A 72089-nucleotide genomic window follows, 5' to 3' on the forward strand; every position below is an offset into this window, starting at 1 on the left:
CCATTCTCGGCTTTCACATAAAATTGACAAATGTCACCACAGAATAGGGTTGCTTGTAATGTATCTAGCAACCCTATCACAGAAGAAAATGTCCAGTAACAGATTGCTCTCTCAGAGAGGCTCTTCCCTTTATGACCTGATATTTTAATCCATTGTTCATCTTTTCTTCCATAAATCTATAATGATTTAGCATATATGTATATGTGTGTGCATATATATGTGTGTGTGTGTGTATATATATATATATAGAGAGAGAGAGAGAGATCATATACATATGATATGGTTTGGCTCTGTGTCCCCACCTAAGTCTCACATTGAATTATAATCCCTAGTTTTGGGGGAATGGCCTGGTGGGAGGTGATTGAATCATGAGGGTGGTTTGTAATGATTTAGCACCATCCACCTAGTCCTGCCTCATGATAGAGTTATTTGATCTGGTTGTTTGAAACTGTGTAGCACTTCCTCCTTCACTGTCTCTCTTCTGCCAGCCAGGTGAAGATTTTCCTGCTTCCCCATTGCCTTCTGCCATGATTGTAAGTTCCCCGAGGCCTCCTCAGCCATGCTTCCCAAACAGCCTGTGGAACGGTGAGTCAATTAAACCTTTTTTCTTCATCAATTACCCAGTCTCGGGTAGTTCCTTACAGCAATGTGAGAACGGAGTAATACTGTGTATATATAATATATTTAGTAGTTGCAGTGGGAGCATTGTCTGGCATGAAACCTACTGTTAATATTATGTTACTACTATATTATTTCACAGTTGGAACTAGAAGTCTCTACAGTTCACCATTTGAGAAAAGAAAGGGGCTATGCTTCTTATAATTCTATAAAAGGTTTTCTTGGTTTTCCCATATGTATAATGTAATGGGTAGGGTTACTGTGCATGTGTGCTTGTGCTAGTATTGTACATGTATGTGCAGTTTTTTCCCCACTCTTTCTTACTTTGGAGAACAAAATCTTAAATTTCTTTGCTGATTTTTTTTAGTTCTTATCAATAATTATAAAGCCTGGCACTCTGTAAAGCTCTTCTTTAGCCCTGTAGAAGTTCCCTTTGTAAGTCTTGTACATCATAAGCAGCATATGGCTGTGTCACATGAGATTGATGTGCTCTGCTCCTTATTACAGTACAAATGACAGTAAGTGTAAAATTATGGTGCTTGGTTTTAATGAGAACAACCTGCCTGGATATATGGCAAATACTGAACAGCTTTTCCAGTGTGAGGATCCTGTAAACTATGCAGCATCAATATCACAAAACACATACTTTATTACTATTATCTCTGCATATGCTTTTAGGACACACTTTATTCAGTGGTCTTCTTACTAGATATATTCTTGGAAACTAAATTTGCTTGCTAAAGGTCAATTAATGAACCAGGCCTTGGAAATCAGTGGCATAACTTTCAACAATTTCCAGCAGTTATGCTAATTGAAATCTCTCGAGGCTTTTGGTTTGACAATGGAGGTTAAGCAGCTCTGTTTAATTACAGAAGCCAGACGCACATAAATTCAAATGAACCACTAAGGCCACACCTTAAGAACAGAGTATTGCTCATTAATTACACACAATGAAACACATGTTGTTTCAATTTTTAAGATGTTCAATTGCATTTCTTTTTTTGAGAGAATCACAGAATCAAAGAACAGGAACAAATATCAGGGATTCCCCAAGTAGAATTCTGTTTACTAGCAGCAACCTACTTGTTCTGCCACTGCAAGCCCAGTGAGATCTTTACTGGTTGTGTCCCCTTTTTTCATTCCTTCCTTCACACCTTCCTCTACCAACATTTATCACCTTCTACTGTACCCCATATCAATAAATCCTGGCCTCTCCCCTTTTGTTTCCTTCCACCATGTTCTGTGGGAACTCATATTTAACATTAGCACACTTCTCCTTTTTCCTGGGATACTTCCTCTACCTCTTGATGTTCACTGAACATCAAGCATGCTATGCTTTAGAATGCTTTAGAACTTGGTCTTTTCTTTTTATTTACATTAATACTAGACTTCTCAAGGCCTTGACATTTGGTATTCCCTCTACTGAGGACTCCTTTCTATATGCTAAGATCCAGGAAGACAGGGATCATCTACCTTTGAGGGGCGGACACCTCAGATAGATATTTGCCACAGTGCTGAGGATATTGTGCACAGTAGGCTCACTTATTTGTTGAATTAACTAGTGAGTGAGTGGGTGAATGAATACATTAATTAAAAGTGTATTCTATATTTACTGTTCATATTTTCTCCCCTTCTTTCAATATGCAAACATTACATAGTTTGCCTTTCTTTTCCATAGGAATGGATTTTTCAAAAACTTGAAAATGACTTTGAGACCATCACATTTCTAAATACAGGAGTCATTTTTCATAACTCATCCTGATAATTTTTCAGCCTTTTTTGTCACCTTCTTCTTTTCTAATCATTATATTCTTCAAAGGAAAAAAAAATGCTTCCATTAATTCCTGTCTTTTATTTTGTTGGAATAAAGTGATTCCTAAAATTCTTATGACCACATTTTATGCTTTGCTTTGGTGACTTAGCATTATGTTAGCTTGTGTTAATTATAGTTACATATATATTCTTATTTCCCATGTTATATTATAGATTCCATGTGGTTAAAAACTGCTACTATTTATGGAACAGTAACAGGCATTATTCTGAGTACTATATACATAATAACATAGTCCTTATACCTCTATAAATTAGGTATATTATCATCATTGTTTCCATTTTACAAAGGAGGAAACTGAGACCAAGAAAAATAAGTGCCTAAGGTCATTCGGTTAGTAAATGGCAGAGCCAGGAGTCCAGCACAAAGTCTGAATTAAAGCTTTATGTGCTATCCTCTACCAGATGTTAGCCTTTCACAGCATGACCTGCACTTTATGTCTCTTTGTATCCTCAGTATCTGGCTTGGCACATGAGATATAATGGGTACTTAATAAAATTTTGGAGGGGAATTAGACTGTATTATTTATATAGATCCCTTATTTTACCTCTTTGGAAACTGAGGATCACTTAGGCATACTCAGGCAGAATCAGGACTAAAACCAAATCGCTATACTTCTTCGAAGTTCTTTTCACTGCCTTTAGAGCATTGTAGAAACACAGGATATTAATTTCATAATCAATAACCTTCACTTGATGTGAACCTACTAACAAATCCTTAATATGTTATAATTCAACCAGGATTTTTTTACAATTTTAATTCTGCTTACATGTGTCTCTGGTTAAATTGGGAGTTGAGGTTTGATTTCTGGTGGAAGTGCCTGGTCACAAATTAGCTGAATGACCTGGAACAAGTCTCCTTACCTTTCTGAGTCTAATATGTTATGTGTGTGAATTGGCTTAAAATCTCTAAATTTCTTCCAACTGAAACCCTTGTGTTTTTTTTCAATTTTGTATTTTTAGTAAGCTAATATGGATTTCTTAATTGAATTATTCATTTAACAAACATTTATTGAATGCCTACTGTGTGCAGGAGATTTTAGACCACTTCCAAAGTTAGGAAGGCAGAGAGGAAAATGAACATATTTATTTCATTAGCAGGCTGCATGCATTTCTCAGAATATCTCCTGATATTCATTTGAAGAAAATAGAGCCCAATTTGTTGCACCCCTCTGAGACATCTGTGATTCCAGATTCTCCCGGGACTTTAGATATTTATTATATCTAATATATCCCTGGACTTTACTTATTTTTCCAAATAGATTCATCCCTTTGTATAATGCAACTCATTTTCTATGATAAGAATTATTTTGTTAAATGTTATGCATACAATTGTCTTAATAGTTTATTTATCCCGTGGTGTCATGTAGCTGTGTACTTAAAAATAAGCTGTAGGTGTTGCAGGAAGAAGCCCAGTTGTAAGGAATGGGTTTGAAGTGTGTTTCTGCAGAGTTCCAGGTTCCAGACTGCATCTGCAATGTAAGGCTTCTTTAGTAATTTCCATTAGAGAGATGGCTCTTTTATCTGCCCAGTTTTTGTAGATGTGGGTAATATTGGTTGACTCGTGTCATGTTTCAGAGCAACAACTTTGCCTGCTCTTTAAATTCTCTGACCTCAGTTACGCATGTATCCTTCTTAATTTAGGCATTAATATTGTTCTTAGAAATAGAGCAGGAATTTATATCCCAGCCTGACCAACTTCAATCCATTAAGCCTTTATTCTAAATGTCCATATTCCATTTTAACCCTTAATTCTTCCAATATAAATCTTGTTTTCAATCATTAGCTAAAGTCTCTATTGAAGTCAGCTTTATGAACCTACACTCCACTTATTAAGATATAATTTTATATATGAAATATAAACTTTTAAAAAATATTAAAGTATTTATAATAAAATCAATGTTATTTTATTCCAAGTTTTAGCTTGAATGTTTAAGTACTTGTATATAGAAAATGGTTCAATTTCTCAAAATGGTTTTGGAAGTAATTTTCCCACAGGCATACTTTTTTTGGTATTCATTTTCTGTTTCGGCATAGAAAGATAAAATGTTCTCATTTATGCACAGATAATTACAATATTCATATAACCTTTTAGAAGTCTTTATTATTATTTTCTTGTCCTTCAAAGTTTCTGTATTTACTGAATTTTATATCAGCCTAAGCATAGGGAATTCTTCCAGCTTGCACTTAAACTAATTTTTGAAAGAAAGCCGCATAATTTATACCTTATATTGCATAGTATTTATAAAACTACATTTATTAAAGCTTTGCAGACAAATGTGTTTAGTGCTTGCTGGCATTTTTTTCATGGTTTGGATCGATTATTCAGCTCTGATTTATGGTAGCTTTTCCTCTTCACATTCTGTGGATGCTTCTCTACCAGTAACAAGGAAAATTGTGCAACTACAATATTTACTGTGAAAATATGATTTCTCAGCCTTTCTTTTATATAACAAATTTAAGGGTCTCTTATTTTCTTTTAAATATTATCTGTTATAATAATTTGTAGCTTCTTATGTATGTACTCTCTGTGTTCTATCAATAAATATGTAAACAGAACATTTTTTTCTCATTACCTAATTCAGGATGTTCAAAGGAAAACAGTACAGGACAGTGCTTGGATTTGGGCTATGGAGACAAAATACCTGGGTTCAAATCCTACTTCTACGATTTCCAAACTCTGGTCTTGGGACATGTTAATTAACATCTCTAAGCCTCAGTTTTATCATTTGTAAAATGGTATTAATACGCCTAAGAGTTAACTTCGATTGATCACTTAGCATATGTGCAGAGTTGTTTTAAAAGTTTTTTATTAATTAACACATTGACTCCTCACAACAACCTTATGAGGATGTTCAATTATTACATCTATTTTTCAGAAGCAAATTAAAGCACAGAGAGGTTAAGTAGCTTGCTCAAGGTCTCATAAGGCAGTTGAGAGGATTAAAACCTTATAGAGTAACTCACAGTGATCACCAAACCGAAAACACTGAAGAAAAGCATTTTCTCAAAAAGTCAAGAAGATCCCTTGACCACATTTTCTTGTATTTTCAATAATAGATGAAAGGAGTACAGGTTGTTCTCTTCTCTCGAGATAATTACTTCATTGTTTGGGTTAAAAGTTCTGGAAATTTGACAGGGACTAGTTGGGCTCATTTTATATAGAGATCTTGCCAGGTTAAATGACTTGGCAAAGCCTTCAGAGAAAAAAAGTGTCAGTTCAAAGACTTACATCCACATTTTCTATCTTAACTATGGGCCTATTTTCTGTATTGCTCCTCACATGGCTATCAGCTTGTTGTTGGCAATTTATTTTTTAGTTGGAAAGCTCAAAGGTCAAGGAGGTGTGGCTTGTTTTGTCTATTTGCCACGAAATAGTGAAGACAAACTTCCCTCATGTCAAAGTTACAACTTTTGGCAAGACAAAAAAAAGTGATTTATGTTTTTATATTGTCCCCTGTAACCACATTTTATATTTGGTTAAAATAATGCAAAATAGTTTCTTTAGTTGCCTTTCTCTATTAGGAGGTATGAAAGGTCTATTTTATTAATTTTTCAAATTGTCTAATCAAATTATACAAATTAACCTTTTTATTGTGTAACTGCTGCAGGAAATTTAACTACTAGATAATAACTCTCAAACAAAATGTTAGACAAATTAGCTAACAATGATCACATCCAGGATAGGCAAATTTTTCCAAGGGTAAGAAAAAATTCAAGGATCCGTTTTTTTATTTGTTGTCATTTGCTTTATGGTTGAAGTGAAGACAGCAGTTGTACTTTAAAACTCAAAACAAAACATAACCCAGAAATGTAGATGTCCTAGGAGTATTCCTATTTACCCAAGTCCAAAGTTGTTACTCAAACTTTAAATATTACAAAGTATCCCCGGAATGTTGAATGTCATGATTAACAGGACAACTGATAATTATGTGTAGCATGTATACCCAAGAGTTACCTGAATCTCCAAACAAGCCACACCTTTACCCATTGAGTTGGTGAATTTATTTTAACCTTTCACATAAAACCACATTTACATTGAATTGGAAATTTTTCTTTTGTGTTCATTTCTATTCTCTGCTTGAGAGTAATCTTCCCCTTTTCTGCTACTTTCTCAGTGTGCCAAGATGTAGATACTTATAGTCTCAATGAGATTGTCATGGATACTATAAGGGATGGAGATACTAGGTGAGATTAAAGTAATTCAACCAAAATGGATCCTTTTCTATTCTACGACAAAATATCAAACTAAATTGCTTGGACTTTGAGGATTTTTATAATGTTTTTCTTTAACTCTTTTGCTTGACATTTAGCATTTTTATCCAATATGAAAATATTCGTTTATATTTTTCTGAATATTATAATTGAACATATATTTATCAAACATGTGGGCAAAATGACATACTCTTAGGTGAACTATTCGGGCTCTGAAGCCAAACTATCTGTGTTTGCATGTCAGCTTTGTGACTTACTGTTACCGGCGCAAGAGATCAGAGTTACCCTCAGTTACTGGCAGCATATGTATGCTGGTCTGTAGCAACTTCAGCCCTTGCCTCCTCGGAAGAAAGAATTCTACTGAGGGGCATAAAGCAGAAAAAGAGACCAAGGCAAGTTTCAGAGCGGGAGTGGAAGTTTATTTAATAAGACTTTAGAACAAGAAAGAAAGGAAAGTTTACTTGAAAAAAGATCCAAGAGGGCGCCTGAAGGTCAAAGAGAGCATTTAACCTTGATCCTAAGGCTTTACAGGCTCACTGCTTTTCCACGGTTCTTCCCTTAGGGTGGGCTTCCCACATGTGCAGTGCCCTCCTTATCCTTGGGAACTGAGCATGTGTAGTGTGTTTAGGAAGTTGTATGCGTGCCCATCTGAAGCTTTCTTCCTTCTTTCAGTGGAGTACACCCAGAAGGTCATACTTTGCCATTTAGTCTCTTAGTGCACATGCCCAGGAAGTTTTTTTCTCCCTGGCATCTGCATTCAATTAACATTTTAATGTTAATAGCTGTGAATTATCAGGAAATGGCCTCTCCTGGTGCCCTGGGTGGGTTGCCAAATATCATTTTAGAGAGGCAGTGTGATAATTGTCAAAGCATCACCTGATATTCCTAGTGGGTGAGGGGAGAGCCCTTTCCTGCCCCACTCATGCTGGCCTAACTACTGTAACATTACCACATCGCACTGGACAAATTACTTGCCTTTTCTGTGCCACAGGTCCTTCCTCTGCAAAAGAGCTTGAGAGGATGGATACCCCATTTTCCATTATGTAATTATTATGCATTGCATGCCTATATCAACACATCTCATGTATTCCATAAATATATACACCTAATATGTACCCACAAAAATTAAACAGTAAAAAAATTGTAAAAAACAAAACAAAAAAGGAGAGTGGATTATATCATATGCTGCAAAAAGTCATGAAGATTAGATGAGTCAATATGTGTAAAGTGCTTAGTGTAGTACCTGGCATAAAACAAAGGAAGGTTTTTTTTTTATTAGTATTGCTTTCATTGGCATAAATGACCACTGAGGTTGAAATATTTTTTCCTAACCATTTCTATTTCTTATATGAATTTTGCTTATATACTATTTTTATTGGCGTGTTTATCTTTTTCTCATTGATTCTTCAAAGCTATGTATATATGTGTGTGATTTATTGAATGCCATAAATGTGACAAGTGTTCAAAAGAACTACAGTCAGGGAGGAGCCAAGATGGCCGAATAGAAACAGCTCCAGTCTACAGCTCCCAGCGTGAGCGGTGCAGAAGATGGGTGATTTCTGCATTTCCATCTGAGGTACCGGGTTCATCTCACTGGGGAGTGCCAGACAGTGGGCGCAGGACAGTGGGTGCAGTGCACCATGTGTGAGCTGAAGCAGGGCAAGGTATTGCCTCACTTGGGAAGCACAAGGGGTCAGGGAGTTCCCTTTCCTAGTCAAAGAAAGGGGTGACAGATGGCACCTGGAAAATCGGGTCACTCCCACCCTAATACTGCGCTTTTCTAACTGGCTTAAAAAATGGCACACCAGGAGATTATATCCCGCCCCTGACTCAGAGGGTCCTACGCCCACCGAGTCTCACTCATTGCTAACACAGCAGTCCATGATCAAACTGCAAGGTGGCAGCGAGGCTGGGGGAGGGGCGCCCGCCATTGCCCAGGCTTGCTTAGGTAAACAAAGCAGCCGGGAAGCTTGAACCGGGTGGAGCCCACCACAGCTCAAGGAGGCCTGCCTGCCTCTGTAGGCTCCACCTCTGCGGGCAGGGCACAGAAAACAAAAAGACAGCAGTAACCTCTGCAGACTTAAATGTCCCTCTCTGACAGCTTTGAAGAGAGTAGTGGTTCTCCCAGCATGTGGCTTGAGATCTGAGAATGGGCAGACTGCCTCCTCAAGTGGGTCGCTGACCCCAAGTAGCCTAACTGGGAGGCACCCCCCAGTAGGGGGCAGACTGACACCTCACATGGCCAGGTACTCCTCTGAGACAAAACTTCCAGAGGAACAATCAGGCAGCAGCATCTGTGGTTCATCAATATCCACTATTCTGCAGCCACTGCTGCTGATACCCAGGAAAACAGGGTGTGGAGTGGACCTCTAGCAAACTCCAACAGACCTGCAGCTGAGGGTCCTGTCTGTTAGAAGGAAAACTAACAAACAGAAAGGACATCCACACCAAAAACCCATCTGTACATCACCATCATCAAAGATCAAAGGTATATAAAACCACATAGATGGGAAAAAAACAGCAGAAAAACTGGAAACTCTAAAAATCAGAGTGCCTCTCCTCCTCCAAAGGAACTCAGCTCCTCACCAGCAATGGAACAAAGCTGCATGGAGAATGACTTTGACGAGTTGAGAGAAGGCTTCAGACAATCAAACTACTCCAAGCTACAGGAGGAAATTCGAACCAATGGCAAAGAAGTTAAAAGCTTTGAAAAAAATTAGAAGAATGGATAACTAGAATAACTAATGCAGAGAAGTCCTTAGAGGGCATGATGGAGCTGAAAACCAACGTGTGAGAGCTACGTGATGAATGCAGAAGCCTCAGTAGCTGATGCGATCAACTGGAAGAAAGGGTATCAGTGATGGAAGATGAAATGATGAAATGAAATGAGAAGAGAAGTGTAGAGAAAAAAGAATAAAAAGAAACGAACAAAGCCTCCAAGAAATATGGGACTATGTGAAAAGACCAAATCTACATCTGATTGGTGTACCTGAAAGTGACGGGGAGAATGGAACCAAGTTGGAAAACACTCTGCAGGATATTATCCAGGAGAACTTCCCCAATCTAGCAAGGCAGGCCAACATTCACATTCAGGAAATACAGAGAACGCCACAAAGATACTTCTCGAGAAGAGCAACTCCAAGACACATAATTGTCAGATTCACCAAAGTTGAAATGAAGGAAAAAATGTTAAGGGCAGCCAGAGAGAAAGGTCGGGTTACCCACAAAGGCAAGCCCATCAGACTAACAGCTGATCTCTCTGCAGAAACTCTACAAGCCAGAAGAGAGTGGGGACCAATATTCAACATTCTTAAAGAAAAGAATTTTCAACCCAGAATCTCATTTCCAGCCAAACTAAGCTTCATAAGTGAAGGAGAAATAAAATACTTTACAGATAAGCAAATGCTGAGAGATTTTGTCACCACCAGGCCTGCCCTAAAAGAGCTCCTGAAGGAAGCACTAAACATGGAAAGGAACAACCAGTACCAGCCACTGCAAAAACATGCCAAATTGTAAAGACCATCAAGGCTAGGAAGAAACTGCATCAACTATGGAGCAAAATAACCAGCTAACATCATAATGACAGGATCAAATTCACACGTAACAATATTAACTTTAAATGTAAATGGGCTAAATGCTCCAATTAAAAGACACAGACTGGCAAATTGGATAAAGAGTCAAGACCCATCAGTCTGCTGTATTCAGGAAACCCATCTCATGGGCAGAGACACACATAGGCTCAAAATAAAGGGATGGAGGAAGATCTACCAAGCAAATGGAAAACAAAAAAAAGCAGGGGTTTCAATCCTAGTCTCTGATAAAACAGACTTTAAACCAACAAAGATCAAAAGAGACAAAGAAGGCCATTACATAATGGTAAAGGGATCAATTCAACAAGAAGAGCTAACTATCCTAAATATATATGCTCCCAATACAGGAGCACCCAGATTCATAAAGCAAGTCCTTAGTTACCTACAAAGAGACTTAGATTCCCACACAAAAATAATAGGAGACTTTAACACCCCACTGTCAATATTAGACAGATCAACAAGAGAGAAAGTTAACAAGGATACCCAGGAATTGAACTCAGCCCTGCACCAAGCGGACCTAATAGACATCTACAGAACTCTCCAACCCAAATCAACAGAATATACATTCTTTTCAGCACCACACCATACCTACTCCAAAACTGACCACATAGTTGGAAGTAAAGCACTCCTCAGCAAATGTAAAAGAACAGAAATTATAACAAACTGTCTCTCAGACCACAGTGCAATCAAACTAGAACTCAGGATTAAGAAACTCACTCAAAACCACTCAACTACATGGAAACTGAACAACCTGATCCTGAATGACTACTGGGTAAATAATGAAATGAAAGCAAAAATAAAGATGTTCTTTGAAACCAACGAGAACAAAGACACAACATACCGGAATCTCTGGGACACTTTCAAAGCAGTGTGTAGAGGGAAATTTATAGCACTAAATGCCCACAAGAGAAAGCAGGAAAGATCTAAAATTGACACCCTAACATCACAATTAAAAGAGCTAGAAAAGCAAGAGCAAACACATTCAAAAGCTGGCAGAAGGCAAGAAATAATTAAGATCAGAGCAGAACTGAAGGAGATAGAAACACAAAAAACCCTTCAAAAGATTAATGAATCCAGGAGCTTGTTTTTTGAAAGGATCAACAAAATTGATAGACCGCTAGCAAGAGTAATAAAGAATAAAAGAGAGAAGAATCAAATAGATGCAATAAAAAATGATAAAGGGGATATCACCACTGATCCCACAGAAATACAAACTACTATCAGAGAATCCTATAAACACCTCTATGCAAATAAACTAGAAAATCTAGAAGAAATGGATGAATTCCTCAACATATACATCCTCCCAAGACTAAACCAGGAAGAAGTTGAATCTCTCAATAGACCAATAACAGGCTCTGAAATTGAGGCAATAATCAGTAGCTTACCAACCAAAAAAAGTCCAGGACCAGATAGATTCACAGCCAAATTCTACCAGAGGTACAAAGAGGAGCTGGTACCATTCCTTCTGAAACTATTCCAATCAATAGAAAAAGAAGGAATCCTCCCTAACTCATTTTATGAGGCCAGCATCATCCTGATACCAAAGGCTGGCAGAGACACAACCAAAAAAGAGAATTTTAGACCAATATCCTTGATGAACATCGATGCAAAAATCCTCAGTAAAATACTGGCAAACTGAATCCAGCAGCACATCAAAAAGCTTATCCAACATGATCAAGTGGGCTTCATCCCTGGGATGCAAGGCTGGTTCAACATACGCAAATCAATAAACATAATCCAGCATATAAACAGAACCAAAGACAAAAACCACATGATTATCTCAATAGATGCAGAAAAGGCCTTTGACAAAATTCAACGCTTCCTGCTAAAAACTCTCAATAAATTAGGTATTGATGGGACGTATCTCAAAATAATAAGAGCTATCTATGACAAACCCACAGCCAATATCATACTGAATGGGCAAAAACTGGAAGCATTCCCTTTGAAAACTGGCACAAGAGAGGGATGCCCTCTCTCACCACTCCTATTCAACATAGTGTTGGAAGTTCTGGCCAGGGCAATCAGGCAAGAGAAGGAAATAAAGGGCATTCAATTAGGAAAAGAGGAAGTCAAATTGTCCCTGTTTGCAGACGACATGATTGTATATCTAGAAAACCCCATTTTCTCAGCTCAAAATCTCCTCAAGCTGATAAGCAACTTCAGTAAAGTCTCAGGTTACAAAATCAATGTACAAAAATCACAAGCATTCTTGCACACCAATAACAGACAAACAGAGAGCCAAATCATCAGTGAACTCCCATTCACAATTGCTTCAAAGAGAATAAAATACCTAGGAATCCAACTTAAAAGGGATGTGAAGGACCTCTTCAAGAGAACTACAAACCACCGCTCAATGAAATAAAAGAGGATACAAACAAATGGAAGAACATTCCATGTTCATGGGTAGGAAAATCAATATCATGAAAATGGCCATACTGCCCAAGGTAATTTATAGATTCAATGCCATCCCCATCAAGCTACCAATGACTTTCTTCACAGAATTGGAAAAAACTAATTTAAAGTCCATATGGAAACAAAAAAGAGCTCGCATCTCCAAGTCAATCATAAACCAAAAGAACAAAGCTGGAGGCATCACGCTACCTGACTTCAAAGTATACTACGAGGCTACAGTAACCAAAACAGCATGGTACTGGTACCAAAACAGAGATATAGACCAATGGAACAGAACAGAGCTCTCAGAAATAATGCCGCATATCTACAACTATCTGATCTTTGACAAACCTGACAAAAACAAGCAATGGGGAAAAGATTCCCTATTTAATAAATGGTGCTGGGAAAACTGGCTAGCCATATGTAGAAAGCGGAAACTGGATCCTTTCCTTACACCTTATACAAAAATTAATTCAAGATGGATTTAAGACTTAAATGTTAGACCTAAAACAATAAAAACCCTAGAAGAAAACCTAGGCAATACCATTCAGGACATAGGCATGGGCAAGGACTTCATGTCTAAAACACCAAAAGCAATGGCAACAAAAGCCAAAATAGACAAATGGGATCTAATTAAACTAAAGAGCTTCTGCACAGCAAAAGAAACTACCATCAGAGTGAACAGGCAACCTACAGAATGGGAGAAAATTTTTGCAACCTACTCATCTGAAAAAGGGCTAATATCCAGAATCTACAATGAACTCAAACAAATTTACAAGAAACAAACAAACAACCCCATCAAAAAGTGGGCAAAGGATATGAACAGACATTTCTTAAAAGAAGACATTTATGCAGCCAAAGAACACATGAAAAAATGCTCATCATCACTGGCCATCAGAGAAATGCAAATCAAAACCACAGTGAGATACCATCTCACACCAGTTAGAATGGCGATCATTAAAAAGTCAGGAAACAACAGGTGCTGGAGAGGATGTGGAGAAATAGGAACACTTTTACATTGTTGGTGGGACTGTAAACTAGTTCAACCACTGTGGAAGTCAGTGTGGCGATTCCTCGGGGATCTAGAACTAGAAATACCATTTGACCCAGCCATCCCATTACTGGGTATATACCCAAAAGATTGTAAATCATGCTGCTATAAAGACACATGCACACGTATGTTTATTGCCGCACTATTCACAATAGCAAAGACTTGGAACCAACCTAAATGTCCAACAGCGATAGACTGGGTTAAGAAAATGTGGCACATATACACCATGGAATACTATGTAGCCATAAAAAATGATGAGTTCATGTCCTTTGTAGGGACATGGATGAAACTGGAAACCATCATTCTCAGCAAACTATCGCAAGGACAAAAAACCAAACACCGAATGTTCTCACTCATAGGTGGGAATTGAACAATGAGAACACATGGACACAGGAAGGGGAACATCACACACCAGGGACTGTTGTGGGGTGGGGGGAGGAGGGAGGGATAGCATTAGGAGATATACCTAATTCTAAATGACGAGTTAATGGGTGCAGTATACCAGCATGGCACATGTATACATATGTAACAAACATGCATGTCATGCACATGTACCCTAAAACTTAAAGTATAATAATAATAAAATTAAAAAAAAAGAACTACAGTCAAGAAGTATTGACCAAGCATGTGCAATGTCTGAGACACCGTGCAAGGTGCTGTGTAGAATAGAAAAATGAATGAATGAATGGATGGAATGCTCCCTTTCCTTTGAGGCTTTTAACATAGTAGAAGAAAAAGGATATATAATTACTCTGTTCAACATGCTGTAATAGAGTTTTTTCTATTTATGCTTTTGGTATATTGATAAGGGAGAGACTGATTCAGATTGGAAGCATCCCAAAGGCTTTTTTGGAAGAGTGTCACTTAAGATTGGATTGAATAATGGGCACAGTTTTGAGAACAGAGATGGGGTAGACCCAGGCATTCTAGTGGGATAGAATAACAGGAGGAAACACAGAAAGGAAATACAATACTCATTTAAAGATTTATTTTTTGAGTCTTTTATCTGTTTGTGACACTGCTTTTCTACAAGGCAAAGTAAAAACATCACACTCACTGCCCTTTTAGAGCTTTGAATTATGAGAAAAAAACATGAATTGTATGTGACATAAGACTAATTTAGGAATTTAAGGTAGTGGTGTAAATGATCCATTGAATGCTGTAATTTATATATAAAGGCTAAACTAATTATACAGGATTGTCAAAAAAATACAGTAATGACAACTTCTGTCAGTATTGAATGGAAAATGTAGATTGTGGCAATTCCAAGACATTAAAATTCTTGAGGTGTCACAAATGATATTGTGCTGCAAATTAACAAGGGCAGATTTGGAAGAAACCAATCTGTGATCCTTGATACATTTGAATAAACAGTTTTTTAGCCTGTGCACTACTGACATTTTGGATCAGATAAATCTTTGTGTTGAGGCCTGCCTTGTGCATTCCAGGAAGTTTTGCAGTATCCCTGACCTCCACATTCATTAGATGCTAGTAGCACCCCCATCCCCTAGGGATGAATACAAATATCTTTAGACATTGTGAAATGTCCCTTGGGGGACAAAATTGCCCCAGGTTGAGAAACACTGGAACAAACTATATAACTATTTCTTTATATATGTTTTTACTGTTTAATCATATTTTGGGGAAATATGTTATGTTTTTTAAAAAATTATAACATCAATGCCTAACATTTATTGAACATTAACATTTTTATGTTAAATAAAATATAAAATAAAAATAAAAAATTAAATAAAATTAAAATTAAAAATAAAAATTTTTTATAAAAAATATTTTTTTTTATGAAACATGTTGCATATGAAGTATGTTCCAAATGGGAAAACTCACCAAGCAGAACTCATTTTCTGAATTCACCAACATGGCTAGCAGATCCCTTGTTTATCTGTAGCAACTTCATACTTCTGCTGTGAAATCATCAAGTAGGTTACTTTAACTTGTGACACAGAATTATCTTAATACAGACCTTATATTTTGAAATAATTTATACATTTTATAAAAGTTGTGAAAATTGTATAAAGTATTTGGTATGCATTCACACAAACTTTCCAAATGCTAACATTTTACTGTTTTTTTCTAAACATTTAAAAATTTATTTTTAATTTTTGTGCGTTCATAGTAGGTATATATATTTATGGGATGCATGAGATATTTTGATACAGGCATGCAATGTGTAATAAAAACATCAGGGTAAATGAGGTGTCCATCCCCTCAAGTGTCTATCCTTTGTGTTGCAAACAATCCAATTATAATCTTTTAGTTGTTTAAAAATGTACCATTGAATTATTATTGACTATAGTCACTCTGTTGTGCTATCAAATACTAGTTCTTACTCATTCTTTCTAACTATTTTTTGTACCCATTAACTATCTCTACTTTCCCCCTACTACCCTGCAACTCTTCCCAGCCTCTGGTAACCATTACTCTCTATGTCCATGAGTTCAAATGTTTTTATTTTTAGTTTCCACAAATAAGTGCGAACATGCGAAGTTCATCTTTCTGTGCCTGGCTTATTAAACTTAACATATGATCTCCAGTTTCATCCATGTTCTTGCAAATGACTTGCTGTCATTCTTTTTTATGGCTGAATAGTACTCCATTGTGTCTAAATACCACATTTTTTCTGTCCATTCATCTGTTTTTGAGCTCTTAGGTTGCTTACAAATCTTAGCTATTGTGAATAGTGCTGCAATAAGCACAAGAGTGCAGATATCTCTTTGATACACAGATTTTCTTTGTTTTGGGTATATACCTAGCAGCAAGATGGCTGGATCATATGGAAGCTCTATTTTTTGTTTCTTGAATAGCCTCTAAACTGTTTTCCACAATGGTTGGTACTAATTTATGTTCCCACCAACAGTGTACAAGGGTTTCATTTTCTCCATATCCTTGCCAGCATTAGTTATTTGCCTGTCTTTTGAATAAAAACCATTTTAACTAGAATGAGATACATCTCATTGTAGTTTTGGTTTACATTTCTCTGATGATCAGTGATGTTGAGCACCTCTTCATAAATTTGTTTACCATTGGTATGTCATCTTTTGAGAAAGGTCTATTCAAATATTTTACCCATTTTATAATGGAATGATTGGCTTTTTTCCTACAGAGTTGTTTGAGCTCCTTATATATTCTGGTTTTAATCTTTTGTCAGAAGGATAGTTTGCAAATATTTTCTCCCATAAATTGCTTCACTTTGTTGATTGTTTCCTTTGCTGTTCAGAATCTATTTGGCTTGATGTGACTTTATTTGCCTATTTTTTGCTTTAATTGCCTGTGCTTGTAGGGTATTAATAAATCTTTGCCCAGCCCAATAACCTGTAGAGTTTCCCCAATGTTTTCTTTTATTAGTTTCATAGTTTGTTGTCTTAGGTTTAAGTCTTTAATTCATTTTATTTATGTATATGGCAAGAGATAGGGTCTAGTTTCATTCTTCTGCCTATGGATATCCAATTTTCCCAGCACCATTTATTGAAGAGACTGTCTTTTCCCTTGTATCTTCTTCGCACCTTTGCAGAAAATGAGTTCACTGTACATGTGTGGGTTTGTTTTTGGGATCTCTATTCGGTTCGATTGATCTATGTTTCTGTTTTTAGGCCAGAACCATGCTGTTTTGGTTACTATATCTTTGCAGTGTAATTTGAAGTCAGGCAATGTAATTTCTCCAGTTTTGTTCTTTTTGCTCAGGATAGCTGTGGCTATTCTGGGTCTTTTGTGGTTCTGTATGAATTTTAAAATTGTTTTTTATTTCTGTCAAGCATATCATTGGTATTTTGACAGGGATTGCACTAAATCTGCAGATGACTTTGAGGAGCATGGACATTTTAATAGTATTTATTTTTCCATTCCAATCCATAAACATGAAATGTCTTTTCATTTTTTGTGTCATCTTAATTTCTTTCATCAGTGTTTTATAGTTTTCATTGTAGAGATGTTTCATTTCTTTGGTTGATTCCTAGGTATTTATTTTTATTCATAGCTATCACAAATGGAATTACTTTCTTGATTTCTTTTTTTTTCAGGTTTTTTGCTGTTGGCGTTTAGAAATGTTACTTAGTTTTAAATGTTGAGTTAGTATCCTGCAACTTTACTGAATTTGCAGAGTTTTTCTGTGAAGTCTCTAGTTTTTCCAAATACAAGATTATATTATCTGAAAACACAGATAATTTGACTTCTTCCTTTCCAATCTGGATGCCTTTTATTTCTTTCTATTGACTGATTGCTCTAGCTAGGACTTCTAGTACCATGTTGAATAACAGTGGTGAAAATGAGCATCTTTGTCTTGTTCCAGATCTTAGAAGAAAGACTCTCAGTATTTCCCCATTTATGAAACCAGCTGTGAGTTTCTTGCATATGGCTTTTATTATGTTGAGATACGTTCCTTCTATATCCAGTTTTTTGAGGGTGATTGTCATGAGGAATGTTGAATTTTAAATGCCTTTTCAGCATCAGTTGAATGATCATATGGTTTTGTCCTTCATTCTGTAGACATGATGTTTCACATTCATTTGTTTGTGTAGGTTGAACTATCATTGCATCCCTGAAATAAATCCTACTTGGTCGTGATGAATAATCTTTTCAACATGCTGTCAAATTTGGCTTGCTAGTATTTTGTTGAATATTTTTGTATCAATGTTCATCAGGGACATTTGTCTGTAGCTTTCTTTTCTCTTCGATGTGTTTTTGTCTGGCTTTGCTATAAGGGTAATACTGGCCTTGTAGAAGGAGTTTGGAAGTCATCACTTCTCCTCTATTTTTTGGAATAGTTTGAGTAGGATTGGTATTAGTTCTTCTTTAAATGTTCGGTAAAATTTAACAGTGAAGCCAGCATGTCCCAGGATTTTCATTGCTGGGAGACTGTTTATTACAGATTTAATCTTTGTTACTTGTTACTGTTCTTTTCAGTTTTTGAATTTCTTTGTGTTTCAATATGTATAGGTTGTATGTGTCTAGGAATTTATCAGTTTCTTTTATATTTTCCACTTTAAGGCAAATAGTTGCTCAGAGTAGCCACTAATGATCCTTTGAATTACTACTGTATTTTTATTATTTTGGTCTCTGATTTTATTTGTACCTTTTTTCTTTTTTTCTTAATTAGTCTGAATAACAGTTTGTTGATTTTATCTTTCCAAAAAATTGACTTTTTCATGCCATTGATTTTTTACTTCAATTTTATTTATTTCTGCTCTGAGTTTTATTACTTTTCTTCTACTTATTTTGAGTTTGATTGGCTCTTTTGTTTCTAGTTCTTTAAGATGTATCAGTAAGTCAATTATTTGAAGTTTTTCTTCTTTTTTGATGTAGGCATTTATACCTATAAACTTCCCTCTTAATATTGCTTTCACAGTATCCCATAGGTTTTGGTGTGTTGTCTTTCCATTATTTGTTTCAAGAAATTTTTCAATTTAAAAAAAAATTTCTTCATTGACTCACTGGTCATTCAGGAGCATACTGTTTAATTTCCAAGTGTTTATATAGTTTCCAAAATTCCTCTTGTTATTGATTTCTTGTTTTATTTCACTGTGGTCACAGAAGGTGCTTGATATTCTTTCTTCTTCCTTTTTTTTTTTTTTTTAATTTCTAAGACTTGTTTTGTGTGCTAACATATGGTCTGTCCTTGAGAATGATCCATGTGCTGGGAAGAATGTGCATTTTGTGGCCATTGGATGAAATATTCTTTACATATCTATCAGGATCATTTCATCTACAGTGCAGATTAAGTCCAATTTTTTTTGTTGTTGTTGTTAATTTTCTGTCTGGAAGGTCTGTCCAATGCTGAAAGGAGGCACGAAAGTTTCCAGCTATTATTATTGTATTGTCTATCTCTCTTTTTAGCTCTAATAATTTTTGCTTTTTATATCTGGGTGCTCCAGTACTGTGTGTATATATATATATATATATATACACACACATATATACACACATATATATATTTACAATTATTGTATTATCTTGCTGACTTAATCCCTTTATGATTATAAAATGAACTTCTTTGTGTCTCCTTATAGTTTTTGTCTTAAAATCTACTTTGATATAAGTATGACTATTCTTGCTCTTTTTTGGTTTCCATTGGCATGGAATATATTTTTTCTCATCTCTTTGTTTTGGTTTATGTGAAGTGTTTTGTAGGCAACAAATCAATGGGTTTTTTTTTTTTTTACCCAATCAGCCACTCTATTTCTTTTGATTAGACAGTTTAGTACATTTACATTTAATGTTATTATTGATGAGTAAGAACTTACTGCTGCTATTTTGCTATTTTTTTTTGTAATTTTCTCTTCCTTCTTTCCTTCCTCCCTGTCTTCCTTTAGTGAAGGTGATTTTCTCTTGTGGCATATTTTAATTTTTTTATTTTTTTTGGTATCTGTTGTGTGTTTTTTATTTGAGATTACCATGAGGCTTACAAATGCCATCTTATAACTCATTATTTTAAACTGATAACTTAGCACTGATTGCATAAACATAGAAAAAGAAAAAAAAGAAAACTAAGGCCGGGTGCGGTGGCTCACGCCTGTAATCCTAGCACTTTGGGAGGCCGAGGCGGGTGGATCACAAGGTCAGGAGATCGAGACCATCCTGGCTAACATGGTGAAACGCCGTCTCTACTAAAAACACAAAAAATTAGCCGGGCATGGTGGCGGGCGCCTGTAGTCCCAGCTTCTCGGGAGGCGGAGGCAGGAGAATGGCGTGAACCCGGGAGGCGGAGCTTGCAGTGAGCCGAGATTGCACCACTGCACTCCAGCCTGGGCGACAGAGCAAGACTCCATCTCAAAAAAAAAAAAAAAAAACTAATAAAAATTATACACGTTAACTTTGTCCACTCCACACACATTTTAACTTCTTGTTATTTCTATTAATATCTTACTGTAATGTTTATGTCTTGAAAAGTTTTTGCAGTTATTATTTTTGATTGGTGCATCTTTTAGTCTTTTTATTTAAGATAAGAGTAGTTTATATACTACAATTACAGTATTATAATATTCTTTGTTTTTCGGTGTGCTTACTATTCCCAGTGAGTTTTGTACCATCAGATGATTTCTTCTCACTCATTAACATCTTTTCTTTCATAATGAAGAACTCCCATTACCATTTCTTGTAGGACAGGTCTGATGTTGATGAAATCTCTCAGCTTTTGTTTCTCTGGGAAACTCTTTATTTATCCTTCATGTTTGATGGCTATTTTTGCCAAATATACTATGCTAGGCCAAAGGATTTTTTTTCTCCCCTTCAAAACTTTTTAAATATATCATGCCACTCTATTCTGGTCTATAAAGTTGCCACTGAAAAGTCTACTGCGTGACGTATTGGAGCACCATTGTATGTTATTGGTTTCTTTTACTGCTCTTAGGATTCTTTCTTTATCCTTGACCTTTGGGAGTTTGATTATTAAATGCCTTGAGGTAGTCTTCTTTTGGTTAAATTTGCTTGGTGTTCTAAGGAATTCAACACCAAACCAATGTACAACTACATTTGTACAACTAAATTAGTTACAACAGTTACATCTAAATTCTTCAGTGTTTATTTCCTACAATATAGGGCATTCTCTTTCATAACTACAGTGCACTTATCAAACCAGGAAATTAACATTGATTCAGCACTAATATTTAATTTTTTGCCAGTTATGACAATAATATCCCATGTAGTATCATATGCTGAATTTCTTTATTATGTTTCTTTAGTATGTTTTAATATGAAACAGTTCTTTAGTTTTTTTTTTTTTTGTCTTTCATAACTGCTATTACATGAATGTGTCTCCCCAAATTCACCTAACTCCTAGTGTGGCTATATTTGGGGATGGAGCCCCTATGGAAGTGACTAAGTTTAAATGGGGTCATAAGAGCAGTGTCTTGGTCTAATAGGATTAAGTCCTTATAAGAAGAGACACCAGAATGCCTGCACACTCACTCTCTCTTGTTTTCATTCTCACTCTGAGTGCACACAGAGAAAAGGCCATGTGATGACCTGGTGAGAAGGTGGCAATCTGCAAGCCAAGAAGAGGGCTTTCACCGGAAACAAACTCTTCCAGATCTTAATTGTGGATTTCTAGCCTCCAGAATGGTGAGAAAATAGATTTCCATTGTTTAAGCCACCCAGTCTATGATATTTTGTTATGGCTGCCCAACCAGGCTGACTTATATAATTACCTTGACATTTTAGAAGAATACAGACCAGTTACAGTGCTTACCCCTCATATTTAACACCCATCAAATCTATGTTCAGCCAAGAGGCTACTGCAATTGTACAGGCAATTTGTGCTGGTGAATTGGTCTAAGATTCTGACAATGGCATGGTGAGATGGTTTGTATTCAGGATGTATTTGATATCAAAGCCAACAGTTTTCCTAGTTCATCGGGTATGAGGCTTGAGGGAAAGAGAGGAAACCCAGTTTCAGCAAATATAACAGAGATGATACCTCAAAATGGGTGAAAAATCTATGATAGTTTATACACTTTACCACCAGGAAATTTCTATTTTGAAATAATTTTCAGTCCTTGGGGTATAATATTAATATTTTTTCAGAGATTTTTCTGTACAAGTTTATTGAATAAAAATGGTTGCTTGAGCAAATAGTTTCTTTCATAGCAAATCTTCATTTTAGGATAAATGTCAGAAATAATAAAATAAAACCATAGTGTAAATAAGTTAGATGGCCACTTTAAGCAATAACATTTGCAGTCAAAATGTCTGGTTTCTTTGCATTGTTATTAACCTGATTCTGGAAGCACTTCCAAAGGAGAATTTTCAAAAAAGCTTTTTAGCATCATTGGCAAAAATGTGTATATACTAAATATTATTTTTCTTTGAAGGAAACAAAGAAAATAATATCTATATTTGTAGATATAAACATCTATATCAATACAAATATCTAAGTTATGTTATTTTTCACTATGTTATTTTTATGTATTCTCTCTCCCTTCTTTAGCAGAGAAGATAAAACTCTACTCCTTCAGTTTTTCTGCTTTCTGGCTCTGACTATCTATAGGGTACTATGGCATGGTAATCAGATAAATATCAATGCCTATATTTATATTTATCTATTATCTCACTATATATTTATATTTATCTATATCGTCTATATCTACATGCATGTACCTAGATAAATAGGACTATTATGAGGGAACCTTCCTTTTTCATCTAATAATTGCTCTTGTGTTTTCAAATAGTTTCTTTTAGATTCACTAATGTGTAAAAAACTTAGACGTAATGTGCTCAAACCCTCTAATCTTATACCTGAGAAAGGTGTATGTGATTTTTTTCCCCCCCAAATAGACCTTAAGTCAGCACTACATTTAGAATAAGAACTCAGGTTCCCTGTCTCTTAGCAAAGCGCTCTTTCTAATCTATTGAAATAAAGGTTAGAACGCTATTCAGAGGGAACAAGTTATTACCAGTGTTGTATTTAATTTGGGAGTTTAAGGCACATTAATACTAATAGGCCAGTGTCATAGCTAGCATGAAATAATAGGCTGGCATCATAGCTTCATAGATCAACATAACAGTCAAAGTTATAAGCCAGTCAATTCCTCTAAACCCAGCAAACTCAGAATCAACAAGTAACAATAGATAGGGTGAAGACAGTTATGTGAATTACAATAAATTGTGAGCTAACAACAGGGCATTTGTCACCCAAAATAATTACCATTGTATTTAGGGGATATTAGGGCTCTGAAAAAGACCCATGGAAATTCCCAGTCTGCAGATGGGCAGAGAGAATATGGAAGAAAAATCATTGCTTAGTCACCCATTTTGGTAGTCAGTTTTCATATATTATTATTCCTGAACACTCACAGTTTTAACTTTGTTGACATTCTGATGCCAAAAGAATCTTTCAATTAAAGTTTTGATTAAGTATTCATTATTTTAAAACCACTAATTCTTACTTTCACATCCAGTACTGAAGTGTGTTAAATGATTGGTAAGTTACTAGAAATATATAAATGTTATTGCAATGAAATCTCCCTATTAGAAATAAATTGTGGGAAGTGGAAAGTATTTTCTTTTATTAAATGAAAACATTAACCAACACAGTTAGTCAACAGATATTTATTTAGTGTTTAATCTGGACCCATCACTGAACTGATTATTCAAAACAAAACCAAATCAATATGTTTTCTGCCTTGGTGGATCTTATAGACTAGTTGAAAAAATAAAAATACAAATGTTTGTAACCAGTGTTATAACGTGGAAGAATAAGAACCATAAGAAGGAAAAACAGGGAGCATCAACATTAGGTATAATATTCAGAAAGTCCATATTAAGGGAATATTGTTCTAGATCTGAAGGTACTAGAGAGCCAGTCTTGCAGGGGTAGTGGGCAGAGGAACTTCATGTGCAATGGCCCTGAGGAGGGAGAGAGCATGCTGTGTTTGGGGAGCAGAAAAAAAAAAGTGTTCTGTCTGACTGGAGCCCGAACCCAGATTTTATATACCCTCTCGGCTCATGCCAAATGGGAATAGATAAGATCAATTTTGAATTTTCAAATTTCACTCTGCTTCCTTTGATAGCCACTAGAAAACTTAAACAAAACAAATTTAAAAATGATTAAAATGTTGGCCAAAGAAAGAAATACTGTTTGCTGATTTACCTCTTGTGTTATTTAAAAATAGGTGGGTCCGTATTTTATTTTACGGACATAGAAAAATTTTGATGATAGCCACATTCACCTGGAACAAATGTTTGGCAAGAAGCCACCCAAAAGATCACATGACTAATTAATGGTGGAACCTCCATAGAGCTGAAACCAACTTCTAATCAGCTCTCCATCTTCCTATGGTGTTATCTTCAGAGTCAAGAGGAATCAAACAAACAACAACGAAAAACCGCATGAACATGGGGCCCCTAAAAACAAGGACTCTCTGGGCTAACATAACAGTTCCCCATTCTGTGTTATAGGCACAGACGGTTTTGTTTTCTGAGCCCTAGCATGCTACTCTAGACCAGCGGGAAGGGCAGGGTAAACCCTTGTTTTCTCACACACACCTCTCAGCACTGGTTCAAATTTCAGGCAAATGGCAGGTGGGGACTCCACTCTGAGGTACTATTATTCTGATTTTGGAAATGATTTAAGAGATTTGAAATACTCCATTTCATCATGTGTAAAAAGCCAAGTTGACAGGTTTTTGTTTGGTTTTGTTTTATTCATGACCAATGTGTTTCTGGAAGACATACAGTTTCATTTTAAAGTCAGGACAGGGAAACAGCTCAATAAGGTTAATTCTGGCAGGAAAGCAAATCTTACTTTGTAAGGAAGGTATACTTGCAAAAATGTTAAGTATTTTTCTACCTCCTCCATCAATTATATTTGTCTAATCTAAAAAGGGATCTTTTTTTCCCTGAAAGTTTAAATACCCATCATATTTTAAGAGAAGATAGGACTGCTTCAAATGCAGTATTCCGTTTGTACACAAAACATTTCTTCTGAAAGGTTAATAAAGGCATGTTTTAAATTCATAAGCATGATGGATGTATATGCTTTCTACAGTGAAATGCTATATAACAAATTATATCTTCAATCAGCTCTACCAGATCCTCTGTAAATTGGAGTATGCGAGTTTGCAGTGAATTTGCAAAATGCAAACCTAACCATTTTATTTTGTCTCTTCCCAAACTTATCTGGCAAATTGAGACAATATACAAGAAATATACTTTAAAATAACTGCATCTCAATTGAATCGGCGTAACTTGAGATTTAATCATTGAATTTGGACAGGCCAGATGTTTACATTAGGAAGGGTTCAATATCGCTTAAAGGCTTGTCATTTTCCTTGGGTCTCTTGCCTGTAGTTACTTTATTTGGAGGGAAAGAAAGGTTTCACATTTTAATTTCCTCCGTAGGGGGGAAAAAAAGAATTAAAGAATGTATGTGATTTGACTTAAAATGTATAAGGGACTTGACATTAGTAAGTGAATTCTTATTAATTTTTAATCTTTTTTAATGCAAAGTGAGAAACAATTTGCATTTTTAATGCACATCATATTTCATAAACACAAAGTTCTTTAAACCAATAATGCACAGAGGGGCAGATGTTGTTTATTTCTTCTAAAGACCCAGAAATGAAACAGCTGGAAGATGGTGTTTAAACAATCATCAGCTAAGAAGTTTCAAATATGCTTTCTTCCACAGTGTCCTTTCTGCTGTAAATGAAATGATAAACATGTTCAGTTTACCAATATTTATTAAGCAACTACTCTGTGCCAGGCATGGTACTACCTGTAAAAGATGATTGCGGGCCGGGCGCAGTGGCTCACGCCTGTAATCCCAGCACTTTGGGAGGCCGAGGCGGGCAGATCACGAGGTCAGGAGATCGAGACCACGGTGAAACCCCGTCTCTACTAAAAATACAAAAAAAATTTAGCCAGGCGCAGTGGCGGGCGCCTGTAGTCCCAGCTACTAGGGAGGCTGAGGCAGGAGAATGGCGTGAACCCGGGAGGCGGAGCTTGCAGTGAGCCGAGATCGCGCCACTGCACTCCAGCCTGGGCGACAGAGCGAGACTCTGTCAAAAAAAAAAAAAAAAAAAAAAAAAGGATGATTGTGACATAGCACTTGCTTCGTGGGCTTTTAGTCTTATTTGGGGAAAAATATTTAACATTTCAAGTAACTCCCTAATTTAAAAATATATCAGTTTTCTTATCATAATGAATTATACTGTTACATGCTATATTTATGAGCAGCATTTCTTTCTGCCTTTCTAACAACTTTCTTGAAGTATAATAGAAAGACAATGAACTGTATATAAAGTATACAAATTGGATAAGTTTTGATATATGCATACACTCATGAAACCATTGACACAATCAAGATAATGAATATATTCACCATCCCAGAAATTTCCTCCTGTCCCTTCATCATCTCTCCCTTCTGCTAATTCTGCCCACCACTTATCTTCAGGAAACTATTGATTTTTCTGTCACTGTACTCTAGTTTGTACTAAGAACTTTATACAATTTTAGTATGCATTTTTTGGTGTGATTTTTAAATTCAGCACTATTGAGACATCCATTTTGTTGCATGTATCAAAAGTTAATTTATTCTTATTGCAAGGTAGTATTCCAGCATACAGATATACTATAATTTGTTTATTCATCTATTGCTAGACATTCGTGTTGTCAGCTACTGATGAAGATCGTGTACATCTGTGAATAATGTTTATGTGTGTAAGTCTTTGTATGAATGTATAATCTCATTTTCTTGGGAAAATATCCAGACATGGAATGTCTGGTTGTTATGGCAGATATAAGTGTGAGACTGTATATATATATATATATATATATAAATATTTGTGTATTTTATATATGTTTAAGATATTTTCTGTTGTTTAAGAAACGAACTATTTTTCTTTCTTTCTTTTTTTTGGGGGTGGGGACAGAGTTTTGCTCTTGTTGCCCAGGCTGGGGTGCAATGGCATTACTTGGCCTCACTGCAACGTCCACTTCCCAGGTTCAAGGGATTCTCCTGTCTCAGCCTCCCGAGTAGCTGGGATTACAGACGCCTGCCACCACGCCCAGCTAATTTTTTGTAATTTTAGTAGAAACGGGATTTCACCATTTTGTCAGGCCAGGTAATTCACCCACCTTGGCCTCCCAAAGTACTGAGATTACTGGTGTGGGCCACCGCGCCCTATCAAAACTATTTTTCAATATTGTTGCCCATTTCCTGTTTCTACTAGAAGTATATGAGTCTTCTAGTTGCTTCACATTCTCACCAACATTTGGTATAGCCAACCTTTTTAATATTAAACACCTGCAGGGTTTGAGTGGCATCTCAGTGGATTTTAATTTGCATTTCCTTAATGACTAATGATGCTGAGCGTTTTCCATGTGCTTATTTGCCATCTGTATGTCTTTTATAGTTAAGAGTCTAATTCAAATATTTTGCCCAACCTAAAAAAGCATGTTGTTTGTTTTCTTATTATTGAAGATAATTTTCTTATTATTTGAGGATCCATTACATATTCTGAATACAAATTCTTTGTCAGATATATAATCTGCAAATAATTTCTCCTAATATTTGGCTTTTCTACTTACTCTCTTAACAGTGTCAAAGACCAGGAGTTATTAATCCTGATGATGACCAATTTATCAATTTTTTTTATTTGGAATTTTTCACTTCATCCAATATCAAAAAGATTTTTATTTGTGGTTTCTTATGGAAGCTTTATAGTTTTTTTTTTTTTTTTTGCTGTTAGGTCTATGACTTATCTGAGTTAATTTTTATAGATTCTGTAAACTATGGATTGAAATTTTTCTGTTTTTAATTTTTTCCTTAATATGGATATATGTCATTTGTTGAAAAAAAAACCCCTTTATGTATAGAATTACCTTTGTGTCTTTTACAAAATTCAATGTATTTCTCAATTCTATAGTCTTTTCTATTGAACTATTTGTTTATATTTACACCAATATTACACTGATTAGATTACTGTAATTTTGTGATAATACTTGATATCAGACAGTGAAGTCCTTAACATTTATTCTTTTACAAATTTGTTTTGGTTATGAGAAGGTTTTGAATTTTTATATGAATTTTAGAATTTGCTTATCAATTTCTAGAAAAGTTTCTATTGGTATTTTGATACAGATTTTATTGAATCTGTAGATCAATTTGGGGAGAATTGACATCTTAACAAAATGGAGTGTTCTGATACATGAAAATCTATCTCCATTTATTTAGATTCTCTTTTGTTTTTTTAATTAATGTTATGTAGTATTTAGTGTACAGGCCTTGAATGTCTTTTTGTCACATTTGCCACTAAGTATTTTATAGTTTTTGATATTATAAATGGTATTGATTTCTTAATGTCCAAATGTTCATAGCTAGTTATAGAAATACAGTTGATTATTAGATACTTATTTTTGAATCATGCATTTTGGCTAAACTCCCTTATTATTTCTAATAGCCCTTGTGTAAATGTCCTTAGAGTTGTTTTCATGAACACTGTCTAGAACCTTCAGTACAACGTTAAATCATTATAATGAGAATGGGCGTCCTAGTTATGTGATCCCTAGGAAAAGGCATTCATTCAGTCATTTAACATTAAGTATGATAGCTATAGATTTTTAAGTAGATGCCTTTTATCAGATGAGTATTTCCCTTTTTATTCATAGTACTAAGACCTTTTGTTTGTTTGTATTTTAGAAGGAATATATATTGCATATTGCATTTTATCACATGCTTTCTTGTATCTATTGAAATATGTTTTTCATTGTATTCTGTTAATATGGTGAATCACATTGATTGATTTTCAAATATTAAGCCAGTTTTTCATTTCTAGAATAAACTCCCCTTGGTCATGATATACCTTTTATACTTTTCAGAGTTTGATAAAATTTGGTAAGAATTTTTACATCAAATTTTTATAAGAGCTATTTATTGGGCTATAGTTTTCTTTTCCTGCAATGTTTTCTTATGGTTTTAGCATTAGGGTGATGCTGGCTTCAGAGAATTAGTTACATAGTCTTCTCCCTCCTTCTATTTTCTGTAAGAGATTGTGCAAAATTGGTATTACTTCTTTCTTAAATGTTTGGTAAAATGGTGAAGTCATGTGGACCTGAAGTTCTTTTTGTGGGAAGGTTTACTTCAATTGCAAATTTAATTTTTTAAAAAATACATAGGGCTATTTGTCTTATATTTACCCACGCAGTTTCTACTCCCAGTGTTTTTCATTCCTCTGTGTTGATGCGGATTTCATTTGGTATCATTTTCCTTCAGAATCCCTTTAATTTCCTATAATGCAGGATGCTGGTGAAGAACTCCTTCAGCTTTCATATGTCTGGTAAAGCATTTAATACAACTTTGTTTTTAAAAGTTTTTTTTTGTTGTTGTTGTTGCTGGTTATAGAATTCTAAGTTGGCAGGCTTCTTTTTCATTACTTTAAAAATATTTATGTCCTTTTCTCTGGCTGACTTGGACTCCAACAAGAAATCTATTGTCAGTCTAATTTTATTCCTCTGTTTTTTTTTTCTCTGTCTTCTTTTAAAACTTTGTTATTGAATTAAAATAATTTCATTATGATGTGCCTTGGTGAAGTTTTATCACATTTCTTGTACTTGGGATTTGTGAAGCCTTCTTCAAAATGTGGGTTTATAGTTTTCTTCAAACTTCTTGGCAATAATTTCTTCAAATAATATTATTGTCATCCCCCCTTCTCTGTCATTTTCTTCAGAGGCTTCAAATATATATGTACTTGAAGTGTATACTTGAATACATGGGCCACTTGAAATTGTTTCAAAACTCTTTTAATTTTTCAGCGTGTTTTAATTTAATTTTTATGTGATTTATATTGCTATGCCTCCAAGTTCCCAAATTGTTTATTCTGCAATGTATATTTTGCCATTAATCACTACCAGAGTATTTTTAAATTTCAGCCATTTTAGTGTTAATCTCTGGACATTTGTTTTGTTTTTTTTATATCTTCCATCTACCTATTGAACATGTTCAATCTTTTCTCTAGCTTCTTGAACATAAGCACTACAGTTTAAATGACTGTTGTAATGCCCTCATCTACTAATAATAATTCGATCATGTACATATGTGATTTCACTTTTGATTGATTATATTTCCTCTTCTTCATTGGTCTCATTTTCCTATTTCTTTGCATTCCTGGTAATTTTTGACTGATGTACAAAATTGTGAATGTTTAAAAATGATTGAGTGCTTGATATTTTTGAGTTCTATAAATATTTTTGAGCTTTGTTTTGAGATGCAGTTAATTTACTTGTAAATAATTTGATTCTTGTTGAGTCTTGTTTTAAAACTTCGGTGTGATCAGTGTAGCATTACTTAAAGGGTAATTTTGTCATATTATTAAGACAATATTTTTCTGAGTATTCTACTTGATATTGCTTAAATTCTGATATTTTCTTCTCTTGGTGGGAATAGGAACTACTGCCAGCCTTGCTTGAGCTCTGATTATTCCCTCTAATTCCTTAGGATAGTTCTTTCCCTGACCTCAGGTAATTGCTTCACATGCATGAGGTGATGATTACTTGGTGATGATTACTTGGCTGAAGTTCTCCAGGGAAAATCTTTATGCTTCTCTGGAGCTTTATTTCTATGCAGCTCTCCAGCTATCTTGGACTTCCTAGTCTTCCAGCACTATCTTAACTCAGGGAGGCTGCCAAGCTCTGTCTGGTTTCTCTGTTCTTTGCCATACCATAAAAACCCTCTCAGGGATTACTGTCCTTAGTCATATGATGTATAATGTTATAAAAATTGTGGTTTCATACATTCCCTGTCCCATCCTTGTTTTCTAGTAGTTTCAGATGAGAGGCAGAATTTGATCTTTGTTACTCAGTGTTGGCTCCAAAAAAAAAAATCCTCTCATTTTTAACTTCATTTTTGAGAGTTATCATGGATGGGTGGTTATGATTTATGTGCATGCAGATTTATATAAATCAATTGCATTAATATAAATAATGCACATTTAAGAGAGAATAAATTAAAATTGTTAGTTAACTATCTCATGTTTAAATTTATATAGTGCTAACAGCCCAAAATTTAAAAAAACAACAACAAATTTTAGGAATTAAATAATGTTATAACTGGACGGGTCAAATGGATTGTAAGCTATGTTCATTCTATAGACACATTTTGGCATCATCTTTTGTTAGATGTGATTGAAGTATGTTTTGTTTGAACTACATTAAGCGAATTATTTTTACACTATAGATCTTATAAAAACAATATAAGAATTAATCCCGAAGACAGAAAAATAATGCTATTTACTAAAACAGATCTCATTTGATAAAATATTTGAAGCACCTTACAGAAAATACATATAATAGGAGGATAAAATAAAGTTTAAATTTGAATAGCAGCATAGTAGGAAGAGATTCAAAGTAGATTTATACTCCTCTTGGACTATGCTGTTGCTTAACGTGGGCAATAAATTAAGTTCTGTGACTCCCAGGAGCCAAAGTTAAAGACAAAAACAGGAGAAATAAGAAAAAAAGTCAGTATATAATTTTATATTTCTGAATAAAGGATGACTTTTTCAGTTTAAAATCAGTAGATAAAGTCATGATAGAAAAATGTTAATTTAACTACATATAATTTCAAATTTTGTTATATAAAAGATTTTAAAAGTACAATCTGTCTTTAAAGGAAAATAACAGGCTCAGATAACTATTTCTAGAAAAAAATGACAATCTGTGTGAGTGTTTTGGATTTGCAAAAGCCGCTTAAGAAATTAGAGGGATTTTCCTTAGTATGTTTTTAAGTCTGTTCTGTCAGACATTTGAAATATTTAAAAGATAAGATGTATTAATTATGTAAATAGAGTTTAAAATGTTTAAGAAAACATAATTGCCTACCTTTATGCATAAATTATTTAGGGATGTTTAGTATATTAAATATGTGAATTAATGAAATATTTGTCAGATACATGCACTTGTTTATGCATAAAAATTTCAGCTCAATGTAAAGGTTTAAAAAACTGCTCTTTTTTGTTGTTGTTGTTTTGTTTTGTTTTTGAGACGGAGTCTCGCTCTGTCGCCCAGGCTGGAGTGCAGTGGCTCCATCTCGGCTCACTGCAAGCTCCGCCTCCTGGGTTCACACCATTCTTCTGCCTCAGCCTCCCAAGTAGCTGGGACTACAGGAGCCTGCCACCACACCCAGATAATTTTTTTGTATTTTTAGTAGAGACGGGGTTTCACCATGTTAGCCAGGATGGTCTCCATCTCCTGACTTCATGATCCGCCCACATGGGCCTCCCAAAGTGCTGGGATTACAGGCATGATCCACCACGCCCGGCCTGCTCATTTAAAACTTAAGACTTTGTAAAAAATAATAGATGTTGGCAAGACTGCAGAGAAAAGGAAATGCTTGTACACTGTTGGTGGGAATGTAAATTAGTTCAAGCCCTGTGGAAAACACTATGGAGATTTCCCAAAAAACTAAAAATAGAATTACCATTCGACTGAGCAGTTCTACTACTGGGTATAGACCTAAAGGACAAGAAATTGTTTTATCAAAAAGACATTTGCACTTGTATGTTTATCACAGCACTGTTCACAATAGCAAAGGCATGGAGTCATTCTGTGTCCATCAACAGTGGATTAGATAAATAAAATGTGACACATACACACCATAGAATACTGTACAGGCATAAAAAAGAATGAAACTATGTCCTTTGCAGCAACACGGTTGCAGCTGGAGGCCATTATCCTAAGTGAATTAACACAGAATCAGAAAATCAAATACTGGATGTTCTCATTTATACGAGGAATCTAAACAATGGGTACACGTGAACATAAAGATGGAAACAATAGACACCGGGGACTACAAAAAGGGATCAAGAGAGAAGAAGGCATGCATTGAAAAAAACTACCTATTGGGTACTATGTTCATTATTTGGGTGAAGGGTTCACTAGAAGCCCAAAGTCTAGCATTATGGGATAAACCCATGTAACAACCCTGCAAATGTACACCCTATATCTATTTTTAAATCTTAAATTAGTTATAATAGAGATAATCATAATTCTACCATTCTAGGTACAAAAGCTGTTCTCAGACTTAATTAAAAGCTTGTGTGATGGTTAGATTGCAACCTTGTACATATAGAAACAAAACAAAAGGGAATCAAAATGACTACTTACATTTAATGAATTTGTTGTGTCAAAAATGCCATAAACATTCTTAGTTTTGTTGCCTGTTTCTATGGTTTTCTGTTCTGTATTTATTTCTACTCTGATTCTTATTATTTCCTTCCTTCCGTTAGCTTTGAGATTAGTGTGTTCTTTTTCTAGTTCCTTAATCTATGCCGGTAGATTGTTTATTTGAGATCTTTCTTCCTTTTTAATGCAGATGTTTATCGCTATAAACATATGGTGTGGCTCTGTGTCCCCACTCAAATCTCACCTTGAATTGTAATAATCCCCATGTGTCAAGGGCAGGACCAGGTGGAGATTATTGAATCATGGGGTTGGCTTCCCCCATGCTGTTCTGATAGTGGGTGAGTTCTCATGAGATCTCATGGTTTTATAAGGGGCTTTCCCCGCTTCTCTGGCACTTATTCTCTCTCCTGCCACCCTGTGAAGAAACGCGTTCCACCATGATTATAAGTTTCCTGAGGCCTTTCCAGCAGAACTTCCCATGCAGATCTGTGAGTCAATTAAACCTCTTTTCTATATAAATTATCCATTCTCAGGTATTTCTTCATAGTAGCGTTAGAACGCACTAATATATAATCCTTCCTGTTATTACCAGGTGTGCAGCATCTAATAAGTTTTGGTATGAGGTGTTTTTGTTTTTGCTAATTATTTTTAAAATTCCCTTTTGATTTCCGCTTTGACCCACCAGTTGTTCAAGAGTGTGTTTAGTTTCCACAGATTAGTAAGTTTTCCCATTTTCTAGTTTCATTCCATCGTGGTCATAGGAAATACTTGGTATGATTTTGGTCTTCTTACATTTATTAAGATATTCATGACCTAACATGTGATCAATACTAAAGAATGTTCCATGTGTGCTGCTTGAGAAAAATGTGTATTCTTCAGCTGTTGAGTGATGTACATGTCTTGAAAGATGTTTATAACTTATGGCAGTCATGCTTTGATATTCTTATACCAAAATACATAAAATGTCTCTTATAAGTTCGTTATGAAATGAAAATCATTCCAACAGAGAAAAACAGGAAATTAAATTCTAAAAAAGAATGACAGACAAACATGCAAAACATTATGAATCATGTCTAGAAGTTTCATAAATAAAGATTAAAACAAAATATTTTCCCTCTATTTTATATGAGGTTGGCAAGGATTTGTGGAATTTTTTTTCATTCATGACTAGGGCGTGTGTGAGTTGGTTTGAGTATTTATAATGTTTTTTTTTAAATGTAATAAATCAACCTCAAGTGATTTATTCTCAACACACCCACATACACATAGATGCACCAACATTTGAGCAAAGAAAAAACAAACAAAAGAGAAAATGACTTAAAGTTTCTACAACTGGGGATTGGTTAAATAAATTCTGGTCCAACCATCTGATGTGCAACTATAACATTACAATAGTGTTTATAATATTTAATATAATGGAAAAACCCCAAGAGATATTGAGTTGCTATATGTAAGAAGGAGTAATTTTACAGGATAGTCTAACTTTTACTTTTGTTAATGTGCACTTACATCACACGCACACAAAATTTTTGGATAAAGAGCAGAAAGATATATTCTAGAATGTTAAGGAAAATTTGGCAGGTGATGGTGATTTTTATTTTCTTGTGAAGATATTATACTGTATGTGTTTTCTATTATGAATATATGTTGCTTTCATAATCAGAAAAAGTAACTTAAATTATGGTATACATCTAATTCTAAGCTTTTTCAATATTGACACTTGTAACTTTACCTTATTTTATCTACTGCTGCTCCTTGTAAGGAATTGAGAGTGTCTTCATTTAAAAACATTTTTTAAAGTATTAGTTCCATAAACATGTAGGGTTAATATAATTCAAAACCTAAATGAAGCCCCACACTTACCTTTTATTTGCCTTAGAATAAATATTTTTCAAGTCTCTACTCTGGAAATGTTAGTCTCCCGAGTTGCAGACCACATGGCATAATTATTTTCTATACTTGTTTCCACTCACCTCAACACTCCTATTTCTTTTCTAATTCATGTGGAATAATGATTAACACCCAGTAACTGCTTCATAAACACCTGTTTGCAAAATGAAAAAGACTCTGAGGTTTAATCATCTCTCATATAATTTATTATTATTTATTTTTAAATGGAACCTGGTAAAATGATAGAAATTAGGCCTTAGGCTAGTGACATTAAGCAGGAAGGTGAGATTTATGTTGTTTTTCAGTTCAACCTTGGTATACTCAAAACTTTTTCAGGCACTATATTAGATAAAAGACATAAAGAGATGTAAATACAAAAAATCTCCAGCCTTGTTGGGGAAACATACAAATCATAATTACAAAGCAACACTGTATTTGAATAATGCAGTGTTATCCAAGATGCAGAGAGATGCTAGAAGAGTCTGGAAAGCCTGAATGAAGAGATGATTGTTCAAAGGAGACCTAAATGGTGAGTAAATGCCATACAGATAAAGAGCATTGTGGAGGGGCACATTCTAGGCTGAAAGAACAGCAACTGCAGAACTAGCAATAAAGAACATACAGCTAATAACAATTGTCACTCTTAGTTTATTTCCTCTGTTCTTGCCTACTTGTTTCTCAGGGATGCAATCACTGGAACCACCACTGGCTGGCTCAAGGAATTTCTATTATCTGAGCCATACAAGTGTATATGAATAGCTTCCAATCCTGCTATTTCATGAGAAATAAAATTATTTTCTCAAACTTGATATTTGGTGTTTAATCACACTGTTGTATTTCCAGGTGTCTCTCTGAGTGACCTTTATTCAATTTTAGGACTTTGTGCACCTGCCTCTTAATTCCACATACATAGAAACCTTGGGTCTAGGTTTTATCCTCCACAGGTCAACTCTTCCAACTCTTCTTGTCCATTTATTTATCCTCTATTCTACCCCAAATCCAGTAGTCCTCTTTCAGAGTTGATGGATCGAGGAATCTTTGCTGAATACCCTGGTGTCACTCTAGGATTAATGATCTTAGCAGATAATTATTCAAGTGATGTGGGTTTTGTTGACCCTCCTTATTTTTGTCATTTCTCTTCTCAATTCTGGATCTTTGTCCCAGGACACATTCTTTTGGTAACGTTCTCCTTTATACAGAAATACAGAAATCACAGGTTGTTTACTTTACTTCCAGGTAGTTTTCATTGATTGTACATCTCTGTTATTCCACTTATAGCTCCAATTAATTGAACTGCTGACTTAAGCTAATGAATCTTTTCCAGGAGGACTTTGAAATGGAATACAGGTGGTTCCAATCAGTCTGGCAACGCTCTTGAAAGGGAAATAATGAGTTGAGGGCTATTAGTGCTGATCATTTTCTATCCGGTACACTATAGAGCAGATAAAACTCATTTTCAGAATGAGAGAAGAGTGAAGCAGATCAGCACAGAGGAGATCGAGACAGAGAAAGATGATTTTGTGGTTAGCTTGTAGTTTTCCAGTGATTGCTTCTATGTCTTTCCTAGGCCTTCCTGCTGAAGTTCTGCCTTTTGCTTCCCTGAGAAACATTTGTATTTTTATAACAAGTCTTTCTCTCTTTAAATTAGCTACCAATTTATACTAATATGGCACTCATTAGATGTTTTGATGTTTATCCTTACCTGAATACTGCCTGAAATTACAACTTCCAGGCACCATGTCTTAACTTCTGGCTGATCCTCAAGAGTTTGCCACTGAGACTGCATCATCTGTCTCAACACCTCACTCAGGTGTTCAAGCCTTATATCAGTTTTTATACCCCTCCTGATTTCTTCAAGTTATCTTATGTTCTGACTTCCATAATTTCTTTCACTTCCATCTGGCCACTACACAATGGAGTGAATTAAGAAATTTTGAGGCTTCTGGTAGAGACCACTCTAGAAATTCTTTACAAATATTTTTACATGACAATATGGCTATTTAAATCCACGTTAAATTTGAGCATTATTATTCTATTGCATCTGTATGCCATTTTGCTGTATTTTAATTCTGACAACAGTAGATTATTCTAGTGCATTAATTTGAAATGAATCATTTTATGAAAATATAAATTAGTTGAAATTCCATTTACGTAATAGAATTTCCAATATATTCTTGCAGGATTCCAGCATCTGCTGGTTTCATTAGAACATTAGCAGGATCTTTTGAAGAATGCTGACTAATCTATAATTCCTTAAAAAGATTACATATAAAAATTATGCATTGCTTCTGTAAGTTCTTATTTACATATGGTAATTTAGGGATTATAAGGAAAAATGCTATCATTTGGATGATTCTACATAGTGAAGTAGTGGTTTTTGTTGTTGTTCTTGTTGTTGTTTTTGGAAGATGTCTGTACATGTTTTTTAGAGGTTAGTCAGGAGCAATTTTCTTATTCAGGCTTCCATCATTGTTAGAATAAAAATGAAATTTAGTCTTTAACCTCCAGTCCTTGAAGATCGTATTATTCAATTATTTATGACTGATTACTATAGTTAAGATGACTTAAGAACCCTTTAAATGCTGCATAAAATTAAAAAGATTTTGGAGTCCTAATTTCTCAGACAAATATAAAACAATGTTGGATCATTGCTATTTGCTATGATTGATATAAAATCTATTGCTCAAAAAGTGACCAGTGAGAAATAAATACATTTATAATTAGCATACATTTACATTATTTGCAAGATTCAATTTGCTAAAGACTATGCCTTCGTTTCACTGCTATTTAGGAGGCCTCACAAAGTGCTATGAACTCGTGTGACTCCCTACCTTGTAGGCAACTGCACTTTGTAGGGCATTTAGGCACTTAGAATGTGGTGTGGCTTGGATTGGTTATATTATCATTTAAAGAAACTCTTTATTAGCCTTATTAAAACCAACTGTATCTAGGCAAAATGATCCTATATTAAGGAAAAACTTCTTGTGGAACTGGAATAATATTTGATTGCTTTCAGATGTTTGTCCTATACTCCAAAGCTAGAGAGCTGCTTACTCCCTCAGGGAAAACAACTTCACAGCAACTCATTTTACACCAAAACAATTAACTGAACTTAATTGGGCATAACATTTAATAAAAAAGAGCCTCCTTTGGGAAAAAAACAATTTTTTATGTGTCTACAACTGTATAGCATAAAATTGCTATAATTTGTATATGTGTATGTTTTAGAAACAACTTTATAAAAGACTCTAGAAATCAGCATTAATTCTACATGGTGCCTGTCAAATTGTTTACTATTGAAAAAATATTAATTTTTCTTTCTGTTATTTTATGAGACTTTATCATCTCCTGACCAATGATTTATCAAATTTCATGGGACTAGAATAAAGGGTAGCTGTTTGAAAAGCCTTTCTCTTTGAGGTATCTAACATAAATATGAGACACGTATTTCAAACTTTATTTTCTGTAATATGAGGGTAACTTCTTTCTTATACTGTATCTGAAAAATGATTTAAAAATAAACTAATGAAGTAAAGTACCTTTACAAATTTTGATACAATTTACTGTTGCTCCTTCAGAATAATATCTGACTGTCCATTAAATTTTAAAATATGACATTTTACTCCAGGGCTATAATATTCATTTGCTTTGACACAGATAAACATGTCTACTACTGTGTTACACAGAAACTTCAATTTGCGTATCATTTGTATAGTATTATACTTCAGATTAAAAATATAATTGAAGTAACTTTGAATTAAAAAACACCCTAAAGAAACCACACAATCTGAGATAAAATAACTTAAAAAGACAAAATCGGAATCTTTAGTGTAAACGAAGGATAATAGGTATATATGAGGAGGTATGAAAGACATCCTTATATGTTATTATTTATTGGTTTTTAAATTCAATTTTGGGTAGATTGGAAAATAGAAGATTTTGTTCTAATTCTGTTTTTGCAATAAGTGTAATAGCTCATAAAATTTTGGACATGCTATTTCAGGGCACATTGGCATAAATATTTGTAAAATTCTTTCCTTAAAGTAAGAACTAAAGTACTCCTCAGGAGAAATGCATTTCTGTCATAGATAAGAGCATTGTAAAATAATCTGTTTTAAAGTAAATATGAAATATAGAATGTTTGGTGCTCTGCTGATTTGTATTCAAAATAAATCCCAGTGCCCTGAAATCGTTGGGGCTTACCAATTCCAGCAGTCAAAGGTCTCAGCTTTAGGCGTTCCTATAACCTTGGTAAAAGCTGAAATATGAGCTCTGAAAGACAGCACATACATAATGAAAAATACCTACCCCATTTTATCCTTAAATATGTTTAGATCTAGTTAACTCAAGTGATGTGCCCAAAATCAAACTAATGGAAGCTGAAAAATAGTTGTGAATAGTGAAAATTAAATTATTTCTCAATTCTTCTGCTCCTTCTGATTTCGTATTGAGTTGTGTTTATTATAATGACCTCTGGAGTAAGACTGCCTGGGTTCATTTTCAGCTTGACCATTTACAAGTTATGTGACCTCGAGAAAGTTACTTAACCATTCTTTGCCTCACTTTTTTAACTCATTAAATGGGGTTATAACAGTACTTCCTTCATATGATTTTTATGAAAGTTAAATGATTTAAAATCATTTAAATAGTGCCTAGTATGAAAATAGCACATTAAGCTGGATAAACCCAGTAGATATGAGTAATGGTCTTCTACCTTTCGTATGATGACAATGCTCCGTTAAAGATTTTCTTTGTACTTCTGTTATTTTTGGCAGAACTATTCAAAGTGGCTTTGTTTTTAATAGCCAGAATCTGGAATCAAACCAGATATTCTTTAATGGATGAGTGGCCAAACAATCCATGTCATATACATACCATGGAATACTATTAAATAACAAAAAGGACCAAAGTATTGACAGGCATGGCATCTTGGATGACTCTCCAGGATATATTCTGTTTTTAAAAAGCCAGTCCTAAAGGGTAAATATTGTATTATCCCATTTATATAAGTTTTTAAATGAAAAAATTGCCTGCATTAGGAACAGAGACTGAGCAGGGAAAGGTGGAGTGGCTGTGGCTATAAAGAGGCAACCCAAGGGATCCTTGCAGTGATGGAACTGGTCAGAATGTTGACTGTGGTAGTGGATACATGAACCTACACATATGATAAAGTTGTATGGAACTAAACAGACATGCATACACACACACACACATATAAACACAAGTAAAACTGAGGGAATCACAATAAGATATGTGGATTGTATTCATTTAATATACTGGTTGTATTTTGCAAAATGTTGTCATTATGCTATATTGGGTAAAGTGAGCATGGGCTTTCTTACAATTGCATGTGAACTTCATTACGATTGCACATAAATCTACAACTATCTCTATAAGAATTTCAATTTTAAAAAGTAGCACGGGAAGAGGGAGGCTGCTTGGAATTTGAAAATTTATATGATAATCCATGTTTAGGAAATAAATAATTAAAAGTGAAGTAGATTACTGCATAGAATAAAAAAAGTAGAAAGAATAGAATAAAATAAAACATTATTAAAATTATAAAATCATAGACCCTAAAAGCATGAGAGATCATCTCATCTGTTGACCAGTCCAAGGTAAAGGTTTTGTTATTCTGTAGCAAAATGTGAAATATTAAGACAAAGTCACTCCTGTGGTGTGTGTGTGTGTGTGTGTGTGTGTGTGTGTGTGTGTGTGTCTGTGTGTAGGGGGTGGGATGTTGACATAAGTTTGCTAACTGTCCTATTTTGGGAAGGAACTGTCCTTTATCTTCGATTATTCCTTGCCTCCATCTTGAAGTTAGTTTTCTTTCTTTTACAAAATAATAGTTATAGTACTTTTGTGATGTCCTTCCTTAATATTACACAAAATAAAATGTTGATAAACTTTAAAAAAAAACCTGAGTGGATATGAAGACACTCCTTCACCAAAAAACAAAACACCAGAAAAAAAATGTGGGTCCTAAGTGGAAAGTAAAAGTGATGTTGAATATATAAACATATGAAGTCAATACACAAAGGCTAGAGAGAGACAAGAGAGCTCAGGGAAAGGTGGAGAGACAAAGGAGAAAAAGCATGAACTGGCAGGACCTGCAAAAATACGGTGAGAATAAAATAGCAAGAGATGGAAAGTGCAACAAAGGATTGATCCCATCCACAGAATTTCCCATGAAGAGGAGTTCTTGTGTTTTCAGGAGAATGTGTGCTCTGGGAGATTGCACTATCTGTCTATTGAGTCTGTTCAACAGGAAATTTCTGATATTCATTAAGACACATTCTGTGGTTTAAAAGCTATCAAATGTTTTCTTTCCTTACAAATTTCCACAGAAAATTTAGGATTGTACCCTTGCGATGAAAGATTAAACCTTGTTCATCACTTACAGGATTTATCTTCTGACTGAGTCCTTCTAAGTTGAATAAAAAGAACATTCTGGGAAATTCTCTATATTCATGATTTTTAAATGGCTTCTCCTGGTTCATGCCCCTCAGATGATTGTTTAAAACTAAATTGTTATGGAAACTTTTAATATGTGAGGCATGTTTAAGAAATCATTTGGGGCGAACACGGACTGAAAGTCTGTGTTTTCTACAAGCTCAGCCTTTGCCCAGACTGTCTCACGAGTGAGAACTTTTCTTTGGGTGGATGCCATTCCCTCTGTCTTTCTTGGTTTCCTGGTACTTCTCCATCTGGTCCTGTGACCCCAAACCAGTCCACAGTAACATGGTCACAGCCCTTCCTTTGTCATCTTTATATTTTCAAACCACATGATGGGTCATCATCAAAAATGCCCTGTTTTGAGGTTGATTATTTTATTACAAGTTCATTTGCAAAATCTGCACACTGCTCATCAGGCTAAAGCTCCTCAGCCAGTGCCGCTACAGCTTCCCTGAGTGGGGCCTGCAGCCTTGTGGCAGCTAGGTAAACTCAAACAAGAAAATGCTGCAGAGAAAGCAGGGTCTTTCTTGCCTGAGTTTCTAGCCTGCCAGCCTCCCCTAAAAGTGTCAGATTTTCTGGTTTCCCACAATCACGTAAGCCAGTTCTTTGAAATACAATACACGTATACATATACCTTATTGATTCTGTCTCTCTGGAGAACCTTGACTGATAAAACTGATATTAGCATTTTATAATTGTGATTTTTATATCTTTAACTACATGATAGGGATGTTGTGTAGTGAATCTTATATTCCCCAGAACTATGCCCTGTGAATTCTTAATGAATCAATGAACATTTGGTAATGCTTTCCCCATAACTTATATTACTCTTTATTTCACTAATCTTTATTGATGGTTAAAAGACCTGAGGGTCAGCTTAGATTTTCTAAATCAACATAAAGTAATTTATATGTTAATTTAAAATTCAGACTTCCTCTGTATTTTGAGGGAGTAAAAGACTAGATATATAAGCTAGGCTAAAAATGAGCCTGAAAACTGAAATTGAAATATTTGAAAATGCAAGCGGTCTTCTCATTTTATATCCTAATCTACTCCGTTTATTAACATGCATGCTAATGGAAAGTAGGCTGCTCATAATTCACATGTATGATGAGGGCCAGAAAGTGTGAATATCCAGTCATTGCACAGTAGACATTTTGAACTGGCCACCACATTCAAGTAGGATTTGGTTTTTACTACATTGTCTAGATTTTTACTTATTAATTTGTATGTATCTTCCCAACTTAAATACTTTGACTATTTCATAATCCAGTTTTAATATGTATTTTAAAAGTGATAGTTGTTTGAAGCCCAAGAATCAAATATTTTAAGCAGCTCAGGTTATGAGATAGCAGAAATTTAATTCTATGTTTTATTCTTTTTAGCATCTGCTGTTGAGACAGTATGAATCATGACACACACATCTACTCTACATCTTTCTTTCACTCTTACTCACAACATCTGTAGTAGAGTTCCCTATACTTTGTACTGATATAACTTGATGTCTCAATAGAAGTCCTTTAGGCAAGAAACATGACTATTTTATTCAGAATTTCAAACAAAATGAAAAGTAATTATCAAAACCTGAGTTCCTAGAATCTTGGCCATTGAGAATACATGGGATTCTTACGTCTTCCACTGTAGTGACTTCTGGATTTTCCAGATTCTCTCATTTCTGAGCCACCATATATGTTTATCTCATCTGCTTCAGCATTTGCCAGTAAGTGGAAGGGCTGCACCTCTGTGTGGACAGATGAGTTACCTTCCCAGGACCAAGTAGTATTTTGCCTAAACTGTGCTCTCTGCGAAGGTCACTTGCCTTCTCATCTTTTTTCCTCCCCTAATTACTTATCCTTCAGGAGAAGACATTGCTTTTGCATAGACACATACACTCATGCACAAAAGCTTTTAAGCAGGAGGTCAGGCTCCTTGCTCTGTGGTTTTATGGCACTTTGTACTTCCATTATCGTAGCTCTTAGCACACTGTACAATTACTGTGCAAAATCTCCTCACTGTTCTTCAAGCTCCATGTCCTCTGTTTATTAAGTCTGCAATGCCCAGCAAAGAGCCTTATACTTTGTAAACACTAATAATGGACCAGTACATTAACAATCTGAGATTTTACAAGCTCTTTTCATTCAAGGTGGAGAAAAAGCTTCTTTGAAAGCCAAAGAATTTAGTGGTTAAAAGCAAGTGAAGAAACATTTGTAGTTTTTTAAAAGCTTATTGGAATGTTTACCAATTGCTAATTCCAAATATAATTTTCAAGTCTCACTCCTAGTAATAACTGAATGTAATATATTATTTATTTATCATTTTTAATAGAAAAGGTAAGGTAACAACTAATTTTTACAGCAAGTATTATTAAGAGAAAATTTAAAATGAAGAACCATGTCATCTTGTATACTATGAATTGTGGCATTATATTTTGTTATGTGTTTTATGTATGTTTTCATTTGTACGAAAAATCTGCTCTAGTTTTTAATTGATGAATGGAAGATATTTTTAAGCTACAAAACAAATATATAATTATATATGTGTCAATAATACATGTACATTTTGCAATCATATGTGTGTGTATATATGTATATATATATATAAAATAGTACATATTTCATAGCATTATGACACTTAAGTATAAACTTCTTTGAGAAGTACCTGGAACATAAAACACACCATATAAATTTTGTTAATATTTGGATGATCAGTGATTTATAATTATTTTTTGGTTGAGGCAAATGTTCTCTTTTCACTCCTACATAAAATAAGAGATAAGACATTATTTTCTAGTCATCAAAGCTAATAGATTATAGTAACAATTTGTGCTTTGGGAATCAATAGACTGAAACTGGCATCCATGGCAGGTCAAACTAAAAAGATTGTGTGTCAGTGCTTGCAGTCAAAAAGCCATCACCCTTCTGTTGTTTCTTTGTCTACACAGGACAGTTTACTTTTTGGAGTCACACTCAAAAAGGGGCTTTATTCTTAGTGGCAAACTCATGTCAGTTTTTAAAAGCTTCAGAATTGCAGCTGTGCATCTTCTGAACTAAAAAGCTGTTTGAAATTTTTATCTGAAATTTTCTAAAAAAATTAACCAGTGTCATTTTTCTTGATTTATTTCTTTGCTTTTCCTCTTAAGCAACTGAAAATAAATTTCAGGAACTCTAGGTATATTTTTACTTCAACAGGTGTCTCTACACATACTTTACATCTCCATTTCTACATACTCATTAACATGCTTTTCTTACTGTATTTTACTATATTCATTATATTATACCTACTACATTTATTTACAAAGTAAATAAATGGTCATTACATTAAAAATTGTTTAAGCAGAATAAATGTGTTCGAATTCTTTGCATTTTTATTTTATGAACTTAAAATGCATTTTACAAACATTGACTATCTTCCTACTTTCTGTTCCTTGAGAAAGAAAGATATTGAGAATATTTCCTTTCTATTACCCCCTCCTTTCCTGATTGGTATATTTCTGAAACACTGCTGGATTTGACTGACCATTAATAATAAGTTGTAGAGTGATTTACAGTTTTTAAAGCTCTTCTGTGCTTTGATCCTTACAAAGGCCCTGTGAGCTCATCATGTCAGGGAGTAATGCTCCGTTTCCACCCCTTTCTCTGAAACAAAGTGAAACTAGTTTTGTAACTGGACAATGTTAAGCTTCTTAGTAAATGTTATGCAGTAATTCAATCTTGAATTGTTGGCCTCCCAAATAGATCCATTGCAGAAAAGCGTTTAATATAGACGTGACTTTGATATAAAAGTGTGCACAAAAGATTTTGAAAATCTAAATTTTGATGATTACTCTCGTCGTAGAATACTTCTCTGTGTTAACAAGAGAAGTCAGGATAAGACCCAGCTCTCCTGACTTGCCCTCATGAGTTCTTTAAATTCATCATCATTAGCAATACTTCAAAACAAGAAAAGAGGTCCATTGTTTTTTTCTCGTGTAGGGAAGGATTAAGGAAAAGAGAGAGAAAGGAAATTTGAAGTTGCCTATTTACCTGATGTTTTTATTCTGGCATCTTGACAGAAAACGGTTTTGCAGATATTTTCCTTCAGGGTATATATAGTTAGAATTGACTGTGGCCCCTTTAGCCCACTGATTTGTTTCTGTTGGCCCCTTCCTTCCCCCCAATCCCACTCTCTCTCTGCCCAGAAGAACCAGTTGATCCTGACTGGTCCAATTCCCTAGGATTAGCACTCTAGAAAATAATGACTTCTCTTATTTTCTTCCAGGATCTACTCAGGGAAGCAGAATTCCTATGATGCTTAGATAAACTGCTTTATATTGCTTCTGGAAACTAATTTTAGAAAAAGTACAAACCAGGTTACTTTTGTATCAGTTATTGATGACCAGCTCAAAAATTTCTCTGAGGCATTTATTCAAAGTGATACATTCAAAACCAAATTATATTGAGACTAATTCTTTTGTATTAAATAAGTAACACATTAATTGCATTGCCCTTGTTAAAATTAAAACATGATAGATAAATCTAAGTTCCCTTTATCGTGAGTGCAATCTTGGTCCCCTTCATTCTCCTCCAGAAGTAACTCTAGAAATAACTCCTCATGTGTACTCTCCTAGTGTCTTTTTCTTATATTTGAATTCTGTAAATATATATGACTATAGAAAAAACAAAGTATTGTTTTGTTGTTGAAATTAAAACATACATGTTCTGCAGTTTGCTTCCTCCATTTCAACAATATGTCTTAAAGATATGTTTGTGCTAGAACATAAAGATCTACCTCATTCTTTTTAACTACTATACTGCAGTCCATAATATGCTGTCCATTCCTTTATCAATGGTCTTCAGATTATTTCCAGTTCTTTGCTATTACAAATAAAGGCTGGACAAGTATCCTTGAACATGGCTCCTTAGATTCAGGTGACAGTGTTTCTCAAGAATGTATATAGAGATGTGAAAATGGAAGGTTATAGGGCATACATAGTCTCAATTATAATGGATGTTTCTTAATATCTTCACAAAGGGATCATCTTAAATAACAATCCCATGTGTAGTGCCCCTTTCCCATAATGTCAATAACACTTGGTATGGAACTCCAAATTTTTGCCAATTTGATGGTGAAAAATAGTTTCAGGTTAACTCCTACTTTTTTCACCCCAGGGTGAAATACTTATAATAAAAATATCTAAAAATGATGCCATGTGATAAATTAAGCAAAAAAAATCAATATATTAAAATTTTTGCTTTATTATTTTCTTATATCACACAGTCAGATATCCTGTTCAGGGACTCTTTAAGCCTCTCCCTCTGTAGAGCAGATTCCCTTTTCACATCCCAGTAGGACTGTTAATTGGGTTTTGAATCTGATTACTGAGACAAATTGGATCAATGGTAAAAGTACTAAGCAATTTATTCCATGTTCACAGTCCATTGCTGAAGAAAACAGTTCATAAGTTCTTATGAAAACTAGAGATTGTCCATTCTTCTACAAAATAAAGAAAATCCTGAGCAGACACAACTGACAACTTGTTAAGCCTTTCCTATAGTTAGTTCTTCAGATTTAGGATTATGGGGAGGAGTCAGAGCGTATTCAGGCTCTCACTGCACATCGTATGGTACATAAGCTATCAGTTTTTACTTAGGATTAAAACCGTCATTGAGCTGTAGGGCCTGCCATTTCTAACCAACTTCTGCGTTGGATTGAATAATCCGATCAAGCTATTTTTAGCCCTTGGGATACATCCTTATCTTTAGTGGCTGTGCTGTGACAGTGATAAATAGGCCCAGTAGCCCACAGATTCAGGCTTTTCAGCAGGAATTAAAGGGGAATCTCCTTTCTAAATAAAGGGTATCAGGAAAAATATGTTGAACTCTTCATTATCCACAGCAGTGGCAATGCAGAGAAGTGGACTCTAAATTGTATTCAGTGCCCGAAAATTCTTGTATGTTGCAGTGTTTATCATAGGTAAAAGGAAAATACATTTTGTAAAGGCAAGTACTTTTCGTTGAATGGATGAGTTTGGCAGCATGGTTGAATTATTAAACCACGCTGAAATTAATGCCAAATTAGTAGGTAAGCATTTTTGTCATACTGCTTACCTGATATGGTTTGGCTGTGTCCCCATCCAAGTCTCATCTTGAATTGTAGTACCCATAATCCCTACATATCATGAGAGGGACCTGGTGGGAGGTCATTGAATCATGAGAGTGGTTACTCCCATGCTTTTCTCATGATCGTGAGTGAGTTCTCAAGAGATCTGATGGTTTTATAAGGGGCTTCCTCCCTGCACCCCTACTTCGCTCTGCACTTCTCCTTGTTGCCACCATGTGAGGAAGGACATGTTTTCTTCCCCTTCTGCCATGATTGTAAGTTTCCTGAGGCCTCCCCAGTCCTGTAGAACTGTGAGTCAATTAAACCTCTTTTCTTTATAAATTACCCAATCTTGGGTATGTCCTTATAGCAGCGTGAAAATGGACTAATATACTAGCCATATGGTTTTGTGTAAGAATGGAATCTCTTTATTATTTACTTACGTATAAAACTGAGTTACTAATATTTTACTGACAATTTCACAGGGCCATTATACGAGTTAGAAAAAAAGCATATAAATATCATGTTAAGTAACCTCTAAACTGTAGTTATGAATACATTCATTTATTAATTCATCCAACAGTTATTGAATATATAAAATTTATCCATTAGGATAAATGCTGTGATGTATTGAGGGCAATTGTAACAACCTGAAGCAAGGATATTTACCATGGAGAGTAAAGACAGGCTAACAGAAGAGAAGGATAGTTCAGAAAAACACAGAAGGGTAAATTCAAGTTATTCAAGTGAAGGGTTTGGGAGTCTAAGGGAGTGGAAGTAGAAAACACTTTATATAGAAGAACATGTAAAATGTCTCAGGCAAAAAAAAAATATTATCTGGGAAGTTCCTTGGGTTGTTCTGGAGTTATTATGATACATTCCAATGTGTATAATAAAATGTATACATAATTTCATTCAGGATATTTGCTTTAAAAGCTTTTCTTCTAGGAAAAATGATTAAAATGGGTTGACTCTTATTTGAATCACTATGTTCCATTGGCATTTATAATGCATCTAGGATTTTAATTCACATCTTTTTTATATGAGTTTTTAGGTATTATCTGTGTATTTGTTTAGTTTTATTAAACAACAAAACACCTGTTAGCACTTCCAGTCTTTATTCCATAATTGGTATAGCTCCAGCAGCCTTAATTGCCCTCTCTTCCACACAAAAATTGATGAGGGATAATTTTATAGGAATATTGATTCAGCAATTCCAGTATATTCCTTTAATTACTATGTTACACTAGCCATTTCGTTTTTAGATGATTCTCATTTAAAGTTACCATTTTTTTCTGAGTGTAGAAATAATATAGATGTTGTAGAACACTGATAACATGTAGAAAAGTCTAACATATTAAATGAAGACAGCAATGATACCACCACCCAGAAGCAAACATTGCTCTCATTTTGAAGCATACATTTACAATCTTTTAGTGTTTTTTTGTCTTAAGCATATGTATATACTTAAAATGAAAATTACCTAGAATATACAAAGATATATCCAGCTTTTCTGTTAATTTATTATTCATATATCACCATTAATAAATATTCCTTAGAACTCTTAATGTCTGCATAATATTCAACAAAGGTTATATAAACATGTTTACTTAAAAATTTACCTATTATTAAATATTTACATTTTAAACGTTTTAATATTTAAATAATACTACTATAAATCTCCATGCATATATGTATTTGTGTACAGATCTGACTTAGTCCTGAGAATCCATAGGATTTTATTTGCTAGATTAAAAATAAAAAATTTGTGATATATGTGGCCAAATTGCCCTTCAGAGCTAATGTATAAATGAATGTCCCTATCTATAATTTTGTGTGTGTGTTCACAGTAGGGAGTCATCTACTTTAAAAAACATTTGCCATTATGGTAGTCTTTAAAAATGTACTTGTTACTTAAATTTGAATTTCTTGGATTGAAAGAAAAACTATATTTATTTATACCTCTATATTATATAATGTGTCTATTATAAAATTGTATATAATATGTGTCTAATATAAAATTATGTGTCTATTATATATGTATAAATTATATGTATATTAATTTATAATATATTACATATTATATAACATACATAATATAATTAATAATAATTACATAAATAATATATTATTAACATATATATTATCCCTATATTTATTTGCTGAGACCTGTGTGGTTCTTGTCTTTTTTATATTTTCCTGTGCTATTCATAATTTTCCTATTGACTTATATGAGTCCTGTACAGATGGAAGCTTTTAACCTTTTGTGTGTTGCATTTACAAAAAAATAATCTGTTGATTTGTGGTATTATACAATTGGGAAAAGAAATAAGTATTTCATAAATGATGCTGATAAATTATTTTGGTAAGGGAGAATGGGAAGGAGAGATTGGAGTGGGTGTTAACCCTTTACTCTATCCTTTCACAAAAGTCCATGTCAGGCAGATTGAAGAGGTAAGTATAAAGAAAAAAAAAAAAAAAAAACTCAAGAAAAAATTAAGAAGATACCATAAGATATCTCTAATTTATAATTTGTGAAAGCCTGTTTAAGTGAAAAACCAATGAAAGAAATTACCAAAGGGAAAAAAGATTTGACCACATTAAAAATATTAGAATCTATAGGTCTAATTTCAATAAAAATGATTGCTAAGAGGAAATCACTCATTTTAAATGTGAATTCCTAATACTGACTGATATAACTAAATAATAAGGATGATAGCTAAATCTTTTTACAATTGATAACCACTTAACCTAATATTCTAAAACACAGAACCATTTTATAGGCAGATATGATTCAAACATAGTTGGAATTTCATATATAATGAGGCTTTTGAAGTAAATGTATTTGTATTTTGACGATGTTTTATTAGAGAAAAATGTTGCCTTTCTAGTTAGCTGAGAGTTCAGAGAGCCCGTTTTCTGTTAAGCGACTCTTGAGCTGAAGTCCTGGGTGGAAGTGCTTACCATGGTGCCCACACTGCTGTCACCCGTGCCCTGATGACTGATGACTACAGCCCCAATCTCTTTCCCAGGCTCCAGGCTGATGTTTCTAACTGCCAGAAAGCCATACTTGAGTGTCAGACTGTCAATCGGTCTGTCTGAAACTTAAGAACTCATTCTCCTTTCCTAACCCGTTCCTCCCCAGGTATTCTCTCTCTCTGTTATTCCACTTTAGAAGTCTCTCTACTTTGCTTCTTTCCCTCCATTTTAATGGTATTTCTCTAGTGTGGGCCCTTCTCATGAATCACATCACTCTTTCAAAAACTTGTCCCTTTGCCTGTTTATCTTTTCTCTTTCCCCAATTCCAAAACGTAATGAGATGCTCCAGAAAATATCTGTGAAGACTCCACCTTCCCCTTGTATATTTTGGAACATTCACAACTATGAAAGAACTGTAAAAGAATGTGCCCTTTATACATTTCATTCAAACCGTATTCCATATTCCCTCACACACTTAAAAAATATATATTGTAAATAGCAAGTGCTTTCTTAAGCAGAAGCAGTCCTGCCAAGTCAGATGTAGAGATAAATTAAAGGAATGACAGGGTGCTTGCCAATGATTGTGAGTGAAGGAGGGGGAGGAGGAGCATGAGAAGAGGATTAACTAGGATTCGCTTTTACCTTTCACCTCATGCTCACTTTCTCTCATCTCTTCGTCTCCTTGGTCTTACTCTCAACTCCTTAGATCAAGGATCATGGCTGCCTTTACTCAGAACATGGACAACGGAGACACAAAAACTAAGCTAAAATTTATCTGAATATGGGGTGGACCCTGAAATGAACCACTGAAACAAAAAAAAAATCTTTTAAACTGCTTATAAATTGTGTTTATTTCTATCCTTTTAGATTTACCATAATTAAATATTATAATACACAGACACAACCTCCCTTTAATAAGCTTTACTCTTCCAAAAGTCAAGAATTGTTGTACTCTTCAGAAAACTAAAATTACAGTGATTTTTATGCTGATTGTTAAGTAATTCTGGATTCATCATCTTAATAAAATGTTGGGACAGATGTCTACTAAAACCTAATGAAAATTAGTGAGACTAGCTTCTGGAGAGAACCAAATGCTTGTTATTTTACCTCAGTCTGCTACCGTGATCTTGGAGTGAAATTATCAAGAACAAAGGAGGGAGTATATATTTAAATATAACAAGTCTTTTAAATAATGTATTTTCTTTTCTGTACTTTTTATTTCTAAATAAATGAAATAATTTATATGCTAAATAGCCAACTTGGTAATTTGTCATATAGACATAGTCAAAGTGAAATGATTCACAATTCTCATCCCTAACTCTACACTTGAGAATTTTCTCTGTAAAATAGAAGGTAATGTTCAGTTTGATAAAAATTTCTTTTGGCAATGATAATATTATTAATTATCTTGAATATATTTTTGTGTATTTTTATGGAATCAATAGTTTTTCATATGCACATATTTAATGAAAAGTACAAATTTGCTTTAGAATGAAAGTCAGAATTAATACAGAATGATATTATTTAACTATTTTCACTTAACACATTTCAGAAGTTTATTTTGTTGTGGTAGCCAAGGTGTGGAGCATTAAGGAACTTAGGCATCTCTTTATAAACTACCTGAAAGACAGTCCCCTTTTGCCTTTCCCTAACAACTTATCTTTGGTGTGTTCTTAGAAGAATCATATAGTAAAAATCATAGGGCCAAGCTGTCCTTTACTTTAGTTACCTGAGTCTTCTATGTTCATCACTATTGTAAAAGTTGAATTTCTTCTGAATCTAGTAATAAAACAAAGTGAAGTGAAGCCAAAAATTCTATAGAAGAAAACATAATCTTTCACCTCCTTTATTTTTTCTTGTTAACATTACCAAAGTTTTATTATGTGAACCACACTGCATGTTTTACTATGTGAACTGCACTGTACTTCATTTTGTGGCCAGTGAAAAATTAAGATGTTAGGTCATGAGCAGTCACAGCAATATATATGGAATTGTGGGGGTTCATTCAGAAGTCCAATGAAAAAGTCAATGTAAGAAGAAAAAAAAATTATACTACCATGAGTAACTACTGCTTTTTGAGTATCTGCTGTGTGCTCAGCACCATGCTTAATGCTTTACATACAACATCTCAATTAATCCTCACCACAACACATTTCAATGTATTAGTAAAGAAAAGCGATGATCTGTCACCTACAAAAACAATCGAACCATACATTTAAATGATTTATTTAACTATATTTACAACAGTTATTGAGTACCTGTAGGTATCAAATGCCAGAGCTAGAAGAATAATCTGTCTGGTTCCCTGGTTCTTGAAAAGACATGGCTCTAAAGAAAAACAAAGAAAGTTATCAATTGAACTGAGACAGATGTATATTGGAATAAACAAAAAACAAAAGCAGATCTGTACAAAACTGATAAATGCTTTCCTTAACTCCCAACCTTCACTTTGCCCATGGTATCACTCCACATTGGCTCCCAGTCTCACACCTGACTCACCCATTTTCTCCCTAATGCAGACCTTTTCTCAGATAACTCCGTCTTCCTGTTTCCCTCTTCATGGCATCTTCATCAAGCATGTCTGCTTCATGTTGTATTCTATTAGAGCACTTCTATCAATCATTAGCTGTGACAGTGAATTAATTGGGTAAATGAATCCTTACTTTGGTGTTAATAAGAAACAATAGCTTATAAGATATTCCTCCCAGGTATATGTACCATTGTCACCGAACTCCTTTTGCAGTAAAGTGTCAAAGTATTTTCAGGAACTGAGGAAAGTTGATAGAAGGGCAATTTGGGGACAGCATTTAAAAAGGCATTTAGTTCCATTCAGAGGACACACACTGGTAGATTTGTTCATTTAGCAAATATTCTTTCCTTCATTCAGCAAGTATCCCCCCTCCCATATGCCATGCCTGTTGTAGGTGCTGGACATACCATAGTGAATAGGACAGCATAGTCCTCATACAGCCCCCACCTAAGTCTGTTAGGTATCACATGCTCTTCTAGGGGCTGCAAAGTCCTTGGAGGTGAATAAGATAATAGACTCTACATTTGAGTCTGCAGACTCAGAAGCCTCAGGTAGGATAATCTGGTGATGCTTTCTCATCTATATATATTCATAGAATTGCTTGTATATGGGATGAAGACTGACCTGTACTTGCCCTTTCACAGAGTTTGCTGAAGACTGCTGAAGGTGAACATCCAATAATGCTTTAAGAAATATTCCTCTGGCCACTGTGTTGGGAATTTAAACCAGGGTTCACAAACACAAATACATATATATGGGCCTAATAGACCAAAAGAAAAAGAATCAGTGCTATCAATTGGGTATAAGACAAGGTGGATTTTGGGGAACTATGTTGAGTCAAAAAATATGTTACTTAAAGGAATTCAAATATAAAATGCAAAAACACATGACCATCCAATTAAAGCACTGATGAAGACCCCAGAACTTGATGTGTATGTCATTAAATTTTTATCTTTGATTAGCAGAATTGACTAATCAAAAACTGAATATATTTAACAAATCCATAAATTATATTTATATGTATGGCTCCATTGGGATGGTACCTATAAGTTATCTTAAGTAATATTATATTAATCTGTTCAAAACAGTTATTTTACACCTACTATGTCCTGGGACAGTTCTAGGTGCTTGAGATACATTGGTAGCAAGTTAGATGAAAATTTCTTTGTGGCGTTTTTGTTCTGGCATGAGTAAATAACAGAAATGATTTTTTAAAGTACCATGGAAAAGCCAACGCTAATTAGAAGATGCTTGAGGTGGCTGCAGTTTTTAATAGGAGATAAGGAGAATATGTTGAAAAGGTGGAATTGAGCCTTTGTTTTTTTTAATAATTCATGAGGGAGTCGGCCATGCAGATAGTTGGGAAGTGCAGTCCCGACTGAGGGAAGAGTGAGGGGGAGGGTAATCTGGAATCATGTGAGGCCTATTCAAGTGACAGCAAGGAGGCCATTGTCACTGGAGTGAAGTGAATGAGAGGTAGAGCAAGGCTAACAACCTTCTAAACCATTTTAAGGATTTTAACTTTTCTCTAAGTGAAATGGAAATTGTTGTGTAGTTTTGTTAAATTATGTTTTACAAAATGTACTCCAGCTTCTATGTTGAGGGTGAACAAAGGTGGAAATATGGAGACAAGGTGGAAGGCTATTTCACTAATCCAAGCAAAAGACAATAGCATATAAGATATTTCTCCCACACAGCATGTAACGTTCCACTGAACTCTTCTGACAATAAAATATCAAAGTATTTATAGGAGCTACATCATGCTCAGATCAAGGTGGTAGTTATGATTATAATTGTTGAGAAATTTGAGAAGCTGTTAGCTTCTAGGGTATTAGATGACAGCAACAGTGAGTTATCGGATGACATGTAATTAGAAGCTCTGGTATTAATAGGAAAGAGGAAGCAAAAATGTCTAAAAGCAGGAATAAGGACTTAGTCTCTTTTACTTTCATACCTACTAGGCTGTGTTTGTAGGGGGAGGGAACCATTGCTCCATGAGAGAGTTGTAGGAAAGCATAGTTCTCAAGTAATAACTAGATTTTAATTTCGGCAGGAAAATAAAGAAAACACTGGTAGAAGCGCTTGAGAATGAATTGAGAGGATTTTTGTTGATGATGAGCCATGTATCTCAGAGGGTACAATGGATGCTTTTAGAAATTGAGTGAGGGTTGAAGGATACAGAATAGGCCAGTGAGTATATAAATTATCTTCCAAGCAGAGTGTTTTTGCAAATGTAGAAGGATATTACTGATGTAAATGCCAGGACAGTAAGCATAAGTCGGAACTATTTCAGCCCCACCTGGACTCATGATAGCCCCAACTGCCTTATGAGAATTAGAGTGTGAGAGATGAGGGGTGCTTTGGAATTGGGGGCTTCTTGAAGAGATAGTCTTGAAAAGGGATAAACAGCCTAATGAGATTAGTCTTGCTGGATTCAAGGCAGATAGTAGCAGCAGAGTTGGAATATAGAGAGGGAAGTCACTATATTTGAGCTGAGACTTGAGTGATGAGCAGAAACAGCCTTATTTCAATCTGAAGAAAGAGAGAAAGTCTTCCAAGTAGAAGGAACATCAGTGACAATGGCTTGAAATCTTTGAGGAAAATAAAGGCTAGCGTGGCTGGGGTATCGTGAACAAGGGGGATTCGACAGCTCAAGTAGACAATGGCTGGAGGTAGTGTCTTTTGAGCTAAGCCTCTATCCAAGTTATGAACTTTCATCTAAACCCAGAATCTTTTGACAGTAAAAGATTAACTTTTAGTTAAAAAACTAAACTTTTAGTAAAAAAACTTTTACTAAAAAACTAACTAAACTAACTTTTAGTTACTTTTTTACTAAACTAACTTTTAGTAAAAAAATAACTTCGTTATTGAGTATGCTGTGACAGAAGGTAGAAACCTGGCTAGTCTCAGGCATGCAGGGATGTATGGTCATTTGAGTTTTAAAGCAGGTGAGAATTTGCTGTAGTTGGACTATCTTATTCATATTGTCCACCTGGTGGCACTATAGGACAAGACAGGATTTTTTTCTTTTCTTTTTCTTTTTACCTTTTTTTTTTTTGCCTATCTGACCTGATATTGACATTTTCAGGAAGTCTGGTATATGTGTTTCCAAAACCTTCTGCAATTTGTTAATTGTATTCATGGAATGCATCCATGCATTTTTTATTCTGTAGGTTATTTGTAGAAACCATAAAAAACAAAAACACCCTCCCTAATGGAAAGTGTTTTATTCAAAATAGATATAATCATTTCTCAAAATGCTAGTCATACTTCCCTAAAGGAAAATCTTGCTGCTTTATAACAAGATTCTAAACAAGGTGTATAAATTTAAAATCAATTATGTGCTAAGAGCTGACTTGATTCTTTGAGTTGTTGCTGAGTCACCTTAACAGCAAAATTAGGCCTCTCTGGGAGTCAAGACTTCTAATACATTTTTAGCCACGTCTTAGGAATTTAATATCAGGTTTTCCTTAAATGTTAGTATCTAGACTCTGTTACTGGTAGTGAGATGATCCAGCCTGGGAATCAGAGCCACCGAAGGCCTTTTGAAGGGAAGTGCAGACAGGTCAATTGTCACAAGGAAGTCCAGGGATGGCCAGGCAGACAGGTGGCTCTTTTGGCAGATTAGTGGAACATGGAAGGAGAAGCATTTGGCAACAAGTAATAGATAAAGCTCCAGGAAATCTGTCTATGTCTGGGAGGCTTGGTAGTAGAGAAGGGTCTTAATCACACGAACAAGGGTTTAGTCTTTGGATAAAGAACAGCTATTTTTAAATGCATCTCCCCAACTAGTATACTTGGGGTGAGGGTTATGGAAATAGTGACCAATTCCCTCTGTCTCTGGGACATGCTCAGGATGGCCATTATGGAGTTGGATGCAGATTCTGAACAGACGGATGGAGGCTAGGACCAGACAAATGCTGACAGACCATTACACTATGGCAATAATAACTTCTGCTTAAATAGCTATGGGCTTTGCTGTGGCACATTAACCTCCAAAACCACCAGGACTCCCTTCCGTAGCACAACGATAAGCAGAATTCATTCTATTCTCAGGTACCGTATTTTATTGGACCCAAACAATAGATGGGTTCCTGAGGGTTCAACCAGGACACTTAACTGACAGTGGAAGAGGGACTGTAGAGCTCAGAAAATGGGATTCCTAAACATGTAGAGCTGAACACACCTAGAGCCACCCAAACCAAGTTTTTACTCCTTTAAATTGTCTGTCATTTTATTCAGCTAAGAGAAAAATAAAATGCTTTTCTGTAACATATTTGATATTATCACATAATAGAAATCCCTGCGAAAACCTGGCAAAATGTTAACAAACATAAATGTGGCTTTAGTGAAACTTAGCCTTATTGCTGGATTTCCCCTTGGCTTACGTTTTTCTCTTGGCACTGTGCAGGTAGGCATAAAAATGTGCACAGCTGTGTTAAACATTGTTATTAAGAGCAAATCTTTCCTTAATCTTTAACTAGGAACAATACACTCCCTTTCCAGAAACTCAGTAGTTAATTTTATCTTTCATTTACTGCCTAAGACTTTTGTCATTGTGATGACTGTAATTATTATTAGCTACAAAAATAATCAGGGTACTTAAAAATACAAAAGATATTTCAGGGAGAAAGAGAGGATAAAAATAGTATGTCGCAAAGGAATTATAGGATATGAATTTCAATGTAGCTCCTATGGACTGAGAGATGTTTGTACAGTCTGTTCTATTTCCACTTTCAGGTAAAAAGTAATTCTGGTGGTACAAATTCATCTTTAGTGTGACTTTTTTTTTTTAACAAAAGGTATTTGAGTCTTTGAGGATTGACTTCAGCTTTATCTGTGATGAAAGCCTGTTATAAATTACACCAAAAGTTTTAGAGAATATTCATTCCAGATAGTTAATGTGCCCATTTATTAAAATCACACAGTGCTTTCTTCTAGGAAGATCAATTCTCCTTTCATGCCATAAAGAGTATGATGACTAAATGGGGGAGAAGACACACTGAGTGTTAAACGAGCAAAATAAATGTAGAAAAGCACAGAACAATGGAAAGAATTTTTAAAAAGTACCTTTTAAGAGGTACTAGAGAGTATCTTTTAGTTTTCTTCTCATATTTGAAAAGTTGTACTCTGTGTAATAGTGAAGGAGGTAATGTGTGTTAGATTATTGCAGTTGAAAGCTGTTCACTTTTTAACCAACAATCCTGTTAGGGATAATAATCGCATGTTGCACAGTGATAACTTTCAATGCTGAGAAAAATAACTATGTCAAGAAGAGTGGTCAGTTTGCCTTATTGCTTCCCCTTAATGCCAATGCATCTTTGTGATAACAATGCTAATAGTCGATGTGCCTCTTTAAAGAAAAGCCTAAAGCTGGATACATATAAAATAAGCTGAATTGCATGATGCAAACTTGGAAATTCAATGGCCATTTCATATTGGCTCCTTCTTTTGTCAGCTCTGAATTTTACAAATTACTAGCTACATCTCTCTGAATTGCTTTCTGTGGCATTTAAAATGTAGATAATGTGGGTGCTTGTGAAAATTTTATTTTCTTAACAGCTGGCACAAGAATTAACTTAAAAAGACACATTTTTTTGTTTAGAACAGTGGTTGCCCACTGGTTTTCCCAGGCCTTATGTAGCCCACAGACATATTTACTTTGACATGAATCATATATTAAAATAAACCAATATTTTAAACTTAGGAGATTTTACATACATTTTGGATTCCCAGATTCTCTCATAAGACCAGATCAGTGTGCTCACATGTCAAACACTTTTTTTTTTGTAGCTAAATAACAGCTGTCCCTTTTAGGCCGGCATGCCCTTTTCAGTTTGCCATGGTCCAGATCAGTTCCTGTTATCTTCCTCACACTAAAGCAGGATGTCAGTTGTCATATTTCAATAGATTTGCATTGCTTTTTTCTGACATTCAGTTTACTTTAGTAATTCATAGTGTCCTGTCTTCTTGGTAATTATATGAATTTCCCTCTTTTTCACCTTCTATTTTAGAAGAGTGTCTTTATAAAAGATAATAGATATCTTGAGGGCAGAAGCCAAAACAAATATATATATATATATTTATTTATTTGAGAGATAAAACAAAGAATTTGATTTTTGCTTCTAGGAAGGAAGGGAGAGAAGAAAAGGAAGGGGGTGGAAAGGAAGGGGAGAGAGAATTTTAAAATATTTTGTAGAAGTAGAAGCACAATGTGGGGTGGGTTGGTCCAAGAAACTTTCCTAATGTTAGAGGCCACTAGTCATTTCAGCTGGAGAGTCATCTAACCATCAGTTTCCAGTTTGTTAGCCCCTAGCAGATGGCAGGATAGTTCACTGAGTGCCTTCCACTGAAGCATAAAGCTAGAAACCAGAGAAAATGTCAATAATGTCAGTGCCCCCAAACTTCAGACAAAGTACGGAGGCCTTTTGTCTTATACATGATTTAGAACGGTGTTTTGGAAAGATCTTACTTAGATTTTAGATCTCTGGTAGATTTCATTTGAAATTGACATGTTTTTATATTTGAAACACCACTTCAGATTATAAACACCTTTGTATAAACTTAGAGTTTTGATAACCTTGACAAGAGGGAGTAGTAAAGAATTGGATTTATTAAAAATAATCATTAAAAACAAGTAATGTTATAATAACCTTGCTTCTGTCTTTGAGAGTAGATTAGGAAACATAGTGGATAAGGTTTCTGGACTTCACCAGAGCTTTTGACAAGGATTTATGGTATCAAATAATAGACTGGAAGCTATACTTGGATAGTTTGTAATCATTTGAGAAAACTATTAAGAGTTTCTGTTTGGCAGATGTTTGTTGATTAAATATGGAGTCAATGGTATCCAAAAGTGGACTGGTATAAAAGTGTGAGGTTTCTCAAGCAATGGGAATCTGTTGAATTGAACATTCTTATTAATTGATGTAATGAAGAGATAAGAATTCTTATCAAATTCATGGCAATGTAATTTAATTCTATTGTTTTGGAGCCAGGTTCAAATATCTCCATGGGTTTAACCGCAAGTTAAAAACAAGAGCTTCTCTAGTAAAATAACATTTTATAGTGTCCTGAACTTACTAGTATGGCTTTTGGATCAACATGGATAAAACGATGCTTAGATATCTGGTAGAAAAATAAACTCACCATGAGATAACAGTTTTATGTGATTGCCAAAAAATGGCTGTTAGTCTCAGAATGCATCAAGAGAATCACAGCATTTGTAACAGATATGAAAAATTGACTTTGTCTCACATGTCAACTCTGATTAGTGATAAGTTTTGCCTAGAGTGCGACGTTGAGGGGAATCTGAAGCTGCATCTAAGCTTGGCAGGAAAATATTGCCATCAACTGATGACACCTGCTATGGCCACAGCAGGGAGCAATGGCAATTTTATACACTTGCTGTTTCTGGTGGAGAATGAGGGAGATGATAGAATAAACCCTGTTTGCTGTATAATGTTCATAGAACACTTGGAACCTTTATTTTTTTGTGACAGGCTCTATTCTTATTCTTAAAAATTGTTTTTGCCAGGGTATAGGCGTTCCCTTTTCTCTCCATCTTTGCCAGCATCTGTTGTTTTTTGACATTTTAGAGAAGTCTTGCTCTGGTAATATGTATACAAAGACTTTAACAATTGTTTGTTATTTTGGCTTATCTGTTCTACATGAGTTAATGTTACTGGTATAATAAAAACAGGTTATTAAGAGTCTGCAAAAACCAAGTTTGTGCCCTTGTCATTCTTCTTAGATGGGGATGAGTGGAAATGGGAAATGAGACCTTGAAATTGGAGAGATAGTACCTTTCCTTTCAAAATACACCTTTTTATTTTTTTCTTCTGGATGTGTATCAGTTACTTTAGGTAATTTTTACTTTTTATCAAGGTTTTGGATGTATACAGCTTCTTCCTTTGTTGTATGTTTTTGTCTTCTGTAGTGTTTTTTTTTAGTTTTTGTGGATATGTAGTAGGTGTATCTATTTATGGGTTACGTGAGGTATTTTGATATAGGCATGCAATGTGTAATAATCACATCAGGGTAAATGTGGTACACGACACCTCAAGTGTTTTTCCTTTGTGTTACATACAATCCAATTATACTCTTCAAGCTATTTTAAAATATACAATTAAATTACTTTTGACTATAGTCACCCTGTTGTCCTAGCAAATACTAGATCTTATTCATTCTTTCTAACTAAACCTTCTATTCTGGTAAACTTTCTCTTGCATTGAAAGGGAACCTTTTCTGTCCTTGTCTTTAAAGCAATGATTCTCAGTGAAGGTGATTTTGACCTCTAGGGCACATTTGGCAATGTCTGGAGGCATTTTTAGTTATCATGATTGAGGGGTTGCTACTGGAATCTAGGGGCTAGAGGAAAGAGATGCTGCTAAATATCCTGAAGTACATAGAGACCTCCACAGCAAAGAATTTTTTAGTCCCAAATGTCAGTAGTGCCAATGTTGAGAAACCTTGCCCCAAAGTATTGATCCTGCTTTCTTGGTCAGACAGGCTGGCCCCAACAGGTCACTGTTTCTCTTCCTTTGGGTTCCATCTAGTTCTGAAACTAAGATGAGCTGGCATAAGTTGTCCTATTTATAAAATCTACTACCCTTTTGACATAACAGACCTTCAACTGTTTAAACAGTTCTGTTATGTGAGACAGTGCCATGTAAAATGTGGACTCTGTACTAGACTGTGTAGTTCAAATCCAAATTTCTCCATACATGAGTTATATACCTTAGTTTACATTTTCATAAAAGGATCATCATTGTCATTGTCATAGATAATATTAGTAATAAAAATAGTTACCACATAGGGGTTTTCAAGTTAAATAAATGAATATACATATACATACGTGTGTACATACATGGACACATAGAAAAAAATGGCTATGCTAATTTTAGACTTCACCAAAGGAAGCATAGCATGTTCAACAATAATGGAAAATAGATTTCATTAAGAGCTGTAAATGTTACACAAATGTTATTATTCTTTGTCCTGAGGTTCTTTTCCCCCTAGATTAAATAATTCCACTTATTTTAACTCTTTAGCAAAGAATATGGTTTGTGTCTATCCTCATTGGGTCCCTTATTTCAAGTCACCTCTATGTTGTTAGTGTCGTCCTGAGGTGGAAAAATCAATCAAGATTCTGCATTGGGTTCTAAGGTTCATCTGTTAGAGCCACTCATTTATTAAACTTATCAAATGAATCCTTTTTTTTCTTTCAAGGAGAAGGACCTTAAGGAATTTCTCCTATTTTGTGGGAATCAGCATGATTTCCTATAATTGATTAATCATGAAAAGATCAGTAAGGTGAGAGTGAATAGGCTAATATTCACAAGCTTAGTGAACAAAATCAACTCTCTATGACAAAGGAGATTTACAAATTGAAGAGAACAAATATATTTTTTCTAGAACAAGCATTTTAACAAATGTAGTTGCTTACTAAGTGAAATAATGGTCTCAAGAATACATGTTAATAGTCCTTAGATGACAACATAGAATTTTGCCCTTTTTAGATAGATTTAGAAAGAAACTTAACCTTGCATTGGCAAGATACAAAAAATAAATGTAATGTAAATATTGTGGTAATTAATAGGTTTTTCATTAAGAATTAAGACTTGTGGCCTCTGGTTCAAACATATATTTAGTCAAGATTTAACAAAAATGATTAAAGCATATAATAATTTATTTTTGTATCCTACAAATACAGAACTATAAGCAACATTATTATGCTATTGAATCATAGTCAAAAAGTCCATGTTTTTGGCATATCTCATAAGGTGCCCTTCTTATTTTGTGCTTTTGCATTTGGTTATAGAAAATGTTATCAATATCTTTAGTAATATTACTTGAGTATATTTTGTATCTTAACTAAATTATCCTTTGTGCTAATTGAAGTGTTGTACAGAGTGAATGGTAAGGATGTGGACACTGAAGCCTGTAGTCTGAGCTCTAGGTGTGTTACCTTCAGCAAGTTATTTAACACCACTTAGCTTCTGTTTCCTATACATAATGTGGTGCTACTAATACTACTGTTTATATAGGATTTTTGTGAGTATTAAATGCATTCATATATGTAAAAGCATTTAGAACATTGACACATAATATATATTAGCCATCTATAATATCAGAAAATTATATTCCCTGTAAACCGAGAAAAAGACTGTATTAACTGTTTCCTGCAAGAACTAAACATGCAAGCAGCACAAACATTTTCAACACAGGAGGAGGGAGACATTATGGCAAACTTTGTTTTGCTGATTTGAAGTTTCATAACACTAGGCAAGAATGCATTAAAGCCTCAAAACACTAGGCAAGAATGCATAATCAGAAACCATGGCTTATCAACTCTTCTCAGAGATTCCAAATTTGGGAGAACAATAATATTGATTTGTTAAAAATAGCTTTTCAGCATTCTGCAGACCTTCAGGTGCACAAAATCATTGCAATAAAATGTTTAAATTTGATTTGAACTCAAAATAATATGTTAGCTGCAAGGCCAAAAATGACTATTAATCCTTTTAAGATGACCTGCATTTTGGGTAAGTTTGAGATATTATAAGGTGGCCATGACCCACAAATTTGTGCTTGTTTTAGTTTAGTATGCTTTTGTATGCTAAACATCAAAATAACTTTTTTTCTTATTCACTCTCCAGCAAAATGGTGAGATTTAGTTCCAGTAGCAATAATAATAAAGACATTATTTATGGGGATTTTACTTCTGAGCACTGTGTACCTTATATAGGTATTGTTCCACAAATAATTATCGAATTAGACTTCAACAAAGTCTTAAGACTTTCAAGAACTGTCAATGAAATATATATTCCCATATACTCTTAGTGTGATTTATCTGGTTGCCTGAACAGTAGCCTCCAGTCATTACATATTTTATAAAATATTCAAGCAAATACATGCTAAAACTGACTTAATTTTTAGAAAGAATAACACTAGAAAATGTATTTAATATTCTTGTATTTTGCTAAAGCAATATATTTTAGGGCTGTTGACATAGGAGAAAAAGAAATGATGAAACAGAAGATATTTATCCTGAAGGGAAAGTCTTTAAGAAAATGCAGGAGAAGAATGGAAAGAATGAAGTGATGATAGCAAAACTCAGGAACTGAACAAATAGAGTAGAATAGTTTTGGGCCTTGAATGTTTATTTATTTAAGGTTCAAGTGATTTTAAAACCAGTCATATTTGAAAAGTTTAAGGATTCCCAGAAGCAGAAGAAATTCTAGATGTAACAGGGCATATTTGGGGTTTATCAAGGGCTGAACTCTGAAGATTTATAAGCTAATTTATTTGCAATCACTGCAGCTGAATCAGATAGAATGTAAAATACTTTTTACACTGCTAGCTTCAACCACCTGTTTTTTGAAAATCTAAATGTGCTACTACAGCTATGGAAGAGAGAAAGTAAAAGTTTTGTTGAGAAGAGGAAAGATTTGTTTTCAGCTAGAATTTGTGCTACAAATCTTCTGGAACTAGGTTTTTGGTGTAGAAATACGAGTGATGCTTGAGCTTCTACTGCTGAGTACATTACAGAACAAACATTCTCCTTGGGAATTGATTTTATTGGACAGTAGGTTTCAGATAGTAAATAAGCATTAGTAAATGCCTTTCAGTCTAACAGTCTTCAAAATTATATATATATATATATATATATAAACACATAGATACACACATATATATACACATGCACACATATATACACATGTAAATATTATTACACACATATATCTATACAAATATATGCATATATATGACCATATATGTGATCCAATTTGATCTTTATAGCCATCCTGGTGATGTGGACACATTAATGTATTTTCATATACTTTTAGAAAAGAGAACTATCTTTGCTACACAGCTATAGGTAATTCTTGGTTCACACATCAGTAAAATGATATAGAATTCAGCTTTTTCTCATGACTACTGATTTTTCTGTGTGGACCATGTAGGGTAAACCCTGCACTAGGTTCTCATCCTGTCTTCTTTCCTCTCATATCCTACTATCTCTGAACCATCTATTTCTATCTCCGCATTGCTTTCAAAGTTATTATCTTTAAACACTGTCTTGCTTAAAGTCTTTGATGTTTCCCTATTACTCATGGAATGGAGTGTACATTTCTCATTAGGATAGTCACAGACCTGAGGATTGGCCTCTAATTTGCCTGCACATTTTTACAAACTTAAAAAATTATCCTGGACTAATCATTAAGTCATTATCTTCAGTACTTTTAAAATATTAAACCATACATATTTCTTTTAAGCTATATTTCATTGTCTGACCCACAGAGATTCTTAAAGCTTTTCATATCCTAGCTTTTCATTCATTTCCTATCTGTGATCAACAGGACCTGAAACATATATTTAACTTAAATCCAGTGCAGTATCTTGCCAGATAGAAGGCAGTTACATGCTATAGAGAGGGTACAGGAGGCTTCCATGCTGAGGAACAAGCAAGATGAGTTGGTGAAATCCAGTCAATGGAGAAAAAAAGGTAAAATGGAGCAGCCCAGTAAGTATAAGATTAGTAAATCCTTCTGTAGCACTTACTGTATGCCTCACCCTATCTAGGCACTTGGCATATGTTAACATCATTTAATCCTCACAACAAAAATTTTCCTGCATTTATTTATTTATTTATTTATTTTGTTTAATTTGCTTTTTATTTTGTAGGAATGACTTTTTTTTTTAATTATACTTTAAGTTTTAGGGTACATGTGCACATTGTGCAGGTTAGTTACATATGTATACATGTGCCATGCTGGTGCGCTGCACCCACTAACTCGTCATCTAGCATTAGGTATATCTCCCAATGCTATCTCTCCCCCCTCCCCCCTCCCCACCACAGTCCCCAGAGTGTGATATTCCCCTTCCTGTGTCCATGTGATCTCATTGTCCAACCCAAATGTCCAACAATGATAGACTGGATTAAGAAAATGTGGCACATATACACCATGGAATACTATGCAGCCATAAAAAATGATGAGTTCATGTCCTTTGTAGGGACATGGATGAAATTGGAAACCATCATTCTCAGTAAACTATCGCAAGAACAAAAAACCAAACACCGCATATTCTCACTCATAGGTGGGAATTGAACAATTTTCCTGCATTTAAAAGGAAGGTGAATGATTTACCCGAAGTCATGTATCTGTAGAGTGGGTAAACTGGGATCTGAATGCAAGCAGTCTGGTTATCCTGGAACAATTAATACCTAATATCCAAGATATGATGACATAAGACTTCACTCCAACTTCCAGTTCAAATTCCCATCAGACCTAGGTATAGTTTGTTTCTTATCTTTGATTTTTTGAGGATATATTGTATAAGATATAGCCTCCTTTAGTGCTAATTTGAATATATTTTCACTTGTTTCATCCAAAATAGCCTTAGTGAGACTTGTTACTTTCCACGAAAAACATTTTCATTTTTAATGTACCTTTTCAGTGTGGCTTTTCCAATGTATTTATCTGTTGAAATTGTAAAGGTGCTTTATGATCTAGCCCAATTCCTATTTGTGACTTTTTAGAAATTTCACCCCAAATTAGTATTGTTTTTACACACCTTTGTTCTTAGTGCACTTCTTATTCTATTCAAAGCCTTAGACATTCTACTTTTGATATTTTAAGTTCTGTATCTATTTCCATAATACTACTTTGAACCATATCAAATTGTCCCGAGTATTAATATTGTACAAATCGCCGATACTTGACTATTTTTGACTTACTAAAATGGCAATTTCATGCAGATCAATTTATTATATTGGAAGAAAATTTACTGACAGAGAGGTATCTTAATGATCTTTACACCCTGAATATCTGATTAATGGTAGGTCTTGGTATATTTTGGTGAAATTAAATATTTGTTGGATATAATAAAATTTTCGTACTTAAATATAATTTTCCACAAATAGTCTCCTGGAGATAATAAAATGTGTGGAAAAATAAATCCACTATTTCTCCTAGTTTTCTATTTCTGAAATTGTTAGTGTTCATTCCCCCCAAAAATGCCTGAAATTATTCGGTGTTCTTAATTATGTATGGATAACTACAACTGGGGACTTTAATTGGGCTGCATAAAACATAACAAGTTCACATTTACAAAAAGTGCATTCATAGGATTTTATTATTTCCCAGTAATATCCAGGTAAATCAGTCAAAATATTACAACTGAAATAAAGTCCTAGATCTTAAGACGTTTACAGAATAGTGAGGAACTACATATAAATGGAGTTTTTTGGAAGCTCGGAAGACTAAATCTGATAAATCTGTATCAGGCAGTTATCATGGAAGATTTCATGAAGAAGTTGCTCTGAATTGGGATTTGAAGGATGAATAGGAATTAGTCAGAATTGGAAGGAATATGGAGTGTTGAAGAATATTACAGAAAGAGTGTGGATAGAATTTAAGAAAGCTTCGGAGACCTGCAAATAGAACTATGCAGCACAGGGTGTGAGTGGAGTTGGGGGCAAGTGACAAGAGGGCTCATTTAAATATTTAAGTAGAATATTAATATTGCATAGTTTGTGCTCTCTAAAAGTAAAAAAAAAAAAAAGGAATTATAAGAGAATGTAGAAGGTTCTGGGTTAAATGAAGTGGTTACTCTGACTGTATTGCGGATGATGTAAAAAGAACTGGGGAGACCAGCTTCGGAGATTACTGTTACGATCTGAATAAGGACAATAAGAACCTTGAATAAGGATGTTGCCAGTTCAAATCAGTTGGACCGTGGATTTGACAAATGTAGGGAAATTAAATTGGTAGGAACTGGAGACAATCAAAGGCTGAAAATCACTCTATTTGCATATTCTATAAATTACCAAGTAATGTATTTATCTAGAATTAGCCTGGATCGTTGAGAGCTCAAGTTAACTGTGAATGATGCTTGCAACAAAATCCCCCGTGAACTGAATATTTTATTGAAAATGTGTGTACATAGCCTGGAATAAATTGTTATTTCTCCGGAGGCAGTCTTCTGAATGAAGTTTCATATAAATTAAACATTTCATGTTGATGAGCAAAACCCACTTCAAATTAAAACATGAAATAATATTAATTAAACAAAAGAATGCTGTAAATTGATGTTGGCATACATCTTCACCTTCGTTTATTTTTTATGAAACTGCATAATTAATGTTCCTTTTAAAAATGAAAGATTAAATACCATGTTGTCATTAAAAAACGTGTTCCAGCCTGCTGTTATTAGATAAAGAAGGTGATTATAAGGAACAAGCTGAGAATGACAGGAGGATGCTTACTGTGTCAAATTCATGTGTTTTTTTTTTTAATCAGCATCATGTGGCGTTCAGAAAAAATATTTTTTATAACATACTCTTTTTTATCTTTCATTTAGTTCAATCTGAAAGATATTTTAAGGTAGGCAATCAGAAATAATAAATGCATTTATAAGTAGATGTAAACCTGGCCCATATGCATAGGGAAATGATAAATTTTAGTCCACTGAACCCAATTTATTTGCATTATTACCTGTTTTCTACAAGTTAAAGAATCTTTAAATAGTTCATAGGCAATAAAAGGCAAATTTTTCATCCTTTACACAGTTCTTCACAATGTTTCTTGGCACAAGAAAAGATGATGATAGGAATAAAAAAATCTTAGAAACATGTCAAAGCTTCCTCTTCATAATAGGCACCTCGGCTTTCAACATGTCTCTTTTTCCTTGCTTAGTGGGCTGTAGTACATCTTAAGGCCAAATCCAAGTTTGAGCAGGAGCATAAACATTTATCATAGTGTTAATTTTGTCAAAAACTATACATTGAGAATTTAATGTGTGTCAGTTGCTGGGCAACTGTTTATTGGTGCTAACAGTGAAGAAATAATATTGTGCCTGCCCTCGTGGAGCATCCATTCTGTAAGAAAAGACAAACAAGTGGCAAAGCAATCAAATTCATGTGATAAAATTGGGGTGATGGATCAATGAGGAAATAAAACAAAGGCAGTTCTCACTTATCCATCAGATAATTGAGAATTTTGCTGGTTACCAAGATAAGCAAGTAAGAAGCATTCCAGAAAGAGGGAGTATGTGGTGGATAGGCTAGTATGTAAGAGAGGACCCAGATTTAGAGGAATTTACAGAACTTCAGCATCTCACATCTCACTTAATGCTTCCTGGATCATTTTGCCAGTTTTGCACATAAGGTAATATGAATTGAAAAGGCTAGAAGGAAATTTGAAATGTCATTTACCTTTTTCCAAAATCTTCCTTCTTTTTTAAATTTTTTTAACAATTTCTAAATTACCGTGATTCTCTAGTCTATCTTGAAATGGTGGAACAAGTTAGGGAAAGTTAGCCAAACATTTATAATTTAACAAGAGTTCAATTCATTTTAGTTTTTCCATACTGGCCTATCCTTATCATCATATAGTCTCTACTCTTCAATTCTTCCACAAATCTCTTAATTTCTCTATCCCATGGCTGATCATTCCTTTTCTAAGTAAAGAGAGCTTCCTTTCCTTCTGGTGAGTTCTATCCCTCTGTGTTTTTTTGGAAAGTAGCAACATAGGAGAGAGTTTATTCACATAGTTCATAAAACAAAAAGAAAATAATCATTTCAGGTTAATGTAGCAGGGGGAGTAAATATACACTCTACACTTTTAACAATGGGAGTTGTATGAAATAATAAAACTCCACTTTTCACAGTAGAGAGCTGTGTACATTCAACTTCATACACTCTATTTATATGACATTTTTAAGGCCATTTTTCTCGGAGTTTTTCAAACTATTTTGATACACATGTTTATACATTTATTCAGGTTATAGCAGATTAGAAACTGAAGGTTATAAAACTCAGGTAAGTACTAAATGATAGCAGCAGATATGATATCAGCAGATATGATAACACCATGGGAAAAAAGTGAAAAACAAACGTGACTATTGCAGCATATGGTGGTAATGAATGGCTGCAATAATGTCTTTAATTAATATATTCAATTTAAATAAAAATACATAATGTATTTTATATTTTTAAATTAAAAACAATTTAAAAATTAGGTACATAATAATTAAGCTTTAGCTATCTTTGTAATTACATTGGTGAAATCTTCTAATTTTTGATCATGGTCAGTCATATGGGATATAATAAGACTCTTGCTTTTCATACTGTAAAAATGCTCAATACATTATAGAGCAAAATTATAGAATAGAGTGCTTGGTTAAAGTGTGAACAATCACTAGGAGAAACTAAGGAGAGAAGACAATATTCTAGTTAAAAAAGCAAATAAAAAAGCAAACTGGGAGAAGCATAGTGATGTCAAGCAATAGTAAGGTATTTTTCCCATCCATGCAGAATTAGCAAGGGTTTGTTGGTGTGTTTTGAAAAAGATAGAAATAATCACCTAGAAATTATAGCAGGAACTTTAGCTCTTCTGCCAGGTAGCCACCAAAGCAGCTCTCTTTGTAAGTGTGCAGGAGATTGCTCTGTGCGCAAAGGTAGAAATGTCTTGAAGAGGACAAAAGTAAATGTTTTGGGGTCCATGATGGTATGGACATCATGGGGAGTCTACTGTCCAAAACAGCACTCAGGACAAGTTTTATTAAAGGTGGGCAATGAAACTGTAGGCTATGATTATAACCAGACTACTCTTTAAATGTTTTATAAGTGTCATCATATTTTCTGTTTATTAAAGTCAAAATTAATCTGTATGAAAAGTGCTAGTCTGACATTTCAGATATTCCTACCAGAGCTAAGAAAAGGACATATGCCCCCCAGCACTCCACCTTCTGGATGTTTTGACCTTGCTTTATTTTACTTCACAGCCCTTTTCACTCCCTGAGAAGGTAGAGTAGGTGGAATAATGGTTCCCCAAATTGTTCTCATTCTAATCCTTAGAACCTACGAATATGTTATCTGACATGCCAGAAGGGATTTTGCAGATGTAATTAAATTAAGGACACAGAGATGCAGAGATTATCTTGGATAATCCAGATAGGGCCAATCTAATTCCATGAATCTTTAAAAGTGTATAACTTTTCCTAGTTGCAGTCAGAGGGAGATGTGACTATGAAAAGATGATCAGAGAGGAAAAATATTGTTCATTTTAAAAATGGAGAAAGCAAGCCACGGACCAAGGAATGTGGGAAGCTTCTAGAAGCAGGAAAAGACAAGGAAACAGACTCCTAGTACTTCCAGAGAGGAATGCAGCACTGCCAACACCTAGATTTTGGCTTGATGAGTCCTGTATCAGACTTTCAACCTAAAAAAGCTATAAAATTGTATTTTCAGTGACTAAATTGGTGGTAATTTGTTATAGCAGCAATAGGAAACTAATACATTATTGTGATATTTTTGAAGTTCTTTTATGTACAGTATTTCACTTGAGTTTCAAAACAACTTCTTATTACGTGTTTTACAAATGGAGAACTAGATATGCATACACATTAAGAAACATGCCCATGTTCACATTATTTAATCAAGACTAACAGTAAACTAACATTTCAAAAGCAACTTAAACATATAGGTTCCAGGTAAGTATAATATAATTTGATAAAGTTAAGAAAAAGAAAGAGATTTCACATAAGGAAGACAAATAGCACCCTAGATAAAGATGCTTCACAGAATGGTAATAACTTGGTTATATAGTTGTTCCTATAGTGCAGGGTTTGGCCATGCCTTTACAAATCCAGACAGGGATGCAGTTGCTTCACTTAAAAGCAATCCGATCCTCAAGGGACAACTCACTTTCATAAATCTATTTGCTTATTTAGTCACTCAATAATGTTGCTGAGTGCTTGCTATTTGTTAGGTTTTGGTCTAGGTCCTAGGGATACAGCAGAGTACAAAGTAGACAAAAATTTTTAT

General features: G+C 34.5%; 1 long non-coding RNA gene across 1 annotated transcript; it reads right to left on the reverse strand.

Moving 5' to 3' along the window:
- Window positions 1-25761: 25761 nt before the first annotated feature.
- On the reverse strand, window positions 25762-53270 carry LOC105374441 (uncharacterized). The gene is made up of 4 exons (XR_925279.3): window positions 53224-53270; window positions 52983-53052; window positions 39415-39483; window positions 25762-25842 (listed from the first exon to the last, which is right to left on the reverse strand). It is a non-coding gene; the product is annotated as an uncharacterized LOC105374441 (long non-coding RNA).
- Window positions 53271-72089: the final 18819 nt, after the last annotated feature.

This window comes from Homo sapiens, chromosome 4, assembly GCF_000001405.40.
Source record: "Homo sapiens chromosome 4, GRCh38.p14 Primary Assembly".
Taxonomy (NCBI): domain Eukaryota; kingdom Metazoa; phylum Chordata; class Mammalia; order Primates; family Hominidae; genus Homo; species Homo sapiens.